The sequence below is a fragment of the Cygnus olor genome, chromosome 10 (genome assembly GCF_009769625.2).
Source record: "Cygnus olor isolate bCygOlo1 chromosome 10, bCygOlo1.pri.v2, whole genome shotgun sequence".
Classification (NCBI taxonomy): Eukaryota; Metazoa; Chordata; class Aves; order Anseriformes; family Anatidae; genus Cygnus; species Cygnus olor.
The window spans coordinates 28,045-94,755 of NC_049178.1; the positions used below are offsets into that span (position 1 = coordinate 28,045).

The 66,711-nt window shown below is 38.4% G+C and overlaps 3 protein-coding genes across 3 annotated transcripts; 2 read left to right on the forward strand and 1 right to left on the reverse strand.

Moving 5' to 3' along the window:
* Positions 1-385: 385 nt before the first annotated feature.
* LOC121075615 (ankyrin repeat and SOCS box protein 14-like) lies at positions 386-14,345 on the forward strand. Its single transcript, XM_040569072.1, is given in 8 exon segments — positions 386-513; positions 1,263-1,402; positions 1,486-1,644; positions 3,591-3,804; positions 3,806-3,834; positions 10,643-10,814; positions 11,686-12,229; positions 13,436-14,345. Coding segments are annotated over 8 exon segments (1,569 nt in total). The 3' UTR covers positions 13,619-14,345.
* Positions 14,346-17,281: 2,936 nt separating this feature from the next.
* On the reverse strand, positions 17,282-45,197 carry APPL1 (adaptor protein, phosphotyrosine interacting with PH domain and leucine zipper 1). Its single transcript, XM_040568540.1, has 22 exons — positions 45,030-45,197; positions 40,581-40,679; positions 38,563-38,622; positions 37,298-37,369; positions 36,380-36,467; positions 34,913-34,954; positions 34,142-34,200; positions 33,518-33,664; positions 32,079-32,161; positions 31,817-31,975; positions 30,301-30,489; positions 29,928-29,970; positions 28,391-28,447; positions 26,798-26,889; positions 26,055-26,237; positions 23,753-23,802; positions 23,175-23,349; positions 23,036-23,072; positions 21,448-21,594; positions 21,166-21,216; positions 20,727-20,816; positions 17,282-20,063 (listed from the first exon to the last, which is right to left on the reverse strand). Exons 1-22 carry the CDS (start codon positions 45,081-45,083, stop codon positions 19,914-19,916), a joined length of 2,127 nt encoding a protein of 708 aa, XP_040424474.1. The 5' UTR covers positions 45,084-45,197; the 3' UTR covers positions 17,282-19,913.
* Positions 45,198-45,297: 100 nt separating this feature from the next.
* On the forward strand, positions 45,298-54,804 carry HESX1 (HESX homeobox 1). The gene is made up of 6 exons (XM_040569122.1): positions 45,298-45,389; positions 47,565-47,666; positions 52,554-52,812; positions 52,922-53,127; positions 53,438-53,539; positions 54,477-54,804. The coding sequence occupies exons 3-6, from the start codon at positions 52,599-52,601 to the stop codon at positions 54,573-54,575; spliced, it is 621 nt and encodes a 206-aa protein (XP_040425056.1). The 5' UTR covers positions 45,298-45,389; positions 47,565-47,666; positions 52,554-52,598; the 3' UTR covers positions 54,576-54,804.
* Positions 54,805-66,711: the final 11,907 nt, after the last annotated feature.

Here is a 66,711-nt window from a genome sequence, read left to right on the forward strand (position 1 = left end):
GACTATTTAACTATCTGAAAATTATATTTTACTTATTTTTATTCTTTCTAGTAGTAATGCCAGATGAAGTACCTATTCTGTATGTTCAGTCTGTGGAATAGGGATAAAAGCTGGCACATGCTATTGGACTAGAAGACCTTTATTCTGTTGTAGAGTAGAACAGCTCTCTTTGCAGTGTTCTAGACTAAATACCTGAGAGAAGACGGTAGCTTGAGAAGGAGAAGTTCTGATTCATTTATTTTAGGCCATGCTTTGTTTCTCTTGATAGTTAAAAAACAATTGCTGTTTCTATTACTCCAGACATAACCTGAAGACTTAACATCTGTGTCCAATTAAAAAGCAGTGTTTTCCTACAAAAAGGTGATCCAAGTTGTGCTGATTGGCCATGTATAATGCTATATATATATCTGACGATAATTCTGATGATGAAATCCCTACCCAGCAAGCTATTCAGGAAAGCTTACAAGATATGCATAAAAATGAAACAAGTGCCAATGCAACAGAGGGTGAAAGGTAATGAGTTATTACTTACATTTTAGGTGATTTATTGGCATTATTATATGTCTGGCCTTGTGTCATGGATACTAGAAACCACTTGTAGCTTGCTTGTTCTGAGCTCTCCCTGGAAATGTACACGTGTTTCCTCAAAAATATGGAATGTGTGAAGCTGTCAGGTGACATTTTATCTAATATCTAGATGAGTACAAAGCTTCACTGAGGAAGATTAGGATGTGATACAAAAAATAGGTTGGTGTGGTCTTTGGGTGGAAACCCAGTATTTCTAGTGGCGCAGGCAGACCAACAAAAATGCATTTTAATGTGTTAAAGTCTGACAAAACCTACGTAACTCAAAGAAATCTAACATGTGGTCTAGTCTTGAGTATGTAAGTTAAGGTATAATTATATCCTGAACTTCTCATTAATTTTAGCACTTTATTTTTATTGTGTTTATGCAGTTTCCAGTTTGTTGCCAGTAAAGAACATGGAATGATAATTGCAGCAATTCGGACAGTTAAGTACAAATACACTGCACTAAGCCTATACCCTAGGAATCACTTTGGTACTGCATTGTTGAGCAATGCCTACATTTTGCGTGTTTGATCAGCTGATTTAAGTGCAGTTTTTCATGTAAACAACCCCTAGATTAAAAATTGCTTTCTCAAAAATTTTTTTTTATTCTTGATACCCTGGGATAAATAGCACTGAATATATTAGTGCCTTTTTTTTAATGATGAGTAATCAAATATGTGTCTGTCTCAAAGTATCACAGGCCAAGAAGAGGTTTTGAAGAAGCTGGTGAGGCACAGTTCTGCTTTTGAGGAACCAGATCAGCAAGGCTGGCTTCCCGTGCATGAAGCTGCATCACAGCTAAATATGAACATCCTTGAAATAACGTTCAAAGGTATAGAGTCAATAAAAAGTATTACAAAGCCAGCTCTGTTGAATGATTCAGCTTCGGATGTGTTCTGCTTTTCTGTATTTCAGCCTCCCGTGCCATTACGTGGGAACAGACCACACTAAAAGGGGAAACACCTCTCTTGGCGGCAGTAAGAAATTGCTTTGCAGACAATGTCTGCTTTCTCCTGTTCAATGGCTGCAATCCCAATGTTAAGAATGAAGAGGGAGATTCTCCTTTAGTTGTAGGTGAATATCTTGTTTGGGGGTGAATTGAAAATACAGTTACATGTTTTAGGTTGCAATTTGACTTGTGCAGTACCTAAAATATTTTGCTGTAAGGAGCAAAAAATGTTAATCTCAGTATTTAATGTGTTTGTTTTTCTTAGAAGATATCAAGGCTTTAAATGAGCTTACAGAGCTTACATTCCAAGTTAGTAAGTGTCACTACAAGGTTCTTAACATTATTTACTAATTAAAGTATTGTCCTTATTGATCTATTGAAGTGTGGGAAGCACAGAGCTAGGAGAAGCTAGAGGTCTTTCCCCAATGTCTGATCCAATGCAAAGAGCTCCAGATGAGCTATTTTCTATCCCTTGGTTGCAACAAATTTGAGGTTCAGGTTGAACACGCATCTTTTTCCTTAAAGAATCAAATAACTTTCTTCATGAAGTACTAGTGTCTTCCTCTGCTTTCCTTGGCATCATTTATGCAGTTGTGCCAGATAACCAAGTCCTCCTGCTTCTTCATACTATCACTGTTCTTCATGTCTGCGGGCGTAAAACATTCATATTCTCTACTTCCTGGTATCACTTTCGTTGCATCAATTCCTCTTTTCAAACAAACAAACTACCAGAGTAATTGGTTTTGATTTTCAAAAGTTGTAGCAAAGCAGCCTGATTTACCTGCACTACATCGACCATAAAACAGTTCAGGCACTGCTGGAATTAATCCACATATAATAAGTGATGAGGCGAGCCAGGCCTAAATTCTTGATTCACTTCTGTTTGTATTTTTTAAATCGAAGAAGAAAGTCCTATAGCTCATACCACTCTCCATGTGGATGCCATTTTAATTTAACCATGCCCAGGAACTATAAGCCTTGCTTTGTAAAGAACCAGTCCTAGTATTTTGCCAAGATGATTTTCAGAACACTTCTATGTACATTGTCTCCTCTGATTTGGGCTACTGTGCTATTGTTATTGCTGAGTTCTAGCCCAAAAAAAGGAAGGTCTGTTCTCATTATCTGAGTTCTGAGGGAGCTCTGTAAGTTTATGGAACAAACCTGTAAGTTTTTCCTTATTAGAAGGGTGGCTTTTTCAAAACAATAGTCAAAGAAAGAGGAAAAATTCTATGAACCATCTGTAGGACTCTCTGTTCATTCTTTTTGAAATGACTAAAGCTTCTGTTCAGGGCTACCTGTTTAGAAAAGATGCAGAATATTCCTAGGTAACTTTAAGTGCACTGTATTGAAGTGCATCATCCCCCAAGAAGGGGATGTATGAGATTTACCTAAAGCAGCCACGCAGGTTACAGATAATGGAACATCACGGGTTACAGTGTGCCGTCAATGCTATTTCAGGTATATGTGGCACACAAACCTTCTCTGTTTAAACTGTCTTGGTAAACGGCACTCACTATTCAGTCCTGCACAGCCAGGAAGATCAAAGAGAGGAGAGGAAGGTGTTGCCTATTAATTCCATTTGCTGGAGCCAATGTAAATCACTCTTTTAAGATCCTTACTGTCTTGACAGCTGAGGCTTATTAAAATAAGGAGGTATATGGCAGTCATTGTAAACTTTTTCGTATAATGGTAACTGCCTATGAAGTTTAACTATAGCAGGCCAGCTTCTGACTGCAGTAAGCCCATGTATATGATCTCCATCTAGTGGCTGGGAACGTTGCATTCTGTTACAAGAGCAAACACAACAGAAGAGCAGAGAGAGAAAAAGAGGCTATCGTATAATTATTCCTTTGTAGTTTTTTATCCTAAAACAAAGACCAGACGTGTTGAAAAGTTAAACCTTTCAGTGTAGCCTGACATTTCTTGCAGTATAAATAGTGACATTGCTTCTTGTATAAATAGCAGCACTGGGAACAGTTTGAGCATTCCTGAGCTGCCACCTAACAGAAGCCATGCTTCATGGAACAGTGTGGGCTAACAGTCTGGCTAATGGTTTTTTATTATCTTACAGCAATTAAGTACAATTCATATGAGATTGCCACCTTGTTGATAAGTTCTGGTGCAAAAGTGAATTTGCAATGTGTCCACAAGAGGACTGCTTTGCATGAGGCAGCCAGACTAGGCACAAAGGATCTGGTGAAGCTTCTGCTGCTTTCTGGAGCAGATCCTGACCCTCGCAGCAGATGTGGGCTCACACCTCTTGCACTGGCTGCACAAGCTGGACACAGAAATCATGGAACTCTTATTGCAAAAAGGTGAGACTTGATTATCACAGAATCGTCTAGGTTGGAAGAAACCTCCAAGATCACCTAGTCCAACCTCTGACCTAACACTAACAAGTCCTCCACTAAACCATATCACTAAGTTCAACATCTAAACGTCTCTTAAAGACCTTCAGGGATGGTGACTCAACCACTTCCCTGGGCAGCCCATTCCAATGCCTAACAACCGTTTCAGTAAAGAAGTTCTTCCTAATATCCAACCTAAACCTCCCCTGTCACAACTTTAGCCCATTCCCCCTCGTCCTGTCACCAGGCACGTGGGAGAATAGACCAACCCCCACCTCTCTACAGCCTCCTTTAAGGTACCTATAGAGAGCGATGAGGTCTCCCCTGAGCCTCCTCTTCTCCAGGCTAAACAATCCCAGCTCCCTCAGCCGCTCCTCGTAAGACTTGTTCTCCAGACCCCTCACCAGCTTCATCGCCCTTCTCTGGACTCTCTCGAGCACCTCGATGTCCTCCTAGTAGCAAGGGGCCCAAAACTGAACACAGTACTTGAGGTGCGGCCTCACCAGAGCTGAGTACAGGGGGACAATCACTTCCCTAGACCTGCTGGCCACACTGCTTCTTATACAAGCCAGGATGCTGTTGGCCTTCTTGGCCACCTGAGTACACTGCTGGCTCATATTCAGCTGACTATCAACAAGTACTCCCAGGTCCTTCTCTGCCAGGCAGCTTTCCAACCACTCATCTCCCAGCCTGTAGCTCTGCTTGAGGTTGTTGCGCCCCAGGTGCTGGACCCAGCACTTGGCCTTGTTGAACCTCATACAGTTGACCTCAGCCCATCGGTCCAGCCTATCCAGATCCTCCTGCAGTGCTTTCCTTCCCTCGAGCAGATCGACGCACGCACCTAACTTGGTGTCATCTGCAAACTTACTGAGGGTGCATTCAATCCCCTCATCCAGATCATCAATAAAGATATTAAAGAGAACTGGCCTCAGCACTGAGCCCTGGGGGACTCCACTAGTGACCGGCCTCCAACTGGATTTGACTCCATTCACCACAACTCTGGGCCTGGCTACCCAGCCAGTTTCTAACCCAACGAAGTGTATGCCAGTCGAAGTCAAGAGCAGCCAGTTTCTTGAGGAGAATGTTGTGGGAAACGGTATCAAAAGCCTTACTGAAGTCAAGGTAGACCACATCCACAGCCTTTGTCTCATCCACTAAGCGTGTCGCTTTGTCATAGAAGGAGATCAGGTTCGTCAAGCAGGACCTACCTTTCATAAACCCATGCTGACTGGGCCTGATCGCCTGGTTGCCCTGCAAGTGCCGCGTGATGACACTCAAGATAATCTGCTCCATGAGCTTCCCTGGCACTGAGGTCAAACTAACAGGCCTACAGTTTCCCGGGTCTACCCTCCGGCCCTTCTTGTAGATGGGCGTCACGTTTGCTATCCGCCAGACGACTGGGACCTCCCCTGATAGCCAGGACTGCCGATAAATGATGGAAAGCGGCTCGGCCAGCTCCTCCGCCAGTTCTCTCAGTACCCTCGGGTGGATCCCATCCGGCCCCATCGACTTGCATACATCCAAGTGCTGTAGCAGGTCGCCAACCATTTCCTCGTGGATAGTGAGGGCCACATCCTGCTCACCATCCCCTTCCACCAGCTCAGGGTACTGGGTATCCAGAGAACAACTGGTTTTGCCGCTAAAGACTGAGGCAAAGAAGGCATTAAGCATCTCAGCCTTTTCCTCATCTTTTGTAACTAAGCTCCCCGCCGCATCCAGTAAAAGATGGAGAGTCTCCTTAGTCCTCCTTTTGGTGTTGATGTATTTGTAAAAACATTTTTTATTCTCTTTAATGGCAGTAGCCAGATTGAGCTCCAGATGAGCTTTGGCCCTTCTAATTTTGTCCCTACACAGCCTCGCAACATCCTTATAGTCCTTCTGAGTGGCCCACCCTCTTTTCCAAAGATTATAAACTCTCTTTTTTCTCCTGAGCTCGAGCCACAACTCTCTGTTCAGCCAGGCTGGTCTTCCGCGCCGCCTCATCTTTGGGCACGTGGGGATGGACCGCTCCTGAGCCATTAAGATTTCCTTCTTGAAGAGTGCCTGGCCTTCCTGGACTCCTCTGCCCTTCAGAACCACCTCCCAAGGGACTCTACCAACCAGTGTCCTGAACAGCTCAAAGTCAGCCCTCCGGAATTCCAAGACAGAGGTTTTACTGGTCCCCTTCCTGACTTCGCCAAGAATATAGAACTCTACCATTTTGTGGTCACACTGCAAAAGACAGCTCCCGACCACCACATCTCCCACCAGACCGTCACTGTTTGTGAACAGAAGGTCTAGCGGGTCACCTCCCCTGGTAGGCTCGCTAACCAGCTGCGTCAGGAAGCTATCTTCCACGCTCTCCAGAAACCTCCTAGACTGCTTTCTCTGGGCTGTGTTGTGCTTCCAGGATATGTCTGGGAAGTTGAAGTCCCCCACGAGAACAAGTGCTGACAATTTCGCAACTTCTGCCAGCTGCCTGTAGAACTCCTCATCCTGGTTCGGCGGTCTATAACAGACCCCCACCAGGATGCTTGCCTTGTTGGCCTTCCCACTGATCCTAACCCATATGGACTCAACCTTATCATTCCCCGCCTCAAGTTCCACAACATCAAAACACTCTCTAATATAGAGAGCCACACCACCACCCCTTCTGTGCTGCCTGTCCCTTCTGAAGAGCCTACAGCCAGACATTGCAGCACTCCAGTCATGAGAGTGGTCCCATCACATTTCCGTGATGGCAACCAAGTCATAGCCTGCCTGCTGCACGATGGCTTCCAGTTCCTCTTGTTTGTTACCCATGCTGCGTGCGTTAGTGTAGATGCACTTCAGTCGGGCCATTGCCTTCTCCCCGGGCCTTGCCATTGTTCCCCCTGGCACAGCTCCAACAAGCCTTATTTCAGCCCCGTCCCCCTTCTTACCTAGTTTAAAGCCCTCTCAATGAGCCCTGCCAGCTCCTGGGCTAGGATCCATTTTCCCCTTAGAGATAGGGACCCGTCTGCAGCCATCAGGCCGGGTGCCGAGTAAAGCGCCCCATGGTCAAAAAAAAACAAAATTTCTGTGTTGGCAGCAGCCTCTGAGCCACGTGTTAATCAGGTGGGCTTTCCGTGTCCTCTCTGTACCCCTCCCTGCCATTGTAGGGATGGACAAAAACACGACCTGTACTCCCGCTCCATCCATTAACCGTCCCAGTCCCCTAAAGTCCCGTTTGATCGCCTTCAGGCTTCTCTCTTCAATATTATCACTGCCAGCCTGGATTATCAAAAGAGGATAGTAGTCAGAGGGGCGAACCAGGTTAGGAAGCTTTCTGGCAACATCCCTGACCCTGGCCCCAGGAAGGCAGCAGACTTCCCTACGGGTAGGGTCAGGCCGACAAATAGGGCCCTCTGTTCCCCTGAGAAGGGAGTCACCTACAACGATTACCCTTCTATCTTTCTTGGTGGAGGCAGTCTTGAGGCATGGAGTCGACTTCCTCGCCCTAGGCATCCTCCTGGGTAGACTGTCTACCTCATCCTCACCCACCGGTCTCTCAAGCTCCAGGGTCTCAAATCTGTTGTGTAAGGGCACCTGGGAAGTTGGGGCCGGTAGGGGGGCATCACCTGCAAAGTCAAGCAGGGACCTGTCTCCATTCCTCCTCAACTCCTAGCTCCCCTCCCTCTGCCCAACAGCGACAGGGCAGGGGGTGCAGCCCCATTTGGGGTGTCTCACCCCAGTACCTCTCCTTCAGGCCTTGCAGGGAGTTGCTCCACCAGTCTATCTCCCGCTCACACTCCCTGATGGCCCTCAACCTCTCCACCTCCTCCCTGAGCTCTGACACCAGGCGGACCAGGTCATCCACCTGCTTGCACCTCACACGCACAGTCTCTCTGCCTCCCTCAGATGGCAGCAACAGGCTCAGACACTCCCTGCAACCAGAGACCTGAACTGCCGCATTTTTGAGCAGGTGGTCAGTCTGGGTGGTTACAGACTTTCTAGAGAGAGCACTCTGCCTGGTGTAGACCATTGCAGCCTAGCTAGCAGTCGACAGCTGCTAGAGGAGTTGTTCGTATGGGCGGGGGGGAACACTCTGCCCTCCCTGTTCGCCCTGCGCGAACTGCCGCGCAAACTGCCGCATCCCGCCCTTCTGACGCGCCATGCCCTGTTTGCCCGCCCTGGACACCGCGTTCCTGGTCGCTCGCGCTCCCTAGGGGCTGCTTTTGAACGGCCGGGGAGGGGGCGCTGCTGGCTCCGCCTACGCCTCATCAGCCTCCCTCGCGAGGTCTGCCGAGTCCTGGCGGCTCCCTCGAGTGGCCTCGATGACGGAAAAAAAGTCCTGCCTGTCCCGATCCCCAGCTCCGCTGCAGAACGCGTCTGCCCCGGAGCCGATTGCCTCGGCAAGTAACAGGATGTTACAGGAAATGAAGGCTCAGGGCAGAGGAATCTTGCCAATGTCATAAATATCTGAGGGGAGGTTGTAAAGAAGACAGACCCAGCTTCTTCTCTGTGATGCTCATTAAGGGCTGGAGGCAATGGACACAAACTGAAACCTAGGAAATGCTTGGAAATCCTTAAAGCCAAGCACGGACCTGGACAGCCTGCTGTAGCTGACCCTGCTTGAGCACAGGGTTGGACTGGACAGTCTGCAGAGGTCTTTTCCAACCTCCGCTGATCAGTGGACCTGTTTTAAAATGCAATAGATTCATTTAGTAACATATAGGTTCCCTGTTGTTCCAGTGAGTACAAATTGTAAGCTACACGTTACTGCTGAAATGTTTTAAGTCCAAATGGAACAAAGTGAATCCTCTTTCACTTACAGAAGTGAAAGGAAATGAAAGGACTTATAATGTTATTGATTATACAGTCTGTGATGATAACAGAAACAAATATACAATATATATTTTGAGAGATTACTTTTCTACAGCCAACTATAGTCACCAGTGAGTGCTTTGCAAAACTGATACATTGCAGGAGAGTTTTGTTTGCATTTTTGAGTGATTACTAAATTACATCTTACATTATTTGAAACTTTTAAATCCCAAATCACATGGATTGAGGTACGCCAGAGGAATTCATAGTGTCTAAATTTCATGTTATAAGACATCTATATATATTACCTCTAAAATAGATATCCTAGTTACACACATTTTATTGATCTTTGCAAAGCTCTGTGATTGGATTATAACCAGTTATTGTAAGACATGCCTTTAGAGTTAACAGCAAAAGTAACTTCCATTACTAAAGCAAATAAAATGCTATCTGTTCCCCAAGGATTGTTGTGATTTAGTTAAGGTCTAATAAAGACTACACTTCTGTAATATTCAAGCCATACATTAATGTTTTAGTGAGTAGTTGTAATTTTTTTTTAATATGCAATATTGTTTTCTCAGGTAGACAGCTAACATGAGGGAAGGCCTGACAGACTTTTGTGGTGGGAAGTTTTATGTGATGCTCATCAGCACTGGACTAGATTGTATGACCTGTTTTGAGTGTTGGTTGATAGTTGGCTGAATACGAGCCAGCAATGTGCTCAGGTGGCCAAGAAGGCCAACAGCATCCTGGCATGCATAAGAAACAGTGTGGCCAGCAGGGTTAGGGAAGTGATTGTCCCCCTGTACTCAGCTCTGGTGAGGCCACACCTCAAGTACTGTGTCCAGTTTTGGGCCCCTCGCTACACGAAGGACAAATGAGGAGCTTGAGCGAGTCCAGAGAAAGGCAATGAAGCTGGTGAGGGGTCTGGAGAACAAGTCTTACGAGGAGTGGCTGAGGGAGCTGGGATTGTTCAGCCTGGAAAAGAGAAGGCTCAGGGTATGCAAGACGATGGGGCCGGATGGGATCCACCCGAGGGTACTGAGAGAACTGGCGGAAGAACTGGCCAAGCCACTTTCTATCATTTATCAGCAGTCCTGGCTATCAGGGGACGTTCCAGTCGACTGGCTGCTAGCGAATGTGACGCCCATCTACAAGAAGGGTCGGAGGGTAGACCTGGGAAACTATAGGCCTGTTAGTTTGACCTCAGTGCCAGGGAAGCTCATGGACAACAAAGCTGGTGAGGGGTCTGGAGAACAAGTCTTAGCAGGAGCGGCTGAGGGAGCTGGGATTGTTCAGCCTGGAGAAGAGGAGGCTCAGGGGTGACCTTATCGCACTCTACAGGTACCTTAAAGGAGGCTGTAGAGAGGTGGGGGTTGGTCTATTCTCCCACGTGCCTGGTGACAGGACAAGGGGGAATGGGCTTAAGTTGCGCCAGTGGAGGCTTAGGTTGGGTATTAGGAAAAACTTCTTTACGGAAAGGGTTGTGAAGCATTCAAATAGGCTGCCCAGGGAAGCGGTTCAGGCACGTTTAGATGTTGATATGGTTTAGTGGAGGACTTGTTAGTGTTAGGTCAGAGGTTGGACTAGGTGATCTTGGAGGTCTCTTCCAACCTGGATGATTGTGTGATTCTGTGTGTGTGATACTGGATTCTCTCACATTTCCTGTTATATCTGTTAGGCCTTTGTAAAGGAGAGCTGAAATTCAATGTGTGTAAGCCAAAAACCAATTATTTTTATGATTAAGAGCTAAACCTCTTGCTTGCCTAATGCTCTCCTATCAAGTCTTATTGTGTAATAGAGTTCAAAGTAATTTGGACCTTCTTGTTTCCAGATTACATAATCACTTTTAAAATCAAGGATCCAACATAAAAGCTTATGACATAATGGTTGTATGTGGTGAAGAATAGTATTCACAATATCTTGTCACTGGAGGAAGAGGGTTGGAGATACTAATTATTGCTGAAAATTTACAGTGAATACTGTGAAAATCCTTGATGCTTCTTTTCAGGTGCTGATGTTCTTTCACAGGCAATGGACTGTTCTTCTGTATTATTTGAAGCAGCAGGAGGAGGAAATCCAGATTCCCTGAGTCTTTTACTAGAATATGGGGTTGATGCCTATGTACCAAAGCACTCAGGTCATTTGCCAATCCAAAGAGCTGCATACAGAGGACACTTTCTGTAAGTTAATATACTTAAAAACCAACTAAAAATGACATCAAAAATATCACTTTTACTAATTCTGCCATATTCGAAGCAGGCGGTGAATCTATAGTTTTGTAGAAAAAAATTCTAGCCAAGTAAATAGGATTTTTCTGTGTATGAATGTTAGAGACCTATCAGGATAAAAGCTTCACCATTTTAGGATGAACATACTCTCTTTGGATAAATCTCATCTCCATCCTATTGTAGGAACATAAACCTACTAAATACTTTAATAGGTTTAGGAGATATGGATTATCCCTATTTTAAAGACATGAAAGTCAGTGGAAGATACTGATGTTAAAATCACAACCAATAAGTAAGAAACAACTCTTCAATATTGGGAATGTTCCATGGTGCTTAAGAATCTAAGGATTTTTAATACCTATATTAATATATAAACTATATTTAAATATAATGTATTAAACATTATGTTGTACTATGTTAATTATATGTAGGTATTAATATTAGAATATATTGTATTAATTCGCTGATTCCCATAGGTTAAACAACAACACGTTGCTCTCAACGTTCATGGAAAGCTTTTATTTGAGAAGGAACAATTATTCCTGTAGGAAGGACTGGGGCTGTCCATGAATAATAGTATACAATTTCATGAGAAGCTGGTGTAAAGTCATATTATCCATTGCTGGCTAACTATTTAATTCTTAGCAATTAAAGTTAATGCAGTGGTATAGCATGCCATGGTTCTGATTTCATAATTAAGACATTGAATACCGTCAGGATAAATTTTGAAGCCCAGCAACACAGAGATATTCAAAGATTGAGGTAGGTGGACCAGTGTGCTTCAGATTCCAAGATTCTTCTTTTTTTCTTTTTTTTTCTCCAGTGCCTTAAAGAATTTAGTTCCAGTTACTAACTTTGATGCCATTAAAGAAAGTGGAATAAGTCCGATTCAATCATCAGCAGCAGGAGCACATCCTCAGTGCCTTGAGTTTCTTCTCAAATCTGGGTTTGATGCCAATTTTATGTTGGATCAAAGAATTCGCAAAGGCTACGATGACTGCCGGAAATCAGCGTTATACTTTGCTGTTTCAAATGTGGATATCTGTTCAACACAGCTGCTGCTGAATGCTGGAGCCTTGCCAAACCAAGATCCCATCAGCTGTCTGCAAATCGCCTTGAGAATAGGCAACTATGAGTTAATGAATCTACTGCTCCAACATGGGGCTAATGTCAATTACTTCTGCAGAGTGAATACAACACATTTTCCATCAGCTCTATAGTATGCTCTGAAAGACGAAGTCATGTTGAGAATGCTGATGAACTACAGCTATGATGTGCACCTCTGCTTTGATTGCCCTCGAGGAAATGCTTCCCATTCGCAGTACGTGACTGATGGATGGACTTCTACTGCTATCAAAGATACAATGGTAAGTGTACCAGGTGGCTTCATATGTTGGTGTTTTACTGCCAGTATCCTTCATACAACTAAGTGAAGATGTACTGATGAATGTGAGCTGTCTGAAAAGGAAATGTTTGAACTGTAAGACAGTCTACACATAAAGGTAGAAATAGACAAAGTTTTAAAGTTAGATAGATGTTGCCATGAAGCCTTATGACAGCAAACTATCATGAACAATATTTTAGAACTGTGAAAATACCACTAATGATGTGCTAATGATAAGTACCGAATTTGCTCTCCAGGGCAGTCTTGTCCATGCTGTGAAAGCAGGGACTTGAAGGCTGGCTCACTGGGTTGTCTTGTATCACATCACTAATAGTGGAAGCCTGCTGTAGAAATCCCCTTAATCTGGCATGATATAAACACTGAGCAAAAATTAACAAACCTGGATTGACCTAAACAGGTTCCTAGAGACACCCATCAGAGTTTTACTGTATTGCAGTTTGTAAAGTCCATTTGGACATAATAAACCTTTCTTTAACTTAATGATCATAAAATCATAGAGTATCCTGAATTGGAAGGCACCCACAAGGATCATCGAATCCAATTCCTAGGTCCCTAAAAGCACTACCCACAAAATCAGACCATGTGTCTGAGAGCATTGTCAACTTCTTGAACTCCTGCATGCCCTGGGGAGCCTGTTCCAGTGCCTGACCACCCTTTTCCTGCTACCCAGCCTAAACCAGCCCTGTTACACCTCAAACTCTTTCCTCAGGTCCTATTGCTGGTCTCCAGTGAGAAGAGATCAGCACTTGCCCCTCCACTTCCGAGATGAGAGGGTGCAGCATGCACCAGGCTGGCAGGTTCCCTCTTCAGCATGCTGAGACATAGGTCTCCTCCAGCACCAGCACTGTCCATAAGTTTAAATTCCCTGCTGAGGGTTTGGAATTCCTCTTAGGGAAGGGTAGCGCTTCTGTTTAAGCACTTAGTTACCGAATATGCAGCTGTTTAAGTTCATTTTTGGATCTAGTACAGAATAAGTCTCTCACATTTTCAGATTGTAGTAGTGAGGCTTAATACAAGCTGTGCCAACCTCTAAAGCTCCTCTAACAGACTGAATGCTTGCTCTTCCTAGCGTTCTGCTGAAGTTAAATAATGGTTCTTGTCCTGCAGAGGGGGAAGTCATTTACAGGAGTATCAAATGTTTTCTTATTAAACGTTTTGTTTCCATCAGTTCTGTGAAGTGATAACCTTGTCATGGCTGAAGCATCTTTCTGTGAAAGTGGTGGGAGTAATGTTAGATTATGTCAATCACGTTAACATCTGCTGGAAGCTAGAAGCAGTTCTCAAAGAACAGGAACTCTGGGCAGACATCAATTCAATTTTAAGTAAGTATCTGATATTTAGATGTAAATGACACACAAGTTGTTCTGGGATGGGGACCTTTGTTGTTGGCATTATTTTTATTTATTCTTGACCCTCGTTAGGCCAAAAGTTATGTTTGACAATAAGGTATCCCTGCAACAAAACTCAGTCTGTGAAGCATTTAAATTAAGTCTCTTTCAGAAGTCTGACAGACTGCACAGTTTATGTGGAGTACTGGGGAACTTCAATTACAAGGTAGACAACACAATCCTCTTCAAGGGAGAAAAGCTCTTCCCCCATCTCAAGGTGATGGAATAACTAATTACTGTCTTTAACTGAGTGATTGGAATTCCAGTCTAGATTAACTCCATGTCCTTTTCATTTGTACACAGATTAAAAAGTAGTAAATCAAAATTCTACTTCTAGCAGCTTCTTCGGGTTGGCAGAGAACATTGACCAACTATTTGGGCTTAAAGTACACTTGCTCGACTTAGACTACTTATACTCTTATACTGCTTTAAATGCTCAGTGTGAAAATTTAAAGAACTGTTAAAATCACAGGTAGGGCTGTAAACCTTGCGTTATTGCTAGGTTAAAGGTTGTCATAACATGTAACGCTACCTCCAACTACAAGGTTAAACTCAGCGTTTGGTTGAAGGCCATGAAGTTAACTAAAACCAGGAAGGGACATAATTGTTTTTAAATTTTGTACCTTCCCTTCTCTTGCCAGGAAGTAGAGGTTTTATTTATGAAGACCTACTACAAAGTTCTAGAAAGCAGCGTAAGTAGATTTATTTTTTTTTTCACCCAGTTAGATGATCCCACTTCCTAAGCATTAAGCTGGGATTAACAGCTACAGATGCCTGCTTATTATAGCAGCTAGTGTGAAACACCAGTGTTTCAACAAGGCAACAGTACTTCTGAAACAGGTTAGTTCTACATCTCAGTCTCAGGTATTGATATGTCTCATCCACTATGTATTGGATTGCTCTCTCTAGAAGTCGCTTCCTTTCACAGTGCTGTCCCAAGACATCCTTGAATTTTTTTGGAGTTGCTCTTGAAACAGTTGCAGCTTAAGCTTATAAAGCATCTACCTGAGAGCAATCACCACTGTTGTCTTAAGAAAATCTTACATGATACACACAGACCCACAGCACGCTTATTCTTTCTAAAAATAGTACTGATACCAGTCTGTGTAATTAAAAATAAAAATAAAAAATCAACGCATGTGGTATTAATAGTATTTATTTATTCCTTCATTATCAGGTAAGCATAGATTTTTCTCATTATACATGCACCTGTATTCACTTAAAGTTACGTAATTGAAAAGTCTGCTTTTCTCCAGAAAAATCTACAAATCTTATAAAATACAAATTTAACCATAATGTAGTTATGACCCCTTGCTTTTTACACTGTGTCTGTCATGTAATTAAGAAAACTAATGAAGCCAGTGAAAATATGTAAGTACCCATGTTAATAGTTGTGCTGGTATAGCTTCTGTACACATGAATTCTGATCATTACCATATTGACAGCTCTGTACAAAGTGCTACACATCATCAGGTAACTAGAGCAACATGTGCACTAAAACAGCCAGCTAAGAGAGTAAGGATTTTCTAAGAATGTTCAGTCTTTGATTGTTGCAGAAGTTACCAGCATTCCCAAGTACAGCAACTTCCTCTGAGTGTATCTGGCTAATACGATTAAACTTAAGGGAATTGAGATATGGTTTGACAACAGAGGAATTCAACTGCACGTTAAAACTTCGTTCAATGGGAGGGAATGCATCCCATCACCAATAATGGTGCTTCCTCAAAATCAGTATTATGAAATAAGCAGGCAGCTTTCACATCAGTACAAATTCCCCCCCTGGAAGTTACTATACTTAAGCTTTTATTTAACCTACAAGATACTGACTGAAGCTCTGGCATTATATATAATTTACTATTCATGCTTCCAAGATTAAGACACAACAATCAAAGCTGAATTAAGTATACTAGTGGAGGTTTTAATACAGCTATTCAGGGGAAAAAATGTGTAAGTCTCAAACATTGCAAAAATCACTTACACTTCACTAGAACAGGACCGATCCAGAACATCATCGTAAGAATTTGACCACTCCACTGTATTATAAAAATGACCTGAAAGATTGTACAAAATCCTTGGCTTGCAATATAGACTTCATTAGGGATACAAGTGCATTCACAATGACACAACAACCTACTCATGTCATAATAACTTAGATACCACTGTGGCAGGACAAAAAAAACAACTTAGTGCCTGGGTGAAAAAAAAAAAATGCCTTGGAGACTGATTGACTTGCAAGAAATTTTCTAAAATAGAGCAAAGGAAATAATATAAAATATCAGCTCTTGCTCTTAGACTAGATGTTATCTCAACTAAACTCAGTAATCAGAGGCAGATTTTCATTTGTGAATTCTGAAATAATAAGAGACTATATAACAAAACTTTCTCCAGTGGCTTCTCCTACATTCTGTGCAACTGTAATTCATCAGAACTCACCTTAAAGATATGCACAGTCAGTTTTGTTTCTTTATATCAATGTACATCAATTACATCTTTACAAATGGTTTAGCAGTATTAGGTTTTTTAGCTGTGGGTTCACATCCATATAAAGATGAAATTTGACTGGATTCTAGAAGGGAAATATTTCTGAACTCTTAAACATTACTTGACTGTTAAGATATAATGTTGTCTTGGTATAGTTTAAAACCTAAAAAGATTAAGAAATAACAGACTATCAAATCCACGTTAGTTTATACAACACACTTGTTACCAGTTCTGTGTGGCTAAGTTGCATATGACTGTTAACTTGTCCTCTGGTTTAGACTTCAAGAAATATATTCCTGGCCATAGAAGGAGCGCTAGGTATTATCTGTAATGCAATAAAATGCATTTCCATAGTTTGCCCATGCTTCTTATATGTTTTGATATTCATGACGTTATATACATAAAGAACATATGTAGCTTGAAACAACTGACGGCAAGACCTGCATGGTCTACATAGTGTAATAAACTTTATATCCCTTACCCAAGGGAAAAAAAAAAAGTCAGTAACTGTTAAGACTGGAATTAGCAACATAATTTAGTCCTAAAAAAACACTGCTGACCTATGCAACGTCCTTTTAAAATTACGTACTTGAAAAAATAGTTTCTGAAATAATACCAGGTTCACATGAAGCAAACTACAGCTTCAGCTGAAAGTGCCTGGAAGATCAGTCCCTAATTAAAAAGTAACAGGAAATATTAATCAGGAGAAATAAATTATGGGAACAGAAACCAATAGGTAATTTACTTACAATAATAGGCGGTGAAATTCTACCCCAGTAGCTTCCAGGAGAACTTGAGGAATTTACATTAAAAATTGTACTCTCAAAGTAAATATTAAGCATTTCATATTTTTTAATTAACAAAAATATTTTTCAATAAATTAGTTCTGTTCCACTTTAATGTCCTGATCTTTCTTGACTTGCCATTTGCTCCTGCAGCTTGTGTCACTCTCCTGGATGCATTTCTATCTTTTTACTCATTTTATACCAGCAAAAGTCTCCTGAACAAGCAAAAAACCCTGATTTCATTCATGTTATCTCATTGTTTTTGTTAAGCACTGCTCTCCTCATTAATTTCTCTTCTTTTCAGTAGTTACGAGAGAAGAATCATCCACTGCAAGTGAAATGCAATTCACTCCTACACTGTTTTAGAAAACTAGATTTAGTTGCAATAGATGGGAAAGCCTGAGCTAAAACTGAAGTAATTCCAATCATAAATAGTTAAATCTGACAAATTCCTTAACAGTTATTTCATGTCCCATCTTTTTCTCCTGATTTCCTCCTCATAGTTACATACTTAAGTCTAAAACATTAATGGTACGGGTCAAGAAAAAATATATCAATTCTCTGTCAGCAGTGATTTCTGGTGAGATTACTAACCTATTATCTGTCTTCCCCGTGGAGCGGTGGCTATTGCAGCTAATCTTACTCTGACAGCCCAGTGACTAGATTCTAGAAACTGGATACCACTAATCACATTCTTCCTGAGCTGTTTCACACTTACTTCGTCTTCAGCATGTACTTAAGGAAGACACAATAACCTTGAGCTGTGCTGGCATGATATTTGATTGATAGAAACCAGAAATAGTGCAAAAAACAAAGACCATTATAGAAAGAAACACAAACTAGATCAATTTCCAGAGGTAAACTGGCTGCCATCCAACTATCTGTAAGCCTGTATTTAGGCACAAAAAGGAGACAAAAGAAAAGATGCATCTGCTGCCTTTCTGTACTTTTTTTTCGAAAGAATAAAAACAGTCTCTTACAGATGAGATGAGAATACAAGACTACAAACAAAATAAAAATGCCATTTCAGTTTTTTTTTTTTTTTTAAAATAAAAAAAAGCCTCAGATTTGTATGGTCCATGTGACAGTGTGCTGGCCAAATCTGGCCACAGGCTGATGCTATTGGGCCTGACTGGGCAACACCAAAAGCAGGTACTTCTGCAACTGGCTACAGTGGGGATGAAACATGCTGGAACTGGAGCTGCTAACCACCTCAGGAAGAGAGCCTCAAGTCTCTTCATTGCTCAGTCTCCTAGACCACCTCCTCTTTTAAGGCAGGAATATTGTGACTACTTCCATGGCTGCTCAGTCCCTTCTATATGCTACAGGGCCTGTGGTATCACGCAAGCTGCTCTAGTTCCTGTTGCTGTAGCAGCCCCAGTGAAGCAGACTTATTCTTGCAGCAGGCACTGCTCCTTTCTCTCTCCTGCGACAGGAGCCAGATGCAGTTAAGTTTCTGCATAGAACTTTTCATCTCCAGCAGAAAGAGCAGGAGGAGATTGCCACTGTTAGCCACAACTCCTGTGTGCGAGGAGAGTTAAGGATAGCGTCCCCTCTATGCACCTACAGATGCCTAGCAGAGAGGTCCTGAGCTTCCTCCCTTACTTAATCAGTGCCAACCGACTCTAGCTCTGAAGGACTGGGCCATCACCAGCTGATGGGAAATATTCTGAAAATTGCTTCCATTCCTGAACACCAGAAACACCCTGCAATAAACTGTAAAACAGTCATAACTTATAATACAACTTGGAATATAAGTATTTTATTTTCTTTCTACATTTCCTATTACTTTCAGGCCCCTATTAGAGAGGCAACTGTTTCACTGGCGTTTAGTACTTACAGTAATTAGTGCAAAAATAAATATTTCTTCTTACTTCAAACAAGTTTTCTCTTCTGGATCAAAAGATGAATGCACATTTAGTATTGTACAAAATAAATATTACACAGGGTATGGACCATGGAGTTCAGGCTTAGAGGTGTAAACAGACATTAGTTTGAAAAACTCGTTATGGGATTTGACTCTAGGATGTAGACTAGCATATTCTTTTACTTCTGTTTGCAAAATACAGCTCCATAAAAAGACTTTAAAAGCCTTAACTCATTTTCAGTAAACATAGTGTACTGGTAGCAAGGCATTTATAGATTGAGAAGATTTTTCAAATGATAAAATTCAACATGTTCCTGCAACTCTAAGCATGTTTTTTATAAAAAAGTGAACTCAAAGGCTTACAGCTTTTTATCACATATAGTGGGGAAAACCAAGAACATGGCACTTGTGTTACAAGAATATATACATTATTCTTACTGTTTGATAAAAAATGTTTTATACATTCCTCACGCAGCAAAATGCAACTGCATCTTTTCAGCTCTTATATAGGTCTGACGAAGTATTTTTTCTCTCCTGTTCAAAGAAGCCTTCCAGCATTATATTCACCAAAAAGAAAAAAAATCAAGACGTGCAATATGAAACAAAAAATATGATCTTTCTGTCTAGAACTATTGCACATCTCACTGATGTTAACTGTTCGTAGAAAGAAAAATCCCTAGTATGTGCAACAAGTTATGCAAAGCTTAGCACTGCCTTATTTAGGCATCCACTTTTGTTTCCAGCAAGGTGTTCTGCATACTTGTGTAAAGAACAAATTTCACCATACTGTTTAAGATTAGTGAAAGTTTTAAGTCTTGGTTCAAAAGCAGTCAATTACACAGGCAGGTAAAAGGGAAAAAACGTAAGAGTTTTTCCATACTGCAGAGAATTTTTTGAGAAAACAATTTTGTAATAAACATGGTAGCATCACCACGCTTTATCTGGCATACAAAAGAGAAATTATACTGACATGAAAGTGGAAATCACTTAATTGAGAAAGAAAAATCAAGGCATATAAGGGTCTACACATCATGAAGTCTTTTATACAATACAACAGACCCACTTACATATCACTTCTTGTAGAACTTATATCCATGATTCCAATTTTAATTAGAGTAGGCAACCTTAGGTTTCAGATTCTCTCTTCTTCTTTCCATCTTCTCCTAAATCGCTGTCTTCTGACTGGCTACTACTAAGGACTGCAAACTGTCCTTCTCCACCACTTGGGTTTGATCTGCTGGAAGCAGCTATCAATCGGCTTTGCTCCTCTAAGTCCTAATTTAAGAAGAATGGGGAGCAAAAGGGAAAAAAATCAGCAAAATAATTCTCATTTTAAAGTTGTCTGAAGTGGAAACAGGATACCATTATTCTGATTTGTAAACTGTCTTTTAATATTATCAATGGACAACTTTTTGTAGAGAAGGAGTTAAAAGAACGAGTAGGAAACCAAGCTATTTTGGCTTCAGTAGCTGGAATTATTAGAACAGCTAATGCATTTAACACATCTGTACCAGCAACCCATTAAAAAAAGCAGGTCAGAATAAGGAGCATGGCCTACAGCCTGCAGCCCCTTCCTCACTATGTAGCAAATGAACCGTCTCCGTACATGGCAGATCATTACTTGCCACATATGGGGCAGTTCATGCATGTGACAACAGCGTTTTTATTTTGGGCCTGTGACAGTTGTTCCTTCAAGCACTGTTCCTGAGTGCACCTATAAAGGTGTTCTGTGGTTTCTCTCCTCAGAAGAGCTCTTTTTAAAAACGACTGCGAAATTATACAAAATCTGCACAGGAAATACTTTCAAAAATTAACTTTATTCCACAATGTTCTGTGAATTTGTACTAAAGACTGTGAGACTGTAGCTGGAAGTAAAAAACTACAAAATAAAGATAGCACGTAGGAAAAAAAAACACAAAGCATTAAGAAATAACATACCTTTTCGATTTGTTTTTGTTTACTTAATTCTTTTTGTTGTTTCTCTTTGACTCTCTCTATTTCTTTTGCCTTTTCTGATGCTTTTCGATCCTGAAGGGTAAAAATGTAAACAAAAGTAATGAACAACAGTCTGACATGTTTGATACAGTACTGATTTATATGAGTTTGTTCAAAAGCGTTAAACAATTAGTCTTCTCTTAATGGACAGGTATGTTTGGTAAAGGTATTAAGAAGTCATCTTGATTATTGTTCTAAAGTAAACATGGCTCAAAGTCTTTTTATCTCGGGTTTAAGTTCTATAAAACAAATCCCTTAGAGTACTCCACAGCAACATTCACTGCATCTGTAAGCATCTTGCAGAATATATTCTGTTACACATACTAAATATACCGTCTCTATTCCATTCATGAGGGTACCTTCCCCTAAAAAAGATTCTTACCAGTTCTGCATGAAAAGCTATCTGTTTTGCCAGTCCAACGGAGTCACAAATCTAAATACAAATCAGATTTGAAATAATCTGTAAAATCTAATGAAAATGCCTTTGAAAATACACCACATTGTCATATCAGATATGACAGTATATTAAAACATTTTGTGGTACTATCAGGTTAACTCTTTTTCAGTACATAAACAAAATACTTAGCCAGCTTGAATGGATTGGATCTAACATTGGAATCCATGTCAGGTTCCAAACCGATACAAATATAACTATCACCAATACCTTTTCCCCTTCGTTATTTGATTCAAATATATAGCAGACGGAAGTTTGGCGGTTGTCAACTCTCCCTCCTGAAGTTTTAAGCACAAATCCAAAGAGGCGCTTATTCTCCTGGTGCGTAGCATACAAGACTACGTTGGGCAAAGGAAACTGCCAGAAAGGATCAAATATGGAGATATTAAAACCAGTTTCAAATATTTTCTATATGAAGTTTCACTGTACTGCACATTACTTCGTTATCAAAAATATGCAACCACACCAGCGAAAGTTACAATCTGACTGGGCATGCAACTGCCAAACACAAAAAAAGGAATTTAGAAGGGAAAGATTAAATGATTCAAAAGAGAGAGGAGGGAATCATATTTGCCATGAGATTCAGTCATCTTTCTAAATGCGAACAAGCATTTTATTTATTTTTACAAAACAGACACATATACAAATTGCATTTTTGACTAAGCTTTCGGTATTTGGTGCACTTCTGTAAAACTTTAACTGCAAATAGTTCAGCTCACCTGAACTATATAAGCAAGAAAACACAAGCAAAAAAAAAAAAAAAAAAACAAATCCATATAGCCTTACTATTTTGTTACAATAAAAATACTTTGCATTCTCAATTCCTAAAAGAAGTCGGACTAGACATTTCAAATATATTTTTTTAAAACTTGGCAAAGGATAAGTTTTTAAATTCTGATGGTCCCTATTACAAGTATTATAAACTGACAGGATGAGAGTTCTTCGTAACCTTGACTGCACACATTTAGAATACTAGACATTCGACCCGTTGCTTTATCTCACCTTTAATAGCTCCCAGCTTTGGGGCAGTTTTGAACTTAGTGTCACAAAGGTAAAGAAAAAAAAGGGAAAAAAAACCCACAGCTTGAAATATTAGAAAGGTTTCATATGCTTAGGATTTCTTTTTATGGAAATGATGATTTAGAGTCCCTGACAAGTTGAGCATCTTTAAAAGAAGGCCCAAAGAAGTTAAATGACAGACCTGAAACTGTGCAGAAACAAAGGGGAGAGGGGAGGAAGAGTTTCAAAATACAAAAAGTAAAGATCGCTAATACTGAAGAATTAAGTTTGCCACATTTCATATGCTATGAAGAATTCCACCTGTTTTTTCATGTATATTTATTGCAAAAAAATGAATAAACAATCAAAAAACATAGAACACTAAACATAATTATGGATTAAAAACAACTCACAAAACCAAACACCTACCAAAACCTATTGGACTTCTACATTTATTTAACTCCAACTTTAATGATACTTCTCTACCACATATATAAATATTTCTAAACAGACACATTATTAAAATAAAATAGTTATTTTCCTAAGATTTTACCCTATCAAATCACAGGAAAAAATGTTTCAAAAACCTATTTCGCCTTTTAAGATCACTCCCCTTAAACCTGATTTTCTAGTGTTTTTCTGTTTATGTTTAGATGTTTGCATCTGTCTCCCAGTTTTCACGGAAATTTCTGTGGAAATTTCATGCTGTCAGTGACTTTTGCTAACATTTCATAATATCATTTTAAAAGTAAGAGAAATATGTTGCTGGGTATTTATCCCAAAATGTAAAGTTACTTACTCGTAGTCTTGTAACTTGTGTCTGTGGATCGATTAACCTAAAAAATTGTTTTTAAGAACAAATCAGAAAGTAAATTTTACCAAAGTGAATGAAGATTACTCTATAAATAAACACCAGTAGAAGTCAGAAGCAAACTTACTTTAAACAGTCACAAGTGACTAATAAATGTGATTCTGTCATCCGGAAAATGTTATGGATAGCCCGAGCTGCTAGTATTTGACGCATTGTTTCATAAACAACGTCTGGACTTTCATCAGACTTCACCGCCATAGAGCCAAGAAATCTTACAATAAACAACTGATGAAGAATTGAATCTAAGAGAAACAAAAGTACTGAGTAAGTGATCTCCACTTTGGGTCTTCCATTCAAAAGTACTTCTACCAAGACCAAAGATGGACTGCAGTCAGGAAAACTCCAGGCTTCCAATAACTTGAGAAGAGTTTGCTTGTACTTATGTGTTACAGGTACAATTACTAAACAGCAAGTCACACATCTTTTCATTTGGTTTCATGAATACAGAAGATGCAATACAATGATTAAAAAAAACAAAACAGGACTTTCAGACAGTCTGATTTAACTCGTCTAATAATACATCACGAATGTAATATAACTAAGCACTTTAAAACTGGTGCTAAATAAGAAGGTACAGATGAAAATACAAAATTAATTTGTAAATTCTATTATTCACTTTGTATTTAAGTTTTGTTTTTTTTTTACCTTCTGTTTCAGATTTTGAGCCTCCAGATTCACCAAAAGGATTTGTGCGTCTATTAAAAAATGAAAACATTAAACCAGGAGTCAGATTACAAGAACTACTAATGAATAATGTTGTAGTCTCACGCTGCATCAAATAAGATCAAGATGTAATGATTTCACAATTTATGATCTGGAGGAATAATGAATTATAAATCATAAGAGCAAGCAATTTAATTGGAAGAAAGACATAAATTGCTATATTTGAGGGCTCAAATTACGGGCAGAGTACCAGGTATTACTGTCTTATTGCTACCACAGAGAGTTTGACTCACAGGGTATTTCTTATACTTGAATTAAGCCCAAGTCAAAGCTTTGTTAACATTTGAAAAGGTACAGTTTTAGGCAATGAAATATAGAATTCAGGAATTACAGCCAAAAGCTAGTACTTTCATTATTCTGTAGGAGCACCACATCTCTTATCACTGTCTCAAGTTGTTGAATTATTTACTGAAAAAAGTCAATGGTTTTATTTCAAATGCAGCTTTCTGAAAACATCACTGGGGTTTTACTCCTAGAGGGTCAAGAGAAATGTGGCTGTTTCTGGCTCTCAAAGACAGAAATGCTATCAGTAACAACAAAAAGTGAAAATACTCTAGGCTTCCAAGTCTACATTTTCAATAACAGTAAAGCAATGCTGAAAAGAATACAGGGAATGGGAAATTAGTTAAAACTTCTAAACCCTTTCTCCTTGGCTAACTGGCAGCTGAAAAACTCTTGTCAAGGGTTTGTAAACTTAGAATTAGGTTTTAATAGGGGAGTAATGAAGCTATCACCTCTCAATGGTTAACATTCTAAAAGCAAATTTCAGAATGAAGAGAAAAATTATGTGAATCTCTCCTATTCAGCTACGTGTCGGAAATCTTAACTAAGAGTTGTCCAGTTTAATAAAATTGTTCTAGATTGAACTCTGAAGTTTTTGCTACAATGATTGCATTGCTACAATGCTTAAATAACATGGACTCAATCAAGAATCCTCCCATTGAATGTTGACCTGTGTAAATATACTACAGACAAATTCTTTCTATTAGCATCTTTTATCCCTTAGATTCTTCTGGACATTTAAGACTAGATGGGAACAGTAAATGCAAAATCTCACAGGATCTCACAAAAAAATAAAAAAGATTAAATATATGTCATCAGTATCAGAAAGTAAGGAAAGCCTTTAAAAAAATTAAAAAATTAATAGCTCTAAAGTTGCAATGTGTGGTACAGATGGCAACACACTATTCTTTACTGATCGTATATGGTTAATTTAAAATACTGAGCACAACTCTGAATCATTTTTGCTATGAAAAATATGATTTTTTTTAGAATAACTGATGACTTGAATTTAGCTCAAGTATTAAGCTTTCCAATTCCTGAAATACAGTTCGAGATTGATTTTAATCAGTATGTTCCTACAGGTCTAGTTAGCCAACTGATTATCCCCTGCAATACCAAACAACAACAACGTCAAAAAAATGTTAAATGTGTATCACTTTAACTCTTATGTATCTGTGGTACAACTGAAAGTTATTTTTCTAGAGGGCAGGAGAATACAACGCACATTACTGTGACTAGAGTCACATCAATTAGTTTTCAGTCATTTTTATTTTTCTACAAGAGCAGCTGAATCTGCAAAAGTTTTATCAACATCTGAATTCTGTACGTACAGTTCCAGAAATGCAGTGCAGATTTACAGGGTTTTATTATTATTTTTGAATGGGAAGGTTTAAAAAATAATAATAAAAACAGGAAAAAGGGGTTTTATGTTTTGGGATGAGCTCTTAGACAATTTTAACTTGTCTGTATGTCAGATTACTCTAGAAGCCTAGATCATTTTCACTCACCTTTCAGGTTAAGAAGAGTGTCATCGTATGCCATCATCACCTGGAAGCAGGGCTACCAAATTTCTCTTGAGTTTCCAAAAGGAAATAACCCAAGCTGCTGGGTAAGCAAGCAATAGGAAAGGAAAATACTTTGTGAAACCAAATGATTAAAATAAATCAATAAATAAATCATTAGCTGTTACAGTAAGAGCTGCTGCAAAATAGAAAATAACATTCTGAATCTAATGTATGTAAATAAGCCACATTTTACAACTGAATTTAACCAAAAAATACTTGTTTTGCTTTGCTGGTCACTGTAAATTTTTTGACAAGAAAGAGAGTAGGGACAGAGGCAATGTGTGTGTTGGAGCTGCTGCCTAAACACATAATACCTATATTTTTTAATTAATATTTATTTGGGGACTTTTTTTTTTCCTTCTCTCTACATTTCCTACCTGCCTGCCTGCCCTGAAGATTTTGCTTGACCAGGCAGATCTTCACTAACTGGAGATATTATGTCAAATTGTATAGGAGTGTCAGGGGCAACAAATGAATCCAAGGGAAGTGCAGATAAAGTTGCTGATTCAGATCCCAGTGACCCTGTGCTGCTAGTACGAGCTGCAGTAGGACGAGATTGTCTGAAACAAAACAAAAAATGAACATGAAGATGTGTTAATTTCAGGTTGGTTGATAATAAATTCAACTATATGGAGGACGAATACAAAATTCCAAAAACGAAACCTAAGCAACTGAACAAGATTAGGATATAGTAAATACAACAGAGTCTACCTTCCAAACAAATCTGAGTAATTTATAATTACTACTTTCATTAATAATGCTATCAGATGGTCTTAACATCAATGTATAATCGCATATGAAATATACTACAATCTGAGATCTGCTTCCAAGAGTTGTACAAATTAAGAAAAATCTCATTAATACATAGAACAAACAAGCCAGATGTGATATAACTGACAAAACTGTCTATGCTCAGCTGGAAGTCTGAATCATTTGTAACATTATTGGATGATAAACGATGATAAAAAGATGAATTCAGGACACGTTCCTCTAGCCTATCAAAGCATTAGTTCTGAACATTTTTGCCCCCCCCCCCCCCCCTTTTTTTTTTTACTGGAGCTTTATCCAGGATTCTTTCTATATAAGTGTTCTTCAAATGACCCACAGTTCAGCAACTTACACAATTGGACGCATGCTCTCATGCCTCTGCTGAAAGGAAGGGGACGGAGTAACAGCTTCTAAAGCTGACTGATTTACACGTGCAGCAATTTCCTGCAATAGATGGGAAAAACTAACTGAAAACATTGCCCTCAAAGTACATTTTCAGATTTTAGTTTTACATGCAATTGACAGAAATTATAAACTGTCCCCTTTCAGTAACATAGTTGTACTATTTTCTTTAACTTGTAATATTTCCTGCTATTGCACTTGCTTTATAATACTGCATATGTTAGTAAAAGCCAGCAGTAAAATTGCAATGGTAAGTCTGACAAAATAAGCAAACATAGCCATGCAGAAAAATAAAAATCTCACTTGAGACACGTTGCCTTCAACTACTAACTAACAAAACATGGAGATTCAAAGTCCGCACTTGAAATTAGGGAACATTTATAGGTTTCTGAAAAACCAAGACATGAATGACTATCAAGTAAGCACTACGTAGCAATGTTATTTCAGCAAATAATGGACCTTGTGCAGTTGAAGAATTCCACTTTAACCTTTCATTAAATCACTAATTCTGAAGTATCAGTATTTAATATTGATGGCTTCACTTCATGGGGTAAAGCCAGTGGAAGAAATCACTGGGTAAAGAGGATTTTAGAGAGGGAAAATATCTGTATCTGTCCAGATATTGGTCATGTTAATTTGTGTCCTGGTTTCAGGTAGGACAGAGTTAATTTTCCTCCTAGTAGCTGGCAGGGTGCTATGTTTTGGATTAGAATGAGAAGAGCGCTGATAACATGCTGATGTTTTAATTGTTGTAGAGCAGTGCTTACACCAAGCCAAGGACTTTTCAGCTTCTCGCTCTGTCCTGCTAGCGAGCAGGCTAGGGATGCAGCAGGAGCTGGGAGGGGACAGACCCAGGACAGCTGACCCAAACTGGCCAAAGGGGTATTCCATACCATCTGACGTCATGCTGAACAATATATAGGGGTGGCTAGCCGGGGTGGGTGGGGGGGCGGCTGCTCGGGGATAGGCTGGGCATCAGTCAACGGGTGGTGAGCAATTGCATTGTGCATCACTTATTTCGTACACATTATTACTATTAATACTATTATTATTATTATTATTATTGTTGTTGTTGTTGTTGTTATTCTTTTCCCTGTCTTAATAAACTGTCTTTATCTCAACTCACAGACTTCACTTTCCCGTTTCTCTCCCCCATCCCAGAGAGGGAGGGGGGAGGGTGAGCGAACGGCTGTGTGGTGTTTGGCTGCCAGCCGGGCTAAACCACAACAATTTGCAACAAAGTATCATATACACAATACAGCTAAAAGGTCTTGCAGCTGTCAAAATGTTATACCAAACATAAAAGCCATATCATTTTAATGCTTGCTACACAAGCATTTAGATGAATGAAACAATGGAATGTATGCTTTCATTAATTCATGAAGCACTATCAACCCATACAATGACAAGCTTCAGATTAGACATGTAGGAAGTACTCAGCTTAATCCCATGCTACCCGATTAGGTCCAGTTGATCCCTTTTTAATTTTCTGTACATCTGTATCTGAAGAGATTACTGATACTATCAATTTTAGCAAAGTTACCTCAGGGTTTTCGCTTAGATATATCTGTTTAGATATGTTGTTTATTGTGCATATCCACTGAAAAAGAGAGGGAAAAGAAAAAAAGAGAGAAAACATTAAATTTTTCATAACTTTTTCAAGGAATTTGATTAAATACCTGAGTTGACTAGTTTCAGCACTTTTTCTACTTCCTTTGTAATTTCAGGAAGCCAAACCAGTATTTTCTGCACATACAGTTTGCTACTGAATTCACTGCTATCTGCATACTGCACCTTACAATATCAGATTTTACTTAAAGAATTGTTTCAGTCACACTGAAGATCAAAACAAAAACAAGCTTAAATCATGATTCTATGGAATGCAATAAAAAAAAATATTGTATTGTTCCTGCTCCGGCAGGGGGATTGGACTAGGTGATCTTTCAAGGTCCCTTCTAATCCCTAACTTTCGGTGTAATTCTGCATCTATGTGTGTATTCTCTGAACTCCATTATTTACCGACTGCACATTACATTGTTTCCTCCAAACATTATAAAAATTCCATCTGCCTTCTGTGGGATTTGCCCATCTCTTGCACCTCTAAGCTAAAACCTCTTTTCTCACTGTACTATGAAAAAACCCTTTGCTCCAGCTCCTTGCTTTTCAATTTTTGGATTATAACTCCAAATTTTCAACTAACTGAATTATATATATGCATGCTAGCAGCGCTGTTCCACTGAACCAGAGCGGCTTGTTTTCAGGTGTGTCACCTGAGCTATCTAAAAGCACAGCAGCTACAGCTCAGGAAATCACAATTCTGAGCTACTGAGGCTGACTACAAGCTCCCTTCTTCTGGTGGGCCTTCTGAGGGTAAATGTTTCAGAGTTAGGCTATACAACTTCAAGAGAACAAACGGACCAGGGCCAACCTGACATAGCCCAGTTAAAAACCTTAGAAATAGCATCAAAGGCTTACATCAATGTACCATTAACGATCTCAGAGGAATGTGAATCAAGGCTGAAAGTACCGTATTTTCTGTATTTCCTTATTCTGTATTCACAAGCAGTCTTGAAAGCAGCTCAAAAGCAAATCATGCCCCATTTCTTGATTCAACTATTGTTCATTAAGTATGTTTCCCTGATCATGCATTGGGGGCCACAAAACATTTTTCCCTCACTTTTCAGCTGCCTGTATCATTACCTGTGCCCTAACCTAAGATCTCCTTTATTCTTCATTCCTGACAAGCAGGTACAATGAAAGAAGCTTAGGAAAGCACAAAATGGGAGATGCACCATTTGCCAAGCTTCCATTACTAATATCTGTTTTGCTGTGGGCTTTTTTCATTATTATTCCACAATACTGAAAACAAATTGGCAACAATCAGAACAGGATTTTTTTTTTCTTCTAGTATTTAAACACAGTAGTATTTTGTCAGACTTCCTGAAACTTATTATGGATAGCAAGTTCACTATTTATTACCTAAAACATACAAAACGTGCACTCCAATTATTCTTACTAATGTATTCCCTTCTGTGCCACAGAAAATCACTGGACTCCATGCAAACCTCCAGTAAGCTTACCTCTTCATAATCTTTTTTACTCTCTGCCTGCAAGATTGAAGACCTGAAAGAGAATGAAAAAGAAAGTTTTGTCTACTTAAAATGCCTCAGTTCCATTTAGACAGGAAACCCCATTTTCATGTTCATACATTACACAACAAATTAATAAAGTCTGAAGATTCTGCGTACATGCTGAGCACAGTCAACATTTAATGGGTAAAAAGTCTTGTTTTCAATTCAAGTGAAAATGAAAAAAATTCTGTGCCCATGTAATAAGCATTCACATAATGTAGTCAAACCTTTTTATGTATTTTCTACCACATTCACACAGCTATAGCAATTGTGAGTACACTATTACTTAGCAGATAGATAACAGTAACGTAAGAATACTTACTTTTTACCATCAAAAGATGTTATCTGAAAACAGTAACGTCTGTCTTCGCAGTCCACAGCCATTACTGAGCAATTGTCTATATCCATGACAAGTCCTCCAGCTACATCACCTCTTGCTTGGCTCATCAAATTTCCACCTTGAGTGAAGTAAAACTGTCTCTCCCAAATGGAAGATACCAGCCCTGTCTTACTAAAACACAAAAAGAAATCCTTACTTAGTAGGTTAGGAGTTCAGCTGAGCTGTATAAATTAGAAAATAAAATAAAATGAAAATTTCATGAGCAAGCCATCTGGGCACTTAAGAAAATATTCCTCATGTTTTAGGTTAACTTTACAGCTAAATTATTCTCTTTCCATCAGTTGCTTTTTTTATTCTGTATCCACTGCTGGGCAAAGTATACATAAATATTTGCTTTCTTAGATTATATGAAACTTAGCTCAGAATAAAAAGTCATAGATTCTTTAGTTTTCATTATCAGGTTTTACAGTGTTGCTTAATGAAATATTCATATTCAACTGATATGCATTATCAACATAATTTCTAAAACCTCTGAACTCTACGCTGCCTTACATTGTTAAAAAGACTAAGTCTTGGAGAACTTTGTGTTAAGCACTAGAAAAGACATGTAATGTAAGATACAAAATACTTGGAAAATTGAGGTATCATTCAGTAAGATTCCCAAAATTTTGCTTAGAGCATGCTTTTTTTTCTTTTTTCTTTTTTTTTTTTTTATTTTTTATTTTCTTCTAGAAACAAGCAAAGGAACCTGAAACAAAAAGTGGTTTAGCCTTCCTTTTTGGTCAGATACTCCTTTCTTCAATATTAATTGCTGCAATTGTTCTGCTGCAGAAATCCATGCCCCATTCAGTGAGTATTTTACTCTATCTGTTGTTGCAAAATTAACCTGACTTTTGAAAAAATCTTCTTGTTTGAAGTTTACTATATAAATTATGGAAACAATCTTAGTGTTACAATCTATTTTTAACAACTCTAAAATTCAGCTGCTTAACTTCAATAACTAAAGTTATTGAACAGCACCTTCCAGTGGACAACATGAAATTTCACCTCATGAAGTTGTGAAGGATGCTCAAAGTATATTTAGGCTAACAGAGTGTTTTGCCCTGTGTATCTCAAGCTTGTATTTTATTAGTAACTTGAATCCTAAAGCTTTACTGGATACTTATACAACAATACTGACAGCTGCAATCTTGTTGGCTTCCAATTACAATCCATTAAAATTACATTCTCATGAATTTTAACTTTTCTTTTTGATGTGAAAGTTCAGGCAAAATAAGACTAAAATCGTGTGCTTTGCCCCTGAATGACACTGTCAGTGTAACATAGAAATTAATACTAAACAAGTAAAGGATTCCAAAGAAAGGATAGCTCCAATGTGACTTACTAAACTGAGTACCCAAAGATAAACATAACTAATTTCAAAACAATATAATCATACATTTCTAGGTCTCCTTTCCCAAAATTAAGTATTTTCTAAGTTTTAAGAAACTAGTCTTACTTTCTTGCGTTGAGATAGCCAGCTTTCCGTGTTAGATTTCTGTGAACGGGAAATTTCGTAGTATCAGGATCAGGCAAATACAGTGGATCACTAGCTACTTCCAAGTCCTCTATAGTTTGTTGCATGTTTTCTATTTCACACTCCATTTCCCTGCGAACACTAAAGTAAGTGATATGTTACTAACAAAGATAATATGTTAACAAGTGGAAACAGAACAATAATTGTATTGATAACAGTTCAAAATTTAACAAAAACAACTTACTTCTGTACGCTTGTGCCAATATTTGTCAAAAATTCTTCTAACTGCTCAGTAAGATTTTCTGAACCCATTTTAAAAAAACTTATCTTAAAAAAAAAAGGAAAGGAGAATTTAGTCATGAATAAAACTAAATAAACAGTTAACAAATGAAACCATATAAGTTTAAATCTTCTCAGAGAAATCCGGTTTTGTCCTGCGTTCCCACCTAAGTCTCAACAAAAGGAACAGAATACATGTTTTTGTCTGCAAGTGAAGGTTGATGTTGGCACTGCAGAGGAATCTAATTTTGTTGAGAGGATGCACACAAAGCCACCTGGATGAAATACAGAAATATGTGAATGTAGAAACTTGCCAGGGTGCCACCCTCTAACTGTGGACCCTTCCTAGGGGAACTGGCAACATGCATCTTTCAACAATTTATTCCATATTGGTCCATATTGGAACTGCCACATCTATATTGGATTTATCCATATGAAATCTTGGAACAGGGAACCATTGGAGGTGGCCTTGCCACTCCCATTCTCAGATTAAACAAAACCAGCACCCGAGCAACAGGTTGCACTATCGACTTTATTACATAAAACATTTGGAACTTAGTTCTTATGTGCAAGCTCCAAAATTTGCACGAGAGACAAGAGTTCTTCTTGGACTTGGAAAGCTATCAGACACTTTGTAAGAGTTAATTCCTACAATCTGGCAGTGACAGATGCTGGAAAGTTTGCTTTTTTTCCTCCTCTTTCACAAAAGGTACTGACAACATACTTCTGAAAATACTGCTGAAGTCTCTCCAAAGAACTTACTCCATAGCTAATTTTCTATTTCACTCATCCTGAAATAAACCCATCATGAGTTCACTTGTATTAAATAAATCCAAGCCAGAATGACTTTAAGCATTCCAGTTCTTTCACACCCTTGATTAGAAATGGTAGTGGTTTTGGTGATTATCTTGTTTCAGAATAGCTGCCACAGGAAAGAGAGCTTAACTGGCTCCATGCTACTTTCTGAGAAGAAAACGGAGAAGAAACAGTCTTCCACGGAGACCTACATGCATCAAAGTTTTAATCAGCTATTCCTGTTAGTGATCCCGAGAGAGAAAAAAAAAATAGTACCAGCAACTAAGATTTAGGCACATTAAATTTAGCCACCTAGGTTTGGATTAGAACTACGTCTTTATATTTGGCACCAAGACTTCCCCAAAAGATTCTCCAACAGGAGTGAGAGCACATCATGATGAGATTCAAAAAACTTCATATATTGAGCAGAAAAAGAATAGGGCTAATAATGATATTCACAGCAACAGACATGACAAGATAGAGGGATGAGGATGGAGTTTGCTTCCCTGGATTGCAAAAGAGGTCTTGCAGTGAATTTCAGTAGATCAACCCCTATTAAGTACTTTTACATCTTCTTTAAGACTTACAGCTTACAGAATCTGAAATTACCTGAGCTTGCATGTATCCTAGCAATGGTTCTAGCATAGCAATTTTCTTTTTGTACTGAAGAGTATTTAACGCACAGAAATAATGCATCATAGTTTGATGCTGTTTTTTCCTTGAAGTATATACATCTTCTGTAACTTCAGCCTTGATCTAAAGAGATACAGATGGGAGAGGGGGAAAAAAAAAAAAAGGTTTAAGCTTCGGCATTCATCACATGCCTTGTCAACAGCTTTATAACCAGCACACAAAAAACATCACAGTACCGTTCTACCCTCTATCATCAGCATTTGCATCTTTTGCGCTACAACTCCATTTCTCTAATTTACAGATGCATGAAAAACAAACACAGTATTCTTTTCTCCCCAGAAAGAGTAGTTCTTTCTTTACAAAATAACAAATATAGTATCACAACTTTCATCTTCTAGCTTTTTCAGTGTTACAAGACAGGCGTGCATTCAGGAAAGCTGTTCTTGTGTTCTTAAACAAACTGTCTGGAGTGATAGAATGTCAACTGTCAAACTTCAAGTGCAATCTGCTGTACATTATCTTCCATCATAAGTACATATATTAGACAAATTATTTCTCATCTCTAAAAAATACTTATATGAAGCATTTTGTTTTACGAACCTTTTCATTTTCCCTTCTTTTTGACAACCGACTGTATCGGGTAATGGCAGCATCATGGTCTAAGCAACGAAGAGAGAATTTACGGTCATTTTGATAAACTAATCACTTATGAAATAGAGCATAAAAGCTTTTATATCACTTTGTCTTGTAATACAAGTCAAATGTAAAGTTCTGCCGTATTAAAACCTTTAAGAATTGCTCTTGCCTCTTCATATTTACTACGTGGCCACACATACTTTTGTTAAAGAAAAATTCTAACCAGATGCAAACATGCCCAAACTGTTACAAATTTCCCTAAGCATCCAATATTCTTCAAAGACAGAACCTGACACAGAACAGTCAACTCTCCATGAAAATCTTTATCTAAACATTTTTGCTTCTAAAAATTCTGAAGCTACCCAGATTAAAAGAAGGATATAGTAGAGCAAAAGTAAAAACAAGGAAGAAAACTATTAAATTCATTTTAGGGAGGTAAGATATGTTAAAATCAATCTATTTTAAATCCTGACTTTAAAAAGTGAGCTAACACCTTACTCTTTAAATTGATTTTTGTTGCGTAATCCTGAACTATTTAATAACAATATATACATTTAAAGTATTGTAAGAAATAATGTCTATTTGCCTAACACTTTGGTATATAGAGCAGAGATTTACAAGTGATCCACGGACACTGGGTACCTATACAAATATCTTCGCTAATTTTCTGAGTAAGTTATCTACGATAACACTGTCTTATTTTAATACCTGTAACACTGAGTATTTTACACTTACCATTGCTTGCAATTTGAAAAACTTCTTTTAGAGTTAATATCTCTACAAAACAAAATATCACAGTTCAATTAAGTTATTATAAACATACCATTTATATACATAAAGATTTCTCAGGCAATTTTACATTACTGAGTAGGTGTAGCTGATAGCCTGTACCACACTGAACTATCAGCACAGGCATTATGCGGCCAGGGAAGTCTGCTCCTACTTAGGGCCCTAGTATTGTTTATGCGGGCATCTGAATTGCCAAAAATGACACTATATTCTAACAAGGTAAGGAGAAACTTCTTTTCCAAATACTTTGACAAAGATCATTAGTCCAAATGCATCACCTGCAGTTCTGGTCAGAGCTCTGGTATTTGCTGGATAAGTGGAAGCACAAAAGAAAGGGAAGGAAAAGGAAAGGCCCAAACAAGGCCCAAACATACTGTGATTCCTCCCACACGTGTGATTCCTCCTACCTAAAATAAGCGATGCCCCAGATGTTTTTTGTGTCGCTTAGTCAGGAAACAGAAATCAGTACTATATTTAGCACTACTTGCTCTGATTGTGATCATGTTTTTGTGTCACATCACAACATAAGCAAGGAAAGAGCTATATTCAACTTCATGGTAAAGCAAAGACAAAGGAAAAAAAAACATGGAAAAGCTTTACAGAAAGTGTCTATGAAGCACATAAAGAAGTATTGTATCATTAAACACTATGTTAGCTGGTATTTTTAAAAAAATGCCAGTGGGAAAATTTCATTTGCAATTATTGCCTCAGGGATGCTTCTTCAGAAGATACTAACAGACCTTCCCAAGCTCTGAGCAGTAATATTAGCCTTAAGAAGTTCATCATTAGGGTTTTAAGTTATTTTGTTTTTAACTTCAGCTTATATCTGAAACCTCTTTGCCACACAAGTCTATTCAATTTAGCACTTTCAGTAAAATCTATCATACTCAGGTCTATTATTTTAGATCAACCAGATTAAGATACATCTGTTACAAAAATAAGCAGTTGAAAGCATCTTATGCTTGCACATAAGATGACACCTTTGTAACCAGCAGGGCTGAAGAACTACCTTACTAAACCTTAATAATAAAATACGTATCATAACTTTGGCACTTTGCTTTTGGAATTCAGTCCACACATTATATTGATGCCATGGTATTGCTATATACGCAAATATTTCCTGAACATATCTGAAAATTATTCTTTCCTAATGTTTACAGAAACTGCAAAATTTTTATCTTGAATAGATAAAAGCTTCTATAACATTAGTATTTTTGTGGTAACAGCAGTACTGTTTAACTACTGTAATACTGTGATAAGTAGAAACAATTTACAAGAAAAAAGAAAGGGAGATGCGTTCTGAGGATATGCAACTTATTTTTCAGCTCTATTAAGTGAAATAAGCTACAAAGATGGAATGCTGTAATTTCGTTATTGCTGCCATTGATAAAAGCGTTGTTTGTTTGACAATACCTTTTAGATCTCTTTCTTTAAACTGAGTAATAGGAAACATCATTGCATCTGCAAGTTGAGTTGAAAGTACTGCATGGCAAGAGCTGAGCTGTAAAAGACAAAAGAAAGAAGGAAATTTTAGGAAAATAGTGATAAGACTAAAGAAAAATAAGAAAACAAGATAGGTTTCACTCAGGGATGACAAGTACAACTTGAATGTAATTTTGCAAATTCATTCTCCCAGCACTTGTTTTCTAGGTTCCTGATCTCATCACTAGCTTTTTATAGAAGACCTTCAGCATTTAGTATTTGTCCCTACCTGCCCCCACTATATTCCAAATTACTGGATCATGTCAGAAGACAGCCTCATACCTTCTGAAGACTAGTCAATTTATTTCTACAGTTCTCCTCCAACTACATCACAGCCTGTCTTTCTCAGGTTACAGAGGAAGAACAAATGTTTCCTTTCTTCCAAAGTGCAGTGTTTAAACTGGGGAGAGGGATCATGAGAAAAATCCCGATTCAGACCTTAATGATGCTAAGTTGTCTTTCAAAAGAGTCAGTCACTTAGTCTCTGTCCCTAATACAGACAGCAAGTGGCTCCTCTGTCAGTCAGGCATCTGAAATGAGGGAATGCAAATACCCTCTTGAAATGCAGTTTCTAATGGTCATTTTGTAATGTTTTTTGGCTGCATCTACAGTAAGTTAAACTACATTCGTTCTCAACAATGCATCCTCATGTTTAAAGTTACATAACCTGAAGATACAGAATCAATTCAGCAAACTATGCTGCAGTATAAAAATTAAGCGTTATCTTATTGACAAGTGAAGGGCTTTTCTGTACCTCCTATCTTAAAGAAGACTAGAGTGATTAAGCAAGTCAAAGTGCATACATAAAAAAACATTAGCATAGTAAATTAAATAAATACAAGTACTTGCCTCATCAATCACTTTTGAAAATTGCTGTAAAGTGGAAGTCATAACTTCATCATCTCCCCCTAGAGGAAAATGCTACAAAAAAAAAAAAGCATGCTGGTTGCAGTGTTTTCTGCCATTCACATAACCATAATAATGTCTATTGTACTAGGTATTTCATTATTTTAAAATATTATACGGTTGAAATACATTGCAGGACTATTTTGTGAAGCTTTTTTTTTTTTTTTAAACTGTCTTGTGATAAGGGAATACTTCAGAAGTTAATTAAAAAATAGTTCTCTTTTTTTTGAATCTATTTTCCAAATTATCTCTAACATTCAGGGAATGATGCAAACCTGATGTCTACGACTTATGTCATAGGGGTGATTTATTGTCAGTAGGAGCATTCCCCAGGCTCAGTTCTAGGGCCAGTCCTGTCCAACATTGTTATCAATGCTTTTTATCAGCACCAAGGTGCTGGTAAAAGGACTGGAAGGCCTGTCCTGCAAGGAGAGTCTGAGGACACTTGGGTTGCATACTCTGGAGAAAACAAGGCTCCGAGGTGGCCTCTTTGCTCTCTGCAGCTTCCTGAGGAGGGGAAGCAGAGAGGGAGGTGCTGGTCTCTGCTTCTTGGGAACCAATGGCAGGGGAACAAAGCTGCGTCACAGGGAAGGTTCAGACTGGATATTAGGAAAAATATTTTAGCATGAGGGTGGTCAGACACTGGATCAGGGTTCCTAAAGAGGTGGATGCCTAAAGAGATTCCTAAAGAGGTGGATGCCCCAAGCCTGTCAGTGTTCAAGAGGCGTTTGGATAATGCCCTCATTAACACACTTTAACATTTGGTCAGCCCTGAAATGATAAGGCAGTTGAACTTGATGATCTTTATAGATCCCTTCCAACTGAACTATTCTATTCTAATACAACACTACTCTGAGCAACCCCCAAAACATTGATCCAAAAGTAAAATCTTCTATAACTTACTAATATTCATCATGGTAAGAGGAACTTACTTAATTCTGGAAAATAGTAACAATAAGACTAGTTTCTCTCCAACAGACTATTTATGCACACCATTTTTCTACACAGAATGGAAGGCATCTGTATTTTTGTTAGAAGAACTAGTATGAACATGGTGGATCAAATCTTTGCCAAAAGAATCAACCTAACTGTAACATTTCATTTCATCTGGATCAAACCTAAATACATTCTGTATTGTGCTCTGGGAGATAGAAAACTACAAAAACATAGTCCCGACCATGCAAAGACAACAGTGATTTACACTACACCTGTTTCTCATATTCCTTCAGAAGCTTTGAAGTCAGATGAGTTGCTGCACTTAATTCATTCTAATTCAGAAAGGAAAAAAAAAAAAGAAAGCTTGTTACTTATTGATTTAAATTAATATATATATTTTTAAATCACATATTTGAAAAGGATACTACTACAGACACGGAACTTGAAAGAAGGAATCCTGATTGAAGATTTTCAGAAAACCTAAGAATCCTGCCCTTCCATTTCTTTAACATTACTGAGAGTTACAAGTAATCAGTATTAACAAATACCATGTTCCCAGCTTGCACTATGCACAGTGACATCTGTATTTTTGGTGCTATGCAGTACATATTTGCTTTTGTTTCAAATTAGCTGTCCTAGTTACTGTGAATTAAGAATTTGTTATCTGTGAAGGAAAGAAAAGATTAGAATGGACCTCGGTACTACCTGGCTACAAATGGCTTTGACTCGTACACATGCAGAGGACCTAATTAGCAGGTTCATGGTATGGAAGAGCTTCATCTTTCACAATGCAGATAAACAGGAGAAAGTACAGAAATTAAAAGCAAATAGAAAGGCAGTAAAATAAAATTACATAGCAGGAAACCTACAATAAATACACTAGTCATGAAAGTAAAAACAACAGGAAAATAAAAATAGGAAAAGCAAGACTAACAAATTAGTAAAAAAGTTAAACAGTCCAAGTATACACCAATTAAAAATACAACCATAAACATAATTGTTCAGAAAAACACACAAAATAAATTCTGCCTTTGGTGTAAAAGCACAGTTACTAATTGGTGATAAGTAAAAAAGTATGAATATGCTGTGGGTAAAAAAGAATGTCCCGCTTGGCACACACTATTATGCACTGTAAGACCACAATGGAGAGCATTTTAGAAACGCCTGGGAAATACAGTAAAATAAGTAGAAGGTGAGAAAATGGGAAAAAACTGGGAGTGGCTGACACGCCAGAAGGTTGTGCTGCCATTCAGCGAGACCTGGACAGGCTGGAGAGATGGGCAGGAAGAAACCAAATGAGGTTTAATAAGAGCAAGTGTAGGGTCCTGCACCTGGGAAGGAACAACCAGACGTATTAGTACAGGCTGGGGGACGACCTGCTGGAGAGGAGCTCTGAGGAGAAGGACCTGGGGGTCCTGGTGGACGACAGGTTGGCCATGAGCCAGCAGTGTGCCCTGGTGGCCAAGAGGGCCAATGGGATCCTGGCGTGCATTAAAAGGAGTGTGGCCAACAGGTCAAGGGAGGTGATCCTCCCCCTCTACTCTGCCCTGGTCAGGCTTCACCTGGAGTACTGTGTCCAGTTCTGGGCTCCCCGGTACAAAAAAGACAGGGATCTCCTGGAAAGAGTCCAGCGGAGGGCCAGAAAGATGATACAGGGCCTGGAGCATCTTCCCTATGAGGAAAGACTGAGAGACCTGGGTCTGTTCAGCCTGGAGAAAAGAAGAATGAGAGGGGATCTCATCAATGTTTATAAATACCTGAGGTGTGGGAAACAGAGGGATTTGGCCAACCTCTTTTCAGTGGTTTGTGGGGACAGGACAAGGAGTAATGGCCACAAGATGGAGCACAGGAAGTTCTGCACCAACATGCGAAGAACTTCTTCACGGTGAGGGTGACAGAGCACTGGAACAGGCTGCCCAGGGAGGTTGTGGAGTCTCCTTCTCTGGAGATATTCAAGGCCCATCTGGACGCCTATCTGGGCAACCTGCTCTAAGGAACCTGCTTTGGCACGGGGGTTGGACTCGATCTCTCGAGGTCCCTTCCAACCCCTACAATTCTGTGATTCTGTGAAAATCTTTTTACTTGTCATAAGAAGTTCTATTGCAAAAGAAATTTCAGGTGACAGTCAGAATTTAGTTCTCACTATCCCCTAGCATAGGGAAAAACAATCATTTAATTTCATTTCCACATAGTTTTAAAAAATATATATATCACTTATTTTAAAAAAAGCAAGAGACATGAAATGTCATTCAAAAACTGTATATGCATTCAGGAATTTCCGTAACACTACCTGTGCATCATATACTCTGTGCATCGCTTGAAATAACTGATTGATGTAATTGGAAATTGCAGCAGCATCTTCTTCAAATACTCCCAGCAGAGAACGGGTCTGCAGAAACATTAACATGGCAAATTAGCAAAGAAGTATTTAAATGTAACAGAATTCCAAAGTTAAGTAGCTTTGTTTCAGGTTTCATTACTGAAAAAATTATAAAGCCCCAAACATTGTTTACAAGAATGCTACATGTTACATATCAGTTTTTTAAAAAAGGTATCTTAAAAAGATATCCAAACTCCATCTCATCAGTACCATCAGCCTCTCTCCAGATTAAAACAATTACATTTTCAGAAAGGACCAACAGGAATGGATAAGTATAAAAACGTTGGAACTGCGGGCAACTACTGGACCCACTATGGTACACTCCTAAGGAAAATGGTAAAGCTGACTGAACAGCATGCCAGGTACACACATTTCTTCTGCAAGAAGGAGAGCCATGGCTTTCTGGTGCTATCCATCCTGCACAAAGTCAGCTGCTGGCTGTGCTTGGACATACAATTCACCTCTGCAATAAGAGTCAATTCCATGGGCAAAAGGCTGAGAAACTGAAAACAACGAAAGCAAACCAACCAAACAAGAAAACAGCTCATAGGATCTACATCTTCTTGAGATTTATGTTTCCTCCCCCTCACCACTCCACATTGAAAATATCTGCCCATTTTGTCCAGTTCCCCCAGCTTGTCAGTCAGCCTGTGCCTTAGCTGGGGGCACCCACAAGGCTGATGGCTGCACATCCTGTTGATCCCTTCCCCAGTAGCACAGGCAGCACAATCTCTTTATCGCTGTCCACCTATCAGACTTCAAAACACTGACCACCAACCTTTAAGTCTAACTGGTCAGCAGGTTTTTGCAGGCAGCTGCAGCCTGTACCTGCCCATTTTGGCCAGAAGGAGTTACTAGAGACCATATGAAACCCTCGGTTAGGTCAAGGCATGCACTGCCCTCCCAGGTGATGAAATGACTGACTAGATGAGAAGGCAATCAGGCTGCTCAGGAATAATTCATGCTTAAGTTTAAATTAGATGCTTACTCAGTGCTTTTGCATCCTTTTTGCACTTGGAAGCACTATTACTCCTTACCAGGAGAGCATCGAATAGCTTGCTTCTGCCAAGACAAAACGCCAAAAGTGGAAGAGCAGAGAACGCACCTATAGCTCTGTAGAAGCTGTATTTGCTTTTCCTAAGAAAAAGCTACATAATACTACACTAAAATATTGGTTGGGATGCTTGTATATAGAAACAGGAATATCACTTGCAGAAAACACAAAATAAACCCTTTAACTCTAGTAATGTCTTAGCAAGAAGACTGCTTCATTTTTAGGTTCATACTAAAATTAATGTCCTGACAGAAAATGAAGAGAATTGTGAGTATATAACTGATTTTTTTCCTCACAAATTATAATTTTTAAACACTTGAAATTGTAAATTCTCTTTCTTAGTCTTCCTTAGACTCATTAACTTCCTTTAAAGAGGAAGGGATGGAACATACGGGACCTGGGGAAAGAATGAAAGACTGGCACAGGACATCAGGAAAACCTCTGATGAGATTAGCGAAAAGCACTGGATCACACTGCACATGAAACAGCGTGTTTTTATTATTAGAAGTTCTTTCTAACTTGAATACTTGTCTTGAAATGACTTAGAATGCACTCCATCTTCCCTTGAAGCAAGGAGGTCTCTTTCAACTACTTTTCTTAATTTCTGCTTTTAATGATAACCGAGCTATGCACACTAAACATGTATAAAGTATGTTATTTGAGCATGAAAGTCCAGATGAGTGATTGTCTCACAAATATGATCATACCATATAATGCCCATAGGATACCTAAGGGGAAAGAAAAAGCAAACAGCATCGCCAACACAGTAAATCGCTTTAATGATGGTTTTGGTTTATAAAACAACTAGAAAAAAAAGTGTCAGGGGTGGGTGGAGGAGGAAGAGGTGGAGAACTCAAATGTTGCAGGTGTGGCAACATGTTGTGTCATCCTAATGACACAAATGTGACTCTTCCATTAAAGGGAACAGACATGAAAGAACGCAAAAGGAAAAAATTACATAGTACCATAACCACTGAATTACATACTCATGACCTTTAAACCTGAACATAAACAAATCTGACCTTGCAATTTGAAAGGGTTATCAGGTTGAGTGTCTGGATTATGTTTACTCTTTAATACAGAACACTGCAGAACATTGTAAAAATATCACTTGTTGATGTACAGACTTCAAACTGCCAATGTTACCACATTGATGGAAAGAAAATAATCTGAAACTGAAAACACTGACAGATACTGCTTAAAAAAAAACAAGGAGGAATTGTTTGCTCATGTTTCTATTAAAAAAAAAAAATGGAATTCGGCATGTTCTTTAAGATGCTTTCATCCCATATATATGAGCAGATATACTAGAAACTATCCGTAATAAACAGCACTAAGAAACCACCTAGTCAGAAGTCAGTGAATTGTTAAACAATTTATGTCATCATACATATTGTATTTTAAGTGATAGGAGATACAGCCTGTACTGTGAAGTCTCTTGGCCTTTTTATTGCGCAATGGCTTGGAAATGCAAGTAAGAGAGCAGAAATTCTCTCTAAATAAATATATACATACACTGAGTATGTGTATAATATATGCACTAAGTTCATATTAAAATTGTGCTGCATTGCTTGGCAGAAGACAATGTAAAATGTCATTTGGCTTATGACTAGGACCGGTGTGGCTAGTTTTTTGTCCTGCAACAACAAGAAATCAATGTTTTTTGCCATTTTAGAAAAGTCTTTCTTGCCCTTAGATGCAGAATAAGTTTGATTTGAAGCTTATATAACTGAAGCCAGCATTTCAAACCAGTCTAAAGGTGCAAAATCCTAGTCCACAGATCAGCACTGAAAAACTATCTAGATTGATTGATTTAATATTACAACAAAGCAGTATGAACACATAAATCAGAAAGCCATGGCAACTCTTAAAGAGAGCAAGGTTTCGTCTTTCTTCAAGCAACGTTTGTTGTCATTTTCATTGCACTGATTACAAGATAAAAGAAACAAACTGACGTAATAGAAAACTATAAGCCACAGTTACATTCTTCTAAGGGGTGATTACCAGAATTCACCTGAAATATCAGGTTGGCTGTAAGACAGAAAATTTTGTAGCTCAAATAGGAGAAGATACAGGCAAATCTAATAGCTTAGGTATATTAGTAAGTAAAGATTGTCTAATTAGGCTTTGCTAATCTGTATTCCTTACAAACAGCTTCAAATGAAAGATTGTAGAATTGACGATTATGTTCCAATATGCAGCTTTAGCCTGAGCTTCCGAAATGACATTTCAGTCTTCAGTACTTGAAAAAAACTCGACATCTCACTTGTCAGGCATCCTAAGTTTATTTTACATTAGACATTTCCTACAAATATGAATAGTTCTGATTTCCATATACTGAGAACAGGCCTTCAACAGACAACTATGTTAAATTACCATCATTATAATGCTTTCATATTTTTTTCCTGTTTGCAAGCGTACATCAGGTTTAGTCTCTGGGCCAGAGACCATACTACAGAACAGATCTCATCCAACATCTGCTATTAGAGCTATATGGGGCACTGTTCTTTGGAAAGCGATGATATACTTCCTACATGGCCTTCTTCTGGCACCTTTTCTACGGTGTTCCTCCACTTGACGTAGATTTGCTAAAATAGTTGTAATTTCAGGGATTAACATTCCATATTAAGCAAGTGAAAGTTTCTCCTTCTGTGGTTGAGGGACCAAAACTACCAATGCATATGCTTTTACAGTACAGGAAGTCTTGCTTGTCAACACAAACAATGCGGTAAAACAAGGATCTAATTCAAAAGAACAAAATTAAAATATATATATATATATATTGTAAACTTTATTTATCCATGCCCAAGAAAAGTGACGGTACCAAGTACTGCTGTTGTTGCTACCAGTAAGGGAAACCAGTGCAACTGAAGAAAGCATTTCCTGCTTCACGGGAGCACGAAAGAGCTGGCGATATACCGCGCGGCACCGCTGCCAAGGGCAGGCAGCAGGCGCAGAGGTGCAGGTAACAGAGCGACCACAGGCACCCCAGCACCACGCGCTCCCCACCCAATCACAGCATTAACAAACACCACGATAACCTCACCCAATAACCCAATGTTATGCGCATCTATTAAAACTTTCCCATTTTTTGTGCCAGACTAAGATACTAAAAACCCTTTTGAGAAGCCAAGACGGCGTTTGCGAAGGCAAACCCCCTCAGACCTCCCTCGGACAGCCCTCCTCAGGGCCAGGGGACTCTGAGGGGAGCCCTGAGGAGGGCGCTGGGGGGGGGGGGGGGCCAGCGACGCTAGGCCCGGAGTCCGCAGGTGGGCCTTCAGCGGGCCGCGTCCCGCCGCTCCTACCTGGGGGCTGTCCTCCAGCGTCTCCTCGATAGGCAGCTTGTCGATGCCAGGCATAGCGGCGGCTGACGGGGACTGACAGGGGCTGAGCGGCGCCGCTGCGCTCCTACTTCCCCCAGACAGCCCGGCGGACTGCGCCCCTCCCCCCGCCGTCACCGCACCGCCCCGCGCCGCGCCGGATGTCCCGCCCACCCGTCCGGCCTACCTATTGGCTCTGCCTCCAATCCCGCCCCCTCGCTATTGGTCAGCGACTCCGTCTGTCTGCCAGTAGGGATGCCTGAGGGGAGATGCCCGGAAGGGGGTGGACTGGAGCTGTTTCCGCCTCGTGACGAGGCGGCCGCGGCCGGCGGTTGACGAGTGAAGGTGCTGAGAAAAATCTAGGCGATTTCCTTCTTTTTTATTCTTTTTTTTAAGTGATCTCTGTGTTAAGGCATGTGTCTCCCAGGTCCAGTGGTCTTTACTCTCCCCGCTGTAGTCCCCTCAGAGAAAAGCGGTGCGTTGACGGGAGGGCGCCTTGTGTCCCTGTCAGGGCGGCGGCGGCGGCTGCTGTGCCCTCTGGGTGCCACCCGCGTCCCCTCTGAGGGGGCTCGTCTCATCCCTGCCACGTCTCTCTCCTCCACCTATCAGGATTTTCTCAAGAAATAATTCATCTCCCTACCAACCTTGTATTTTTTGTGACTGTGTCTTAAAAACCCCCAAAGTCCCCAAATGTGCTGCTGATCTCAATTTTAACCCTTCCGAAGCAGGATTGTAATTCGCCCTAGTTGCCCTCTGCTTTCTTAGCCTGCATGGGCCTGCTGCTGCAGGTTGGTGCCCAATTCTAGGTGCTTCCAACAACTGTGGGCGCCTGCTAGAACTAGGGTGTTTAGACTCAGATTACTGTGTTTTAAATTATTCCTGAGGGTTAATTTATATTTTAAGGGTAAATCTCTTAAGGGGCATAGGCTAAATACAGCTTGATAATTGAGAATATCTACCTAATTTGTCACTTATTTGAAAACATGAAAATATGCTGTGTCCAACAAGGCTGCACACTTATTCTCACTCTTTAAATGCTAATAGAAGTAAAAGCAAAATGTACAGCATAATTGAAATTGCAAGCAGATTAAACTCTGAAATTAGTTGATATTTCACTTCTGTGTCTTAGAAAGCAGCTGGTAACTTTATAGATACATTTCTTATTATGAAGGAAATAAAAAAGGCTGGTTTTCCCTTGCTGGTTTTGCCTTTTTGTGGCCAGGTGAGCCTGGTATAAAACCAGGTTAGAAATTATGCCAAATCATCCCGTGGAGCCAATGTTAATAAATTATTGTGCAGACTTGCAATGAAGACCTTGCTTTATGTTGTATCAGGTCACATTTTACATTCAAAAGCAGATAAAGCAAAGGGGTTTATGGTGTTAAAAGATATCAAGCAATCAAAGTTGGTGAGATTTTTGTTTGGTTGGTTTGTTCCCCCCACCCAGAAGGGACTGGTGAGGAACTTGCCAAGTTACAGCTCTGTTCAGGCAGTTCTTTCACCAGCTCAGCTGGTGACTCAGGTGGCTGAGGCAAGTCACACTGCTTGTCTTCTTTATTTCCCTGTCATGTGAGGGTAATCATACAGGGTTATCTCAAGGTATTTTGAAAACTAAGTCTTGTATCTTCTTGTTTGGTCTTCTGCATTGAAATATTATTTGCTGAGCTGTAACTGGACCAGCAATTATTATCTGAGAGAACACCAGCATTGGCTCATGACGTGCATATATGTGCACAGCTTTCTGGTTTTGAGATTTGTTGATTTCTGACTACTTTTTACAGAGATCTTCTGTAAGAAATGCTTTCTGTGTTCTAATATACTAGATGCATTCCCTTAGCAGAATCCAGGAAAGTAGTAAGTAACTTTAAATTGTTTATTGTTTATAGTTACCTTTGTATTTTTACAACTGTAAGTGGCAGAGGAAAGGCACGTTTATTTAGCTCCTATGAAATGAGAAGAACACCTCTTAGAAAACTAAATGTTTTGTAGAACTAAAAACAAAACAGTAACAAACATCTTTAATATGCAGAAATGTGCTTTGATGTCTCAGCTGGTATGTAGCATAAAAATGCTAGTTTCTGTTGATCTTAATGATTCAGTTTAATGATTCAATTCATTGTGGTAGCAAGAGGGAACCTTTTTTTAAATAATTCTATAGCATATCAGGGCTTCTTTTAACTACTAGTTTGGTTTTTTTAATAGATCTCTTGCGTTGAAACATTCTGTATGTTAGTAACGTCTTACTAGTCTTATACCTTGTACATTTTTACAAATGTTGGAAGGAATTTGAAAGTTTTATTTAGAATACAAATTTGGCTGCAGCAGATGAGGTTGGATAGTAATGAATTGAAGAAACCCTCTGAACCCACTACTATGCATGTTTTAATATTATGCTTTTCTCAGCATTGTAGACTTTTTGTTAGTGTGATTTTTTTTTTCATTTTTTTTTCTTCTTTGTACTAAATGCTTACTAGGAGGCCCTAAAAGTGTGGGGACTAATACTTGGAATTATGTAAACAGGGAGAAGAGCAGCCAACAGCTCTTCAGAGGATTTCAGATATGTACCAGAACAGGGAGAATGTTTTGGATCTGCTGGAGAGTGAAAGTAGCTGTCTGGATAAGGTAGGATTTATCTGCGTGTTACACACTGCTTAACACACAATTTCTAGAGACTTTTGCTACCCTTGGATTTACCTTGAATTTATCAGTGTTCATTTAATATCTCTAGATCAAAATAGCCTTCACTTTAGCAAATAATAGCTAACTGCCTTTAGTTGTGTTTTGAGGGAGAAAAAAAAATAAAAAATTAACAGTTTTATGGTATTCTTGCCTAAAAAAATAAACAAATAAAACAAACCTTCAGAATTTTGAAGTTGGCATTGAATGTATTCTCTGAAATTTATGTACAAAACACATTTGTAAGGAAGCTCTATGTAGCAAGATGTCTAAGGTGCTGAAATACTGGTGCAGTTGGGTAAAGGAGCTGTGGGAAAGGTGATATGAAAGGCAATTTTCTGTGTGTGATAAGTAGTCAAGAATGATTATATGTGCTGCTCACACCTTTTCAAAAAGCTGATAGGCTGTTGTGAAAGGTGACCTGCCAGTGGAGTAGCAATGGGTGAGTGACAACAGGAACAGGTAGCAACAGTAAGCCATGCAACTTCAGGGCAATGTCACCAAGAACTCCTGGTATGGTTGTTTCAGCTGGTATAAACAGAGTCCTCTGAGGCTTCACATCTTCACTCAACAGATGAACTTTGCTATCTCTGGGCAAAGAACAGGGGGCACAAAATCTGGAAGGGATGATATGAGTTTGCTCCTTCAAGTATGTGATGCTGTAAGAGAATGGTTTTTGCATGTTCAAGGATTTCTCCTGTTATTCATTACCCAGGATTTTCGATGTAATGTTTGTTGCATTGCTCTCGTTGCTCCTGCAAAGGTATTTAGCTAAAACTCCATAGGTAAGTTCACATGGGTTGCAAAAGAAGTATTGCTCATTTCTAATAGGCTGGGAAATGAGATAAAGTTTCTGAGTGAAGGCTGAAGCTCTATTTATACTTTCAGTGTGAATTCCTAGAAATCAGATCAGGTTCTTTACTATCAAATTCTACTTTACTTGAATCTAAAATATTGCAAGCTTTCCCGTAGGAAAATATTTTACCCATATTTCTTATGGAATGGTTCGTTGGCTGTTTATTTTTATATTAATGACAAATAGCTTTCTTCTACGACTGAACAAGATTCTCTTCAAAGAAATGTAGCAACAATTGAATGTTAGACCTTCAGCCAGACTTTCAGTAGATTTATCTCTGTATATGTAATTTTAGTGTAATACAGACTTGTTATCTATAGAATAATTTCTTTTTTCACATGAAATCTTTATAAACAGTGATATGGAGTGGCATTAGTATTATAAAGGTCTCTTAGATGCATGGTGTTTCAATTTTAGTGAATACCTCAGAAGTTAGAAAGCATTGTATGAGCAAGCTGTGAACTTCTGAATTGGTACTTCCAGTTCCTGTATGCAGTTGCAGCCGTGCACTCAGTTTAAAAATAGTGTCGATATGTTTCAGTTACCATGCTGCAGTCTCCAGGTCTGATTCAATTCAACATTGAGCAAATCAATGTGATTATTTTAATAATAAGTTTCCTATTTGCATAACATTATTGAGGAAACTAGCAGCTGGGCGAGCACAAACACCAGGTGGCAGTATTTGATTAGTTTCTGACTTCTGAGCAAATGCATTAACTGTTTTTTGGCTTATTTCATGAACATTCTTTTTGAGAGCTACTAGGATCTCTTTTCCTTGGAAAGTCCTTAAATAAATAAATAAGTCATTAAAGAATGAGAGCGTTCAACTGCGAGCAAACTAGCTCTAAAAGTTTTCTTAGTCCTTGACAGTCTCAGAGAAACCAAAATGTTATACCTAGTCAGTTAACTTAATGGTTAATTTTGTGGAGATATGTGCCTCATAAATATTTCTCTTACCACCACCTATGCCTGTCTTTATTGATAGTTCTTGGTAGTTTCCTGAAGAGATCACTTATGAAGGTAGTTACCAGTTTGGGAATTGATGGATGTGGTAATCTGAGTATTAACTGTGTGGCTCAGGTTAATTTCATTCCTATTCATTCAGGTGAAATAAATATTTTCTGAAATGTTTTTGTATCAGTGCTTGTATTGTGTTTTGTTGTTGTTGTTTTTTTGCACTTAATAAATAGCGGTCTGTATTTGGAAACCAGCTGTTTATATTCATTAGGAGGTTTCTTGTATTATTAAAGTCCACATTAGTTTCTGAATTCTAGAGACTGTCTATCGGTGATCGTACTTGAAACCTCACCAGGACAGGTAAATTGGTAAGCAGCTCCACGTTCAGTATGAAGGAGATGTATTGTTTTCTTTTTGACTTTTTCTTTTTTTTTTACTTCTAAAGCTGATATTCCATGTAGAACCTGTAGAGGCAGAAGTTTCATCTACCAATCACTGGTGTGCAAGAGGCTCTGCTTTATCTCTTCAGTAACCTCTGGGCCTGGTGGGCAGTTTGAATACTCAAGTGTCTGCAGTCAAGCAAAGGAGACCTGTTGCTTAGCTAAGATCATAGGTTGCCTTGTTGGGACAAGCTGTACTGAAATATAAAGGGCTGTAAGGCCCTCACTTCCCACTGACCTCTAGTTCACCAAATATTCCATCATGAACTGATGGAACTTTCTGGTCAGAAGAGACTTTTCCAGAGGCTACCAAATATGTTAGAGGCTCTTGCGGAAAACAATTAAAGGTTCATAACACGAATGGAAGTGCCACGGCACTCTTGACTTTTCCAGTTAGGAAAAGGTATGTCATCTGCTCTGCAGCTTTCTGAAAATTGACACTGGGTTTCCTTAAGAAAAGGAACGTTCAAGTGTTAAGGAGAATCTGAGGGAAAATTTTGTCAGGTAAGCATTTCTTTAGACACAACACTGCCTTACCCATCTGATTAACACAAGCTACACATTCTTTTTGCCCCAAGTCTGCATATGAGTTCAAAATCATCGTTAGCCTAGTACAGGAGATCCACTTAAAGCACTGTCAATATGTTCTTGGAATTCTCAATTTTGACATTCTGTCATAGATCTTTAATTGGACTTCTAAGCCAGCTTTCTTAGCAGTTAAACCTGGACAAACCATCAGAGTTTGCTCTTTGCTCAGTAAGTTGATGGGAGTGTTGGTCACATGTAAAGGGAGCCTTACTGATATACCGCATGCAGTCCCATGGGACTTGTTACTCTTCCTCTACATTGATATAATCACAAGGCATGTCAGTGGCCAATGAACAGCTGTTTCTTATACTGATTTTTGTGGCTTTTCTTCTGCTTTTTGGTTGCTGAGGCTGTTAAATGCTGGCTGGGGCTTAGCTAGCAGGTGGTCACTGCATTTATTCTGATGCCACTTCAAAATACATTGACATGTTGATAAGGTGTCTTGGTAAGATCACTTCTTGAATTGCCACTTTTTCAGTTTGGTTTGACAACAGTTTCATTGCACAGCACTTAGTCAACATTCTTCAGCTCAACGTTGTTCTGATATAAAGTTCTGTATGATTGCATAGCTCTCACTAGAATCTTCCTCAACACTGCGCTGTCATTTCCATACGGTGCTATTTCCCTGGCTGTTTTCCAGCTTCTGTCATTCCTAAAGGTTGAGCTTGGACGGTTTACAAATGTACAGAAAATCAAAGTGGAGATGCTGTTTATTTCCATAATGTTAATTGTTAGTCATAAGAATGTGACTGATCACACAGAATAAACTACTGTGAGAAAATGGTGAAACAAGGAAAAAAGGGACAGATTTTTCCTCTGAAAGTGCACAGTCCTACGTCATGTTTTCCAAAGTTTTATTTAAGATGGGTAAAATTTGTGCTCTGAAATTAAAATAATGCTTGCATTTTTGCATTTATCAAATAGCTTTATCTAAAATAAGAAAAGGTAGAATTTGTAAAGAGGTTACCCTGAATGAAAAGGTGGTTGTGACCATGTACAATTGCTTTGGGGCTTACAGATGAGTATAAATATAACGATGTTATATCTGATTCTTTATAATTAGTGAAATCATAATTCTCTTTTTAAACTTTGAACTTCAAAACAAAAGCTATACTTCCTTTCTCTCTATTACTCATGAGTTTTGGTCTTTTTAAATGCATGCTCTGTAAAATAAATTTCTATTGGTTATAAACCCACTTACAGGAAAGGAGGAATACCTAGCACTAAAAGGGTATTTTGAGACCAGTAAATTTGAGTGTGCAGTTTGTATTACTTCAAGTTTTGTTCGCATGGTGTAAAGAGTGATCAGGAAATTTCACATATGGTATTTTTCAAAAAAGCTGCAACAAAGTTATTTTAATAAGAAAAATGAATGCATGAATTATTTAAAATAGTTGGTGCAACTGTTCTTCTAACTAATCCAGGCACTTGGAAGGCAATTACACTGAGCTTTGACAACATTGCCAACCCACTGCACAGTACCTTATGCCAAAAGCTATTGTTGTTTTATTGACCATGTTCACCATTACATATGCATATGAAAAAACAGAGGCATTTTCATTGGGATTACCCTAATAGCATTAAGAGATTATTTTTAAATTTCCTTGGAAGGAAATTCACTTAAATGAGATTACTTATTGACTGGTTTCCTATCATGTTGCTGTGTTTAGGTAAGTGGAGTCCATTAGAGTATACAGTTTTTTTAAAAAACTGATTTTATACATTAATGATTTCAAATAAAGGAGAAGTACTATATTTGTGCATAGCTTCTTTTTGAGAAAGTTAAGTCGATGTTCTGGTTAGGAGAGATAACACTTTTTGTCCCTCTTGGTGGCCCCCCTAGTGTCACCATTAGTTGCTAATTACTTGCAAACAAATAAACAATTAACTCCTCGTGCCTCTTGGTGGGAGAGTTTTCATTGACATGCTAAAACTTTCTAATAAAAGATTTTAATTAATGACGTTGCAAATCCAACCCCCTTGTCAACATAGCTATAAGGAGGACTTTGGGAGAAATGCAAGTACAGTATACGTGCTATGCTAGCTGAAGGTGAAATCATGGCAAGTACATCGCTGTGTGCTGCTAATACGTCAGTGTCTCAGAATCTTCGGAAAGCATCTAGTTTTGTAGAAAATAAAACCACACAGTGCTCCTTTTCCATTGAAAGTATTTTGGGATTGGAGCAGAAAAAAGATGGCATTCCAGCAGTGAAACCTCACAGACCATGGATGGATGGATGCACCAACTTGGGTAAGCCAGCAGTCTGTTTTGTAACTTCTCAAGCTTTTACTCTTTTAAAAATGTATATATTGTCATGTTTCTAACAGTAAATTGAAGTTCGTTTGCTTGCTTTTTCTAGTTTTAGGTGATGACAGTAATTCCCATCTGCAAATCCCTGTTGTTTCCTATGAAAATTCATTATTTCGTGGTAACAGTGATCCAATGCAAGAGGAAAAAGTTTTGAAATGTGAAAAATATTTTTCAGTCACTGAAAGGCTATCTTTCAAACGGGAATTGAGCTGGTACAGGGGTAGAAGACCAAGAACCGCTTTCAATAGAAACCAGGTAGGCATTTTCTTACTATTTAATAAAGGACTAACAATGCAGCTTAGTAAATTGTTGGTAGAAGCCTATAACAGCTGACTAATTTGGTATTGTGTATCTCTCCATATAGAAATGTAATTAAGAACTAGTGTAAATTCACGATAATGTTACTAGCTTCATCTGGTCGATGTTTGTTCATGAAAGCAGAATTGTCCAAGCACTGCTTGGAAGCCTTAATTTAAACAAATTAAGCTGTTTCTATTTATTTATTTATTTTAACTCCTATAACAATAGCAATGATTACTCAGAAAGTGTATTTTAATCTCCTCAGATTGAAGTCTTGGAAAATGTTTTTAAAATGAACTCCTACCCCGGCATTGATATTAGAGAAGAACTAGCCCGCAAATTAGACTTAGATGAAGACAGGATCCAGGTAATTAAATTGTTTCTTGAAAATTTCCATATTTCCATCCATGTGTACTCTCTGGTGATATAAATAGGTAGATGATGGTAGTAACAATAATTTTAATGTCAATTTAAAAACAGTGTGCATTTATACATAATAGTATGCATTGAGTGATTTGAGAAATGACAGCCATTGAATTCATCCTGAAATCCCAACCCTTTTTCCATAGCATCAATGAGACATTTATCACTAATATTTCTGTGATTTCTGCTTTGTTAATCTCTAGTTGTTTGTGGAACTTGATCACTTGCTCCCAGGTTTTAAAATCATGTTTACATGATGCATGTCAACATATTTAAAAACCAAATTTGAAACAACTATTGAATTAATTTCTTGGAATGAATTAGTATATTAGCATTTTGAGAGTGTCAGGAGAGCGCAACTGTGTTAAACCAGCATTTGAGCCTATGTCGTGTATCTGGCCAAAAGCGAAATCTACTCAGGGTTTTAATTATTCATTTCCAGCTAATCAAATGTGATAAGAATACCATAAAAATTAGAATTCTGGCCTCGCCTTGATATTTATTAAGTTTTTGATGGAGTTCTTATCGGGCTTGATGGGGAGCTTGGTGCTGCTATTAATTAAGCAGTTGAAGAAGTTACACCTTCAGACTTGTATGTGAATTGCAGCTGCTCAGGAACTTCCATTCAATGTCACTGAAGTTGATACTAGTTTTTGTATTAGCGAAGCTGGTTCTCATTTTCCAGCAAAGCTGAGGGCATTATTTTTTTTAGTCTTAATTAGTGCTGGTCACTGTCTTCAGATTTTAACTTTTTATTAAACTTCCAAACTACTGACATTTCACAAAATACTGTAGAGTTGTGTGAATATTTTTAAATTTCAAAGCTTGCTCTTAATACAGTGCTGTATTTCTGAAAAACATGACTTTTATTTCAATTTTAGATCTGGTTCCAGAACCGTCGTGCAAAGCTGAAGAGATCACACCGAGAATCACAGTTTCTAATGGTGAAAAATACTTTCACCTCCAGCCTGCTAGAGTAGAAAGGATGGTTTGCCACTATACTACTACGATAGAACATGAAGAATTACTAGTTATTGTCATAATTTGTCCTAAGTAATGATACATTGATTATATGATTTTATCACTAGATTTGAAGTGTTATAATGATTTTCAGTCAAATAAACTGTAAATACTTGAAGTATTATTATAACCTACTTTTTGTGGAGAAAGTCAAATTTTCTATATATTTTAATAAATATTTTCAGAAAAGTGTATATACATTTTTTACAGTTAAAAAACACAAACTCTGGGTTGCACAAGATTTTCAGCTTGTGTAAATTACTGCAGGCTTAACTGATAAAGACCTAAAGCTACATAATTTTGAAGTGTAAAATAATCAATATGCAAAAAAGTGTTTGATATGTGAAATTGTGCATTGCATTAGAATTTAAATAGCTATAAAAATAATATATTTTCTAAAAAAAAAAAAAAAAGGTTCTCCATGAAGATGGAAGGACTAGCATTCAACTGACTGTTTTCAGTTTGAACCATTGTTTCATTGAAAGAAGCTTAAAATTGTAATCTTTTTTATATATTTCACTTCATTTATATTTGCTTGTTTAATGCTTCAACTCAGCTATCTCCTTTGTTTTCAGTGTGAGTGTTGCAGTTGCGAAGTTGCCATCATTATCTTGTAGTGACAGAATGCAGCATTTCACAGGATCAAATCAGTTGGGACCAGACCAGCTGTCCAGATCATTGCCATTAATTTTAGGTTGTTGAATATTTTTTTTATCAGACACTCTATGAAAATTAATTATCCTCATACTTGATTTTCATCCAGAAGTCAGTATGCATAAGGACGGCCTTAAACTAGTTAAATGAACTGTTTTTCTACGTTGTGGCCAGAGGTAAGTATGGGTTTATGCTGTTGCTTGTACAGCAGAGGTTAAAGCACCACGTGCTTGAAGTGCTAGTGTCCTTCAGTGAGACTGGTCCACATTACTTACTAGAGACACACTGTACATGGGTCCAGCTGTATATGCAAAAACTCATTTTGTTAACACAAAATGATGGCTGATGGTCAGTAGAAGCACTGACTTTAATTAAAATTTCAACCTGCAACAACTGGTAAATCTTGAAGAACTTAGGCATAAGATTTCATTAATTGGGTTTTCCTACTTGGCTGACATGAAAAATAAGTTTTATTTTGAACCAAAACTATATTTGCAATAGTGAAAAAAATGAGCTGAATCATTTTATCTGCTGCAAAGAAAAGGGTTTTAATATGCAAGATTGAAAAACAAAAAGAGCAAAACACTGAAAAGTAGGGAGCAGAAATGATGCGAAGAATGCTTAATACTTTGAAGTCCTCTTTGTATCTCATTCTAAGTTTAGATCTTTAACTCTTCTGCCTTGAAGGAATGCCTAGCCACTGAGCTATAATACATTCTGCTGTTGGTTTCCAAATTTCATGAGGAAACAGTTTTTTCCAGGAAGTACTTTGATATTCACTGGAGGAAGAACTTGAGCCCGTCTTCAATCTACATGCATTCACCACCAGGCTGATACAGCCTCTGACACTTGGTTTCTCTGGAGTCACTTATGAGGAAATGAAAGTCAGTTTGTCATTGTTAATATAGGTTAAATGTAAATAATGGGGGAAAAAGAAAAGGGAGGGAGGAGGTGCAGAAGAAATTATATAAATCCTTCTAGTGTTGTAGTTGTCCGAATGCAGTTAGGCTAGTAGTACTTTCACGTTTAATAAGAATAAAATGACAACAGAATTACTTTTTTTTTTTTTTTCTTCTGGCACGTTACTTTCAATGCACTATAATCTGTAGAGGTAGGTGTTAAAATTTTAGACCTGTCTTTACTACTTCTAGACCATTCTTGATTCCTTCTGATGTGTGCTCTGCTTTTCTTTTAGCTTAAATTCTTAGAAATCTGTATTTTACATTTCAGTTGTAATAATGGATGCCTTAACGTAGCTTTGCTGAATGTTTGCAAGTTATTGCAAAGTGCAGTTAGTTTAGGATTTTACCAGATACATCATACCTCTCATGTCATGAATGAAAAGCAAATTGTTGTTCCCTGTAGAAAATGCTGTCCTACAGAATAAGAGGTAAGCTTAAGAAAAGGTCTGATGGTAAAAACTTAATCTTATGTAGTTTCATAGAAAAAGCTAAAGAGAAGGATGATCCAACATCGGTCCTTAGTCGATATTTTGGATGATAGGTTGAGATGTAAGACATTCAATAAAACCCAATTCTATATTTCCTAAAAAATATTATTTAAAAGCTGCATTATTTTAGAGCTAGATTACAGGTATTTGCCATTTTGTGTCTGTAACTTCATGGGTTTATTGCTTTCATTTTTATAGAAGCCCTAAAATCTTGAATTGCTTGACTTTGCCTCTGGAAAGCCTATTTTAGTGTGGAAGTACCAAGCTTTTACCCAACACTGACATGTTAATTATTGATGCTTTGTTAGATTTAGGAAGTGACAATTACAATAAATATTACTAAGTGAATTTCTGTTCTCTTAAATATTTTTGAATGCATGATACAATCACAAATAAAGCAATTTAAATGGAGCCAAATCCATTAGGAATAGTTTTAGAGAAAGGGAAGCTCAATTCAGATACAGACCTGATTTGAGGTAAAGACAATACTGTGAATGCATGAGTTCCTATTTTGTTTTTCTTTGCACCTCAAAACATATTACCCATAGCTTAACCTTAGTGCTGGTAATTTGAAACTATTGTTGACTTTACTGCTGGAAACAAGGTTTCCAAAAGCAACAGATTAGACTAATCTGTCCAGATTGATGCCTAAGAACCTTACTCTATTATCTGGCAAATACCTAAATACACCTAATGTCTTTTATAATGGAACTTGTCTCAAGTGTCGGAAGTCTGACAAAACAATTTGAGAGAAGGAGTAGAATAATAGCACCAGCTCTGGTGTCCAGCTTTCAATTAGCAAATGTTACTAGAAGGATGGCTTGTGTAAGGAAGGTACTGAGAGTTGTACGTAGTCCTGTGAGGGGCAAAAAGTTGAATAACGTGATTGCATTATTTACTTCATCTTGGCTTAGATCATTCATCCCAAAGTTAATAGTTAAAGGTTAAATAGTTAAAAAGTTAACCTTTAACTTCACATTTATGCCTATTTTGACCAGTTTGGGTTTAAATTGTGGCAATGACTTTCTCAAATACAATTTAATTTCTTTTCCATCTTAAAATATTAGTCTGTACTTCATAGGACTTTCTAAGCTTGTAAATCCTGATAATATGCAGCTTTCTGGGCTGCCTTAGTAGTCCATGTAATACTGCTACTTGGACTGGCTGTGCCTAGGCAACTAAGAATAACGGGTGAGACTGTCAGAAGAAACGATTGTGCATGCTGAAATCTCATCCCATCCCAGTTCTGCATACTTTGTCTTGCAGTGTTTCTGTTTACCTACCTTTCAGAACTGTGATCAGAAAAGCATCAGTCATCTTGGTTCTTATTCTGACTTTCATATTTGTGAAGCCACAGCCTCCTTTTCTCCCATCCGTGTTGCCTTGCGTGGGCTCCAGTGCTCATTTGACCCTGTAATGAGTTGATAAATTTACAAGGACAGTGAAAAACTTCCAGCCAAAAAGCTGGCTAGTTTGAAACAGTCTTAAATTACCAGTGTTAGCTGTGAAAGCCCACGTTTAGAATACCACTCATTGTCATTTATAACTTCGTATTTGCAGTTACTGTGTTTATCAAGTCTGTGCTTACAAATAGCAAGCTAGCACACCAGCAAACTGTTTGTTACAACTTTCCTAATGGACATATGTACATCTGCATTTTTTTTTGTTGTCCAAAGTTTTGTACTGAAATTACTTTTAAAGCGACAACACCCAGGATTTTTTATAGTTGTGTATCAGATTAATGCTGTGTTCTAATTGAAAAGAAATGTGCCTTCAAAAAATCACCCAAGCATTTGTATGGCTGGATTTTGCAAAAGACTTGTTTACCTAACATGAAATTAAGGTAATTTCAGATAGTTGAGATTAACTGTCAGGGTTAATTAGTGATTTAAAAGAAAAAAAAAAAAGCTTTTAGACATTGGTTGTAAAATAACGTTTGTTTTGATTCCTTGGATTGACTTAGTTTCTCTATCAGTTGCTAGGTTGATGCTTTTTGTCTCTTCATTTTATAGGATTTACTACTACGTAATGAGCTCATTATGTGAAGGGGAGCTGGGGCTGTTGGGCACCTGGAGGTGGAGGGGTTGGTTCTGATTGAATCACAAAGGAACTTCGTGCGGTCCGAATGGGCAAGCAGCATTTGTGAGGGAGAGGAACCTGGGAGAATCTCAAAGTATGAAATGCTGTGTATCATGGCATAGTATTAGTATCATAGTTTGTCAAATGGATGTGCAAAACATGAAACGTATTTGTTGAGTTAGAAGAACCATTAAACTGAATTTCTTCTAAAAATGTTTTTGCAGGAGGTTTTTTATTGGTAATGAAGGAAGAACGTCACCAAAAATTCTTAGGGATATGTATAGTTTTTGGCATAGTTCTGGTGTAATTGCCAATAACTCTTTATTTGTGTTATGGTGCAGGTATTAGAATTACTGAACAGATGTGCTTTAAAATAAATTAAAAGCAAATGAGAACAAACAAAAACAACAACAAAATAATAGATTTTTCAAGGGTATATTTTGATTTATGTTGTAAATCGCTTACTGTAAAGTCTAGTGCCTTTAGCAAAGTGTGTATCTGTCTGTTGATTCACACAGTGCAAACAATGATTTTATGCCAATTTTCAAGCGTGGTCATCTGGTTTAGGACATTGGATCCAGATGTGTGGCCTGCAAATGCAATACAACACATGGATTCGGAGGGAAATTACATATTGTTTCTCCTTGGATTTACACATGAATGTCTTGTTCTCCCTAGCACCTAAGCCAGGTTTTCCTCTGCCACTGTGATGGCTGGAGCACCCAATGAGTACAGTCTATTACTCTTTCCCATAATCTTGTTTAGTTTGGAGCAATAAGGAGAAAAGTTTGCTGGTAATGTAAGATCTGATAATGAAAGAGACTATCTACATTATCATTCTTGTTATTAGGCACTTGAAAATTCTGGGGCTTTTCTATTTTTAGGTTGCGTATGTGGATATGTGTTTCAAACTCTTTAGCTTATTTGACCTTTTGAAAAAATCTACTGTAAACTTGCATCAATTTATTGTACCTTGTTTTTCTGTGACACTTTCTGGCTCTCTTAAAATAGAATTTTTATTTTACCAGTCCACGTTATTTTACTACTTCTATAGTGATTACTGTTTGTCCACAGTAACTAGAATCTGGAACAGTATTGAACAGTATTGTGCCCGTGTATAGCCAACTTTTGTGTTATTTATGAATTAAAAATTAATATATACCTTTTAATTATGTATTTCACACACTTTTAGTATTTAAAATTGTACCAATCTCAGTAATATTCCAAAATATTTTGGGATTCAGTTTGTATGAATGATGACATAGTAAGGAAATTAAGAAGATTGCAAAACAAACATTTTTCATTTGAGATTGCTGGCTATACTAGTTGCATTTTTTTTCCAGATTAAATCAAACTTTAAATTGATTAGTATTAAAAACAGAGGTAACACTGTATTTCAATTGCAGCTGAAAATGCTGGGCTGCTTTTGCCCTCTAGTGGCTGGATTTTGGAATTACAGTTCTACGTCTTGGATGTATTTTGAGTAAAGTCTGCAGACATGAGGTAGGCTGTAGGTAGAATGCCAGCAGGTGACTACTTATTTTAATTGTTGTACAAATTTTGTAACTAAATCTATATTGAGTGTGCATACGGCTGACTTCGAATCTGATTATCGAAAGTTCTGGATGGGCAGTATTAAATTGAACCCGGTGGAAATTGGTAGGTTCTTATTATTCTTAGTCTGAGCATTATTATTTAGCTACTAACTTAAGAATTGAGTTTTGGGCAGCCAACTTTTTAAAATCTTACCTCTAAATTAAGGCTGCTTTCATGGCTATGTGTTTACAGGACTGCCCAATGCCATCCATTTATAGTCCATTCTAGAAGGCATTTGACAAAGTGTCCAGAAATTACTAAAAAAACAAAACAAAAAAACAACAAACAACAAAACACCCTTACAGTGTGAACCTTAGAATTCCTTTTCCTACAGTATCTACTAATGTAATTCTTCTTTGATAACAAATACAAAGCTGAGAATGCAAACATTTGCCATGCAGAAGCACTGACTACAACCAGTCTTTTCATTTATCACTGTTTTATTGCATTAGAATGATAAGAAATGACATTGTGCTGTTTAAATACTACATGCTTCTTACCACTTTGTCTTGCATTTCAAAATGTGCAGTCAGGGTAAAATATTTAGAAATGGGACAGTAGCCACATGTATTCCTTGCTTGATTTGGACATTTGTAAGTTACTGGACAAACACAAGGAATACAGTGAAATGCACTTGTCTGACTTCAAAGGTGGAACTGTATCTCATGCTATGCTGCAGGATGTGGCTATCTGACAATATAATTGCAAATTGCTCTAATTCATTTTGACAGAGAAAGGAAGTCATAGGGAAGCAGTCTAATGGGGCATCAACATCGCTCTTAAAATGCAGTTGCCTAGCTAGATATTTTAATGAGTCTCAGGTAGGTTACATAGAAAATCTTGTAGTCATTCTTGCTTAAATGAGAGCTGAGCTGATCTTTCCTGTTTCTTCTGTGAACATATGGTGCTGAACAGTAAGATCCATCACAACTTACAGTTTAGTTGGAATGGTGTTGTCAGATATTTTTATTATTACCATCTAACTAGAAGCAAATAATAATTGTTGTAACTTGCTATTAACATGCTTTAACTTTCTGGGCAAGCATTAACAAATGTTGTTCATTGTGTTTGACCAGTCTCTTATTATCTGAATATTTTTATTACTCTTTCTAGAATTTAGCAACTGACTCAATCGTGATATCTGACTGCTTCAAATTGTTGTTTTACAACAGCATGCCAGACTGTAAGTATCAAGGACCTTGAGTTGTTTGAAAAGTAGGGCTGTCAGCAATAATTGTTATTCCTAACAGGGCCCTTCCTCTTTTTAAGTACAGTTTTGTAAAATACTGTATAGATTCTCTTGTATAAAGCATTCTATTTTTTTCTCTGAAATACTGTTATGTATCTGTCATATAAACAGACTACAGTTTCCATATGCTTCCAGCCTTCATATTTTCTTTTGTTTGCATATTTCCCTTAGCGCAAGCAGAATGAGGTGCTGTTGACAAAGTGCTTTCCAGTCATCTTCCATAATGGTTACACAATAGACTTCAGAATTCTTCTGGACATGTTCCTATTGTCTGTAATGGTATCTGTTACTAGTATCTCTGTTTTAATTACAAGAATCTTCAAAACATTTTCTTTAGCTTTAATTACACTTAGCTTTTGGCCTCAAATAGTGAATGATGTCATCCTGAAGTGCTCGAACAAATTGCTCTCTCTGGGTTAAATGGGAAAGGGTTTAAGGCAGGCTATGCTCAGTCAGGGGTCCCTTAGTGTGCTAGGATTAATTTCACAGACATTGCCACAGGATGCTATAGATAGATGAATTTCAGGGTAGACTGTTAAATCAGCTCTCCCCTGCCCAGGCCCTGTATTTCCCTGCAGAAAGAAAATGACAAGATGTCTGGATGGAAGGCATTGTGCTGTACTAAGAAGAGGTTGAAATTAAAAGTAAAACTGAGAAACCCTTGTAAAAATATTACTTTATTAACATTTCCAGAGTGTATTCAAATGCCCCCAGGAGAGCCTTGATTTGCTTTTTTAATAGTTGATTGAGATGAAATGCCTATATTGCAGCAAAATATCATTTTTTAAGTGAAGCATTAATAATGATTCAAATGTTGCTAAAGAATAAAACACATGACTTTAGGAATACAGTTGGATTGAAATGTTTCAAGTTCAACAGAATTTTTTGTTTAAAAATCACTCTTCCATGCAATTTTTAATTTTCTTTGCATCACAAATCTACTTTTCTCTAAAAGTGCAGTTTCATGTTACACCTAATCCAGTGTAACAGAAGACTGCTGCTGAAAGATGCAGTCCTGCTCTGCTCCCTGTTTTCTCAGCAAAGATCAGGTGGCCACAGAGTCAGTTCAGCTTGCTTTTAGAACAGGGAGGAATGAGTTTGGTGGCACGTCAGTAAGCTGAATTATCACGGAGAACTGAGCTCTGTCCTTTATTATATTCATATGAATAAACAGATGCAAAACTAAACAGAAATACAGAGTTCACATTAGCCCGCAGACACTTTCTTCCAGCAGAGCATCCAGCAGAGCAAGTTGGCCTGTATACTCTACATGGAACTGTGAGGTCTGGGGAACGGTAGTATTTTATGAAGATTTGCATTCATGAATCACTGATAAATAGTTGTTTCAAGAGTGATCAGAAGGCATTTCTATATAGTAACTGGTGTATTTCAGTCAGTTCCTTTTTAGTCCAACTTATTCTTACATCTGATGTTAACTTGAGCCTTTGGGAATGTAGGACTGGAAAAACTTCCGTGGTCATTAAGTGCAATTTCCTGTAGAAGACGTTGTTACCCAGAAAGGTCACAAGACCATTCACTCGTTACTCTCTGAACTCTGTGAGCCTCAGAACACGCCCAAATACCTGAAGGTAGATTTGAGGTTTTTAAGAAGAAAGCTCAGGAATGAGTGTGTGATGTAAAAAGTGAGCAGGAGAGAAATGTGTCTGCCTGCACCCTATGAGGGATTCTCTAAAGTCTAGGTTATTTAGCATTAAGGACTGGATGCTAAATTTCAGGACTTGTTGCAAAACATCTGGATAGAGAAGTGGTGGCTGCCAGTGTCAAAGCAAGTATAGCAGAATTCATGCATCTAATTCCATTTTCAAGTCCCATATGGACACAGCAGCGGCTAATCTAGAAGTGCCAATAAATGCTCGGACCCAGCAGGAGGCCGTTGGCTGCCAGGATGGCATGCTGTGCTCTTCTTGCCATTCCCAAGACACAAGCAGGCAGTTGGATGGAATTGTTCTGGAGGCTGGATCTGGCCTCTGTGGCCCCTGCTATTTTAAGCACCCACTGATAATGTCTGGATCACCTTAGGAAGTAAGGTCTATAGTGTGTCTATAGAAAAAAGGCAAATTAAAAACAAAAAACATTACCCCCAGGGGTCTCTTCCTGTCTTAGGAGGGGGGCGCAGCGTCTTTCCTGACTCCAAATCTAATTATTGGTTTAGCCTTGAGCATGTGTGCAAGATGTTAAAGTGGGCATGTTTACGGCTGTGCTTGTTTCCCCAGCCATAAAATGGGAATTGTAACACAGATCTTCCTTTCAGAATTCATTTTTTTCAATTAATATTGGCACATCTCTCAAGGCCCAGTGATTTAAAAGTTGCCTTGAAAAAGACAATACATTTCAGAAGAAAAAAAAATTAAATTTCAATTTTATGGCCTAGGGTCACTGTCCTTTAGTTGATAATCTTTCACTTGAGTTTAGCCAGATCTTTTGAAACTGTCATGTTATAATGTTGAAGATGCTATCAGAGTACAGTTTTCAGGATTCCTGACAATGGTGGGAATGTTCATGCCCTTGCTGAGAGTGTCTGCATCAATTTTACGCTTTCTTTTGACATTTGCTCTTAAGGTTTGTTACTGGAAGATCTTTCTTCCTCCTTTTCGTGCCAGATGTTCTTTCTATAGGTGAACCACCCCCATGTTAGTAGGACATTTTTGTGTAAGTGGTTATTCTCAAAAGGTCTGTTTTTCTGCTTTGTGGTAGCTGTCAAATGAAGTTCCAAAAGACCCTTGTGTTACAGGTTTTCTGTTTCAGGATCTTATTTGTGCTTTTATGGACAGTGAAATGATACTTTGTGATTCCAGGCTTCTGAGAAGTTTCTGAGATGCTGCTGATCTTTTAGCGTGCTGACTGCTCGGTTCATGTTCGTTCATCCTCGTTTTCCAACAGCAAGCTGCATTTATCTAACAGAGGTGTGATACTGCAATAGTCATGGCTGTCTGACACCGGTGGATGTGTCTACAAGCATGATGCATGCTTCCTGGCCTAAAACTGAGCAATTTTCCTAACTCCTTTTGCAGTCAAGTTCAGTCTCCACAGGGAGAGAGATTTCAGTGCTAGAAATACAAAATATGGATGGAGCAGACCTCTTCCCAATCTAAGAAGGACTTTTTTGTTGAGTGATAGAAATGTTTGGTAGGGAGTTCGTAACTATACAGTAGAACTTTTTACTTGAATTTTCATGTTTTTGTAGGAACTGCTGAGTTCTCACTGTCCATTCCATCTGGGAACAGCTGCTGAGAAAGGAGGAAAAAAAAAAAAAAGTTCTTAGCTTTAAGCAAGAAGGTAGAGTGGCAACCAAAACCAGCTGTAGAATACATGATATTGATACCCATGACTTACAGATATTCTCTGATTCATATGCACCCTATACTATTTCGAAACAAGAGACTGTTGTAAAAAGGACAAAAGAGCCTACAGAAAAGCAATCCCCACAGCCACTTTTGCCCTTACATTAGCTTGCAGCATTTTAGAGAGTCTAAGTAAAAATTTTTAACTGCTGTCATTTGATTCCCACATCTCTGTTTCCACAAAAGATTTCGGTGGAAATTATTCTAAATGCACACAAAGCAATAAGATACTTCTGTGTGCAGTCACTTCATTCACGTTAGTAAGTTGACCGTCGTGGCGGTATTGGGATAAATGTTTTTCAGATGCGTCTTTTTGTTATTAGTTTAAGCTGAGATATTGGGAAGGGGGCACTGAGGCTGATTTTGTCAGATGATGGTTTTGCTTTGTGCTGATAAATTCGAGGCCTTAGTAAATACGACTGATATTTTTTTTTTCTGCTCAGTCTACTGCCAGAGTAATCAGTGGCAGCTGCAAGTTCTTGGGTTATTCTGCTACCTAGGAAATGCCATTACTCATCCTGTATCTTTGTTTGCACTGAAACATTGTGGGCTATTGCATCGATAGCACAGCTGATGTTAATGTTCCTTCTATGGTTTCCAGCTTCTCCAGCAGTCTAGAACTCTGTTAACAGAAAAGGCCAGACAAACTTCCCCATAGCTTAAAAGGTGACTTGTTTGCAGGTCAGCAGAGATGTATGCGTTCAACAGAGTCATTGTTTGTCATAGGTGGTTATGGGCAGTGGAGACGTTATGGTTCTGTAAATAAATTGTGCTCGTCTTCCTTTCTTTAGCCATGCTGTTGTGTTGCTGTACGTATATCCTTTGTAATGCATTAAAGCACAGAAGGACGAAAGTTATTTACAGTTGTTATATGGACTCACTTGATTGGGGGGAAAAAAAAGTTTATAGAATTTTCAGGCCTGTTTGGTCAAGCAAGACTACCCGAATAGAAGTATAGTATAGAAAATAATTACTGAGTAATTCAGATCAAAATAAGTATTGTTTCCTTCCAGAGCCTCCAAGGGACTATGGCCTGATCTCTAATCTGTGCTAAAGCACGTTTAATGGCAGGAATCTTTTCTGCTCCTGACATAACGAAGGGCTGTGGCCATCCAGAGCCCACAGGCTTGTTTTCAAAGGTGAGGTTTTGTCCAATATTAATCATAGCAACAGGATGTACTAGAATGTAAAGTTTTCAAAAATAATTGGAGTTGAGATGGGTAAAGTAATGATGTATGACAAGACCATGCGCTACCTGATCAGGAACTGAAGCTGGGACTTAGCTGAGCAGGTGGTTGTACCTAGTGAGCCCCTGCGGTCCCTGCAAGCTGAACGCACTGTGAGTCCCTGCTTTGGTGGAGCCTTGGGTTTCTGTGTCTTACATGACATGAGTAGTTTGGGCAAGGAATTGAATTGATGTAATTCATTCATGTGTCAGAGCAGCCTGCAATTGAAACTTACATGGTTTATTTTCTTGTAAAGGAAAGTGTTTGGGTCGAAGTGTACAATGACAAAATTAACAATGGGGATTCAAATTGGAAAAGCTGGAATACATCCACTTTTTATTGTGTATTCCACAACTGAAGTTTTATCACCGTTGATACCCCTAGTGTGTCTGCTTTATATTTCACGCATTACTCCTTCCCTGTTACAGGTCCCTAACAGTTTTTCCTGTCTGTGGCCCTAACCCAGCCAAGTCCATCCCG

What these genes read in the sequence shown, in the direction of transcription:
- APPL1 (XM_040568540.1), bottom strand. Translation starts at nt 45,083, where the DNA reads ATGCCTGGCATCGACAAGCTGCCTATCGAGGAGACGCTGGAGGACAGC. An exon ending in GGCTATCTCAACGCAAGAAA is followed by an intron (nt 30,490 to 31,816) that starts GTAAGACTAGTT and finishes TTTGTGTTTTAG; the next exon opens with TAAGACAGGGCTGGTATCTT. An exon ending in TAGCTTTTCATGCAGAACTG is followed by an intron (nt 20,817 to 21,165) that starts GTAAGAATCTTT and finishes TTTACCCTTCAG; the next exon opens with GATCGAAAAGCATCAGAAAA.
- HESX1 (XM_040569122.1), top strand. Translation starts at nt 52,599, where the DNA reads ATGCTAGCTGAAGGTGAAATCATGGCAAGTACATCGCTGTGTGCTGCT. An exon ending in GGATGGATGCACCAACTTGG is followed by an intron (nt 52,813 to 52,921) that starts GTAAGCCAGCAG and finishes TGCTTTTTCTAG; the next exon opens with TTTTAGGTGATGACAGTAAT. An exon ending in CCGCTTTCAATAGAAACCAG is followed by an intron (nt 53,128 to 53,437) that starts GTAGGCATTTTC and finishes TAATCTCCTCAG; the next exon opens with ATTGAAGTCTTGGAAAATGT.